Source organism: Lepidochelys kempii, chromosome 20 (genome assembly GCF_965140265.1).
Source record: "Lepidochelys kempii isolate rLepKem1 chromosome 20, rLepKem1.hap2, whole genome shotgun sequence".
In the NCBI taxonomy this organism is placed as follows: Eukaryota; Metazoa; Chordata; order Testudines; family Cheloniidae; genus Lepidochelys; species Lepidochelys kempii.
The window spans coordinates 25625650-25694568 of record NC_133275.1 but is presented as its reverse complement, the minus strand read 5'-3'; the positions used below and the strand labels follow the sequence as shown (position 1 = coordinate 25694568).

The 68919-nt window shown below is 50.0% G+C and overlaps 5 protein-coding genes across 7 annotated transcripts in view; 2 read left to right on the top strand and 3 right to left on the bottom strand.

The window, feature by feature from the left end:
• Positions 1-4775, bottom strand: part of LOC140900848 (LIM homeobox transcription factor 1-alpha-like) — a 62048-nt gene extending 57273 nt beyond the window's left edge. The window contains 3 exon segments of the mRNA XM_073318742.1: positions 2880-2960; positions 4140-4475; positions 4478-4775. Of these exon segments, the coding sequence (XP_073174843.1) occupies positions 2880-2960; positions 4140-4475; positions 4478-4505 (445 nt within the window). The 5' untranslated portion in view covers positions 4506-4775.
• Positions 4776-12320: 7545 nt separating this feature from the next.
• On the bottom strand, positions 12321-18145 carry LOC140900817 (hepatic lectin-like). Its single transcript, XM_073318674.1, has 6 exons — positions 18103-18145; positions 15624-15731; positions 14178-14246; positions 13457-13608; positions 12829-12941; positions 12321-12456 (listed from the first exon to the last, which is right to left on the bottom strand). The coding sequence occupies exons 1-6, from the start codon at positions 18143-18145 to the stop codon at positions 12321-12323; spliced, it is 621 nt and encodes a 206-aa protein (XP_073174775.1).
• A 5126-nt stretch (positions 18146-23271) lies between these two features.
• FBXL12 (F-box and leucine rich repeat protein 12) lies at positions 23272-31028 on the bottom strand. 3 transcript variants are annotated; one of them, XM_073318381.1, is made up of 3 exons: positions 30949-31028; positions 29350-29422; positions 23272-27764 (listed from the first exon to the last, which is right to left on the bottom strand). In XM_073318381.1, exons 2-3 carry the CDS (start codon positions 29383-29385, stop codon positions 26991-26993), a joined length of 810 nt encoding a protein of 269 aa, XP_073174482.1. In that variant the 5' UTR covers positions 29386-29422; positions 30949-31028; the 3' UTR covers positions 23272-26990. The 3 variants fall into 3 exon arrangements, 2 of the variants coding, with proteins under 2 accessions (XP_073174482.1, XP_073174481.1); XM_073318380.1 differs by lacking the exon at positions 30949-31028 and having other exon boundaries at positions 29350-29716; XR_012155706.1 differs by lacking the exon at positions 30949-31028 and having other exon boundaries at positions 27688-27764; positions 28879-29727.
• Positions 31029-31053: 25 nt separating this feature from the next.
• Positions 31054-33824, top strand: UBL5 (ubiquitin like 5). Its single transcript, XM_073318382.1, has 5 exons — positions 31054-31151; positions 31310-31374; positions 31802-31885; positions 32933-32970; positions 33564-33824. The coding sequence occupies exons 2-5, from the start codon at positions 31319-31321 to the stop codon at positions 33605-33607; spliced, it is 222 nt and encodes a 73-aa protein (XP_073174483.1). The 5' UTR covers positions 31054-31151; positions 31310-31318; the 3' UTR covers positions 33608-33824.
• A 1690-nt stretch (positions 33825-35514) lies between these two features.
• On the top strand, positions 35515-61827 carry PIN1 (peptidylprolyl cis/trans isomerase, NIMA-interacting 1). Its single transcript, XM_073319334.1, has 4 exons — positions 35515-35608; positions 38742-38942; positions 50458-50568; positions 60580-61827. The coding sequence occupies exons 1-4, from the start codon at positions 35551-35553 to the stop codon at positions 60687-60689; spliced, it is 480 nt and encodes a 159-aa protein (XP_073175435.1). The 5' UTR covers positions 35515-35550; the 3' UTR covers positions 60690-61827.
• The last annotated feature ends 7092 nt before the right edge of the window (positions 61828-68919 follow it).

Sequence of the window (68919 nt, the reverse complement as noted above, 5' to 3'; positions counted from 1 at the left end):
GTGTAGACAACACTTTGCAGGAGCGGGGTCAGGCTCAGGTCTAAACCCACACAAACAAGGAAGGTCCCATTTAAAGCAGAAAGGGCGAGGCGGTGGGGTTAGTTTTAGTGCTTGCCCAGCGGGGTCAGGATGGGGTGTCAGGGGAGGTTCCCTGTGGTTTTGTGGGGAAACGTGCCAGCCTGTTCGCGATACTCACCGGTCACTAAGGCTGCGGGATCTCGTTTCGCCTACTTTGGAACTGACAGACACTGTGGATTTGAAAGCTTGGCTCAAACGCAGAGGACAGTAGGGGCTTGTCTTCACTGCAGAAATTAGCTCAAGAGTTGCCCCTAGCTTGAGTCCTGTCCACGCACAAAACCCCCTTAACTCAAGTGTGGCAGGACTTGTAACTCAAATTGGCTGCCCTGTCAGCTCCTCACCTGCTAACAATCACACAGTTCCAGTGCCAGATTGCTGTATGGCTGCTCTCACTCACGCTAGGCTAGGAGCAGAATTAACTCAGGTTTCGATAAATCTGAAGTGAAGACATACCCAAGGGTTCATGTCCCACTCAGGGGGGAGAAAGAAAAAATTTCATGAAAAAATAGCTGCCAGGGTTGGATTCCCAAGGGCTCAGCACCCACAACTGGGGACAGATTTTCAAGAGCTCATTTCCCATCCAGGCACTTAAATAGAGACCAGATTTTCTGCTCAGCTCCAAAAGTGCCCAGGCTGGGTTCCTCGGAAAATGTGGCCCATGGTCTTTGTCTGGAACTGGTTGGAAAAATGGATTTTTGTGTTCCCATGGAAATATTTTACTTTTCATCAAAACTCCAAAACCTGTTGGTGGTGGTTGATGTTTTTGTTTGTCTGATAAAAAGCAAAAGTTTTCTGTGGAAAGGAGACGCTGTCCACATACATTTTCATTTGGTCAAAAACCCAGTTTTCTGTCCAATAACGGTTTCAATGCAAGATTTCAAACCAGCTCTGTTTTTGTCCCATTAGCTGTATAGTGTGTAACTTTCTGTGGTTGGGTTTTGTGGTGACTGCAATCCCTTACAAAAAGCATAAGCTTCCCCGTTAGGGGATTTGGGGGGATTCTTTAATACTTAAATAGCTTTTGGGGGGAGGGAGTAGGAACAGATATTTAAATGAAGAACAAAGGTATGTGAACTTGAGCTAGCTCTAAGAACTAAAGAGAGCCACAAAACTTCAGATGCTGCGAGGTTCCCCCTCCTTGTTCAAAACACACTTTACATTAGATTATTAAATGACCAAGTGAGCCTGTTGCCAAGGATTACGCTATGTGGAATGCCACAGAGCCATGCCCATGGCCAGCCTGTATTGTGATTCACTGACACTGGCCATGTGAGCAGGAGAGCTGAGGGCACGGTCAATAATTCACACCTGGAGTTTTGTTAGGCACAAGGCCAAGCACCCAGCAATAACTTAAGAAAACGTAAAGAGAACAATCCAGTCGCGGGATGGAGGATAAAAGATGTGTAGGGTGTAAGTGGGAATGCTGCTTGTCTGTAATAACATCTAATCCCTGGTAGAGTCACAACCTCCTCAGAAGGGGCTGGACTTGAAACTGGAAGTAAACAAGCCTCTGACATTTTGGATCCTACCGACTGCAAGGCTTTAAAATTAAAGGGTAGAAAAATGCAGCCGTTTGAGCTAAAAACATGAGATTTTAAAATTCTTGTTCCTGTTCTGAGCTGGGAACTGACAAGATGGCGAATGAGTTCCAATCAGCAAAATGTGCAGCATTAATTTAAAGGGCAAACTGCTTTCAAGAGTCCCATTGCAATGTAAGTTTGTCAATTCCTTACCAAATTAATTCATAGATTCTAAGGCCAGAATGGACTGGTCATCTGGTCTCACCTTCTGTGAAACACAGGCCACAGGAGTTCCCTGTGTCATTTCCTGCTTTAGGGTCCAATAACTGGGCTGGATGTAGAGTAGATCTTTTAGAAAAATCCCATCTCGATTTAAAGATGGCCAGTGATGGAAAGTCCCCCACAACCCTTGGCAAGTTGCTCCAATGGTTAATCACCCTCCCTGTTAAAAGTCTGAATTTGTCTAGCCTCAACTTCCAGGCATTGGATCTGGCTACAACCAGAGTGAAGAGCCTTCTATTATCAAATTTCTGCCCTCCAACAGATACTTGTGGACTTGCATCAAGTCGCCCCTTAACCTTCTCTTTGTTAAGCTACCAAGAGGAGTCTGTTGAGGCAGAATTAGCTCCTTTGGGGCACACAGCTGGAATATTTTGGGGCTCCCCCTTACCTCTCCCCCACACCCTAACAAAGATGAATTGCATTATTTTCACAAACCACAAAATCCACCAACAGAAGACATGGACATTTGTTAAACACTCCACATTAGATAACGAACAGTATTTGCGGGTAACACTAAATCAGGGGCCTGCAGGCATCGCTTAGTCAGTCTGCCTTACCCCCCTGCCGTCACAGATCTGTCAGGGGCAGGTTTCTAGCCCTGTAATCATGCTCCTATCCCTTCTCTGAGCCCTCTCCCCTTTATCCGCATCGCTCAATTCCTGTGGAAAACACTCAGGTCCCACTCCCAGACTTGCACCAAACTAACCGGCTGTGTGAACTCAAAGCCACGTAGTTCTTTCAGCGCCAGTCCCTGTGTAGACAAGCAGTGGTGCTGGAACTAGGGGGGGCTGCCGCACCCCGCGGCTTGGAGCAGTAACAGCAAACACCGAATCCATCAGCAGCACCCGTGTAGACAAGTCCCGGCTCTATTCTACAGCTCTGGGTTGAGACGGGGGACGCCGGGCAGTCAGCAGCGATGGGGTGCGACCCAGCCAGCCCACTCCCTACCCGGGGAGGAGGGTCTGTCTCTCGGCTACCCCAGGCCATACAGACACTCACCGAAGCCCAGCACCGGGGTGGCCTGCTGCAAGCAGGATGGTGCCTCCTCGGTCTTCATGCTCCAGCCGCGCTGGGGAGAACCTGGTGGGGGAGAGACTGGGTTAGTTCTGGCACGGGACTGGGACCCGGAGGGGTTGCCCTGGGCCTGGGGAGGGGTCAGGTAACCCGGGGGAGGGGGGCATGGAAACCTGGGGCAGGGAAGGAGGATCCCCTGATCTGGAGGGGAGGGGGTTTCTCAGCTGAACCTCCCGGGGTGGGAGCGAAGCTGCAGGGGGAGACCTGCAGGAAAGGAGGCGGCGGAACCTAACCCCGAAGTCCAACCTCCCCAGCCTGTGCGGGTCTGTCCCGCCGTGGCTCCCATCTGTCCATCCCCCCCGCCCCTCCTGTTCCCCATCTGCCTGGCCACGAATCTTCTTTTCTGTCCCCCACAGCTCACCATGTCCGCCGGTCTGTCCCCCACCGCCCTGTATCCCCCGGTCCGTCCCCCCCTTCTCCCACCGCACACGTTAGTCCCCTAATCTCTTTACATTATTCTGGGCAATAAAGAACCTCCCCCGCCACCATTATCGACCTCCAGGCTCCCCGAGCCCTGTGGGGGGAAGAGCCCCCAGAGGTTACCCCGGTTCAGCCCCCGCCCCGCCCCGCCCCGAGTGAGCCATGGATCGGCCCCGGAGATAGAGGAGTATCTGGGCCGGGATGGGGTTGATTGGCGGGCGGGGGGAAAGATGGGGTGGCTGGTGGGGTAGGTTACAGGAGCAAGTTATGGGGCAGGATGGGTTCGTTATGGGGCGGATAATGAGGGTTAAGATGGGCTAAATGTGGGGCGGATAACTGGGTCTGACGTCGGGCGGGTTACCGGGGTAGGATATGGGGCGGGTAACGGGCTCGGACGTGGGGTTCTCTGCCCCCAGCCCTGGGGCGGGGAGAATCCCACCCCCCGTTTCCGCCTGTTGCTTTAATCCCCGGAGCCGAGCTGGGTTTTTACCCACCCCGATCCCTGGCGGGCAGCGCCCCGCGGGCGGCTCCTTCCCCCGCCGGGGCTCGCTGGGTTCGGCTCGATGCCCGCGGTTCTGGTTCGCCACCCGCCCGGCGCCGCTGGGTCAAGCGAGCCCCGCGGTGCCGCTTTAATGGAACCACAACGAATTCTCCGCCCCTGGGCCCCGGAGCCCGCTAGCCCCGGCCGGCCCCGGCCGGGTCAATTCCCCGCAGCCCCCCGGCCGCCCCCCGGCCCCCAGCCCCGCTCCCGCGAGCCGCATTCACCTGCGGGCGCGTCCTTCCCCTCGGTCCCGCAGCCGCCGCTCTCCGCAAAACGGGGCCGGGCCGGGGCCGCGGAATCGGAACCAACGAAATTTCGTTCGTTTCTCGGGTTAGTTACCCCAATACCCGGCGCTTTGGTGTCCTTCGTGCGGAGCTTCCCCGGGCCCGCGGGCTTCGCTTGTCGCCGCAGTAATTTCGGGGCGAGCCCCGGGCCCGCAGCGCTCACGAGCCTGCCGGGTTTCAGCGGCCGAAGCCCCCGGTTCGGTCCCGGCTCGGCTTCGTTCGTTCCGTTGGGACTCGCCCGCAGACCGGGGCGGGTCGCTGCCGGCTGGCGGGGCTCTGGCTGCGCGGCGGGCCCCGGTTCCGCATGGAGCCTGGCTTTGTCCCTGCTCTCCGGGGGCAAGTGGGACCCCGGAGCTCTAATGGCGGGGGGTGAGACCCCGGCTCCCTCCAAGTCCAGGGGAGTTTCTGCTCTTGGCTTCCCTGGAGCCGGGAGTTCGGGGCTGCTCCGCCCGCGTGTGCAGATTTACACCCTGTTCTCCTGCAGGGCAGCCCCCCAGCAGGGATTTCTCCCCCCGGCTCCACAGAGAGACCAGAACCTGCCTGGGACAGACGGGCGGAGCACGGAGCTGGCTAGCGCCCCTCACCGCTGAGCTGGGGCGGCGGCTGCAGCCTTGGAGAATTTTCAACCCCAATTAAGTGCCAGGGATACCCACGCACCGCAGGAAAATTGGGGGACGGGGAAGGGATGCGCCCAGCCAGGAGGGGAGCTGTGTCCCAGGGTCTCCATAAACCATGGATAAGTTGGTACCTCCGAGCTGAGACCTCCGCCCCGTGGGTATCCCTCCCCCCAGGCCATGCACCCATCCCCGCTCGCAGCGACGCGGGGAGGAGAACAGACAAAAATCTCGACACCTACCCGGCTTGGAGGCTTGCCCAGCGCGGGCTGCAATGCCAGAGACAGAGACTTCCCCGACCGCTCCAGCTGCGAACGGGGGGCTCCTATTGTCTCAGGCCAGGATCCAGGGGGAGAAAGTCGCGCTGTTGCTCCCAGACACAACAAGTCCATGCCCAGCGCCCGGCTCAGACTGCCAGGGCTTCCCCAGGCCCCGTCCGCCTCCGCCTCCTCGCCCCCACCCCCAGAGCGAGCGAGCGAGCGAGCCTCAGAGGCCCGCGGGTCCAGGGGTCCCCAGCGAGCCTCGCCCACCCGACTCTGTAGCCCCCGGGGCCCGGGCTCCGCAGGGGGCAACAGGGAGACCCGAATTCAAGGAGTTTTTAAAGGCTGTTCCTGGGCGGGGCGTTTCCTATCGGTCCGAGGGGATCGATCACACGCATTAATTCGAAGTGAAGCCGGTGTCTCACACAGAGCCGGAGCAATAGGGGTTAATCGCTGGAGACCTGAGCGCAGATCTGCTCCGGGGCGGGCAGGAGGGTGAAGGGTCCGCGGTGGAAGTGGGCCTCTGGCCAGGCCCCGCGGGAGAAGCCGGGGTCGGGTTATACAGACCGGCAGCCAGTCTATAGAGACCGGGGCAGGCCCAGACCGGGCATTTGGTTGTGGGTTCCAGGGGCAAGGCGCGGCGAGTCCGGGGCTAGGGGCCGCGCTGCGGTACCCGTCGGATTCCCGTGGGGTCCCCGCGGGGGTCACCGCACCAGCTCCTGCCGGGCCTTATAGCGCCACTGGGCCATATCCCGGCCTGGGGAGTCACCCGCAGCCAGCAGCCAGCGGAGCGGGCCGGGGCCTGGGGCTAAGAGCAGGCACCTCTGGCGAGACGGGCCAGCCGGGGTGAGGGGTCTGAGTGTCTGTGACAGACCCCGCGTGTGACCGCGACCCGGGGGCTGCTCGGAGCAGGGGAGTGACCGGTCGGCTCAGGGCCCAGGCGGCGCGGCCCCGCTCCCTGGCTGCCTCTCGCCGCGGCTGCTGGAGGGGCAAAGGGCGGGAGCCCCCATAGGCATGGGTAGGGCCCGAGCCCAGCGGCCGGGCGCTTTGCGACGGTCGTTACAGGCCGGATCCGATGGGCTCGGGTTAATCCGGTTTGTGTAACAAACCGAAGCTGGGTAACGCATTAAAGTGCCCGAAACCGGATCTACACTCACCCCCCTCTCCGCATTAACGGCCCCAAACCGGGTCTACACTCGCCCCTCCCCAGGCATCAAACCGGGTCTATTCTTCACAGGGCAGAGACAAGAACCCACCGGGAACCGGCCCCGCAGCGGGTCCCGGGACCTCCCTCCTGTGGGGGGGGGGTCGGAGCGGGGGGACTGGGGCAGCTCGGCAAGGGGTGTCGGGGGCGCCCAGGGACGCGTCCCCGCGTCTTGGCTCTGGGGTGTTTAGGGCGCAGCCCCATGAATTCCCATGGTCCATTCATCGCAATTAGCAGCCGCAGGCCCGGCTGGGCTCAGACCCGAACTGGGGGAGGGCGGAGGGCTGCGGACCCTTTAGGGCTGCAGGGGCACCGCCCCTCCCTGGTGCCGGGGCTGGGGGGCTAAGCAGTGAAGGCGGGGGGCAATGGGGTGCAGCGGATGAAGGGGTGTGGGGGCTGGGAATTGGGGGTGCAGGGGATGGAGGGGTACGGGGATGGTGTGGGGGAGTACGGGGGGATAAAGGGGTGTGGAGATTGCGGGAGTGTGAAAGGGGGTGCAGGGGATGAAGGAGGCTGGGGGGCTGGGCATGGGAGTGCAGAGGGATGAAGGGGTGTGGGGGCTGGGAATTGGGGGTGCAGGGGATGGAGGGGTACGGGGGGTGGTGTGGGGGGAGTACGGGGGGATAAAGGGGTGTGGAGATTGCGGGAGTGTGAAAGGGGGTGCAGGGGATGAAGGAGGCTGGGGGGCTGGGCATGGGAGTGCAGAGGGATGAAGGGGTGTGGGGTGGTGAAGGGGATAAAAGCAGGTGGGGGCTTGAAGAGAGTGGGGGCTGGGTATAGGTGGTACAGGGGGTATGGAGGGTGTGGGGGATAAAAGCGGGTGGGGGTGATGAAGGGGTGTGGAGGGTGTGAGGGCATGAAGGGGTAGGGGGGCTGGGCATAGGAGGTACAGGGGATGAAGGGGTGTGGAAGGTGTGAGGGGATAATAGTCAGTGGGGGTGGGGGGATGAAGGGGATAAAAGCGGGTGGGGGGGATGAAGTGGGGTGTGCCAGGAAGTGGCTGGGAGGCTCCAGGGTTTTTCTTGCTAAAATTTTCACACACACAAAAAACCTGAAGAAAATTCTCAACAGCGAGAAAGCCCAGAACCACTCCCACCCTGCTCCCTGCGACCCCCCTTTATGCCCCCTGGACCTTGCCCCATCGTGCCCCCTCAGATTCCCCCCCCCACCGGGGGCGGGGTGATAGCTCAGTGGTTTGAGCATTGGCCTGTTAAACCCAGGGTTGTGAGTTCAATCCTTGAGGGGGCCATTTAGGGATCTGGTCCTGCTTTAAGCAGGGGGTTGGACTATATGATCTCCTGAGGTCCCTTCCAACCCTGATATTCAATGATTCCCCAGAGACCCTTCTCTCTGTTTCATGGATTGGGGTTTTACCTGGGATATAATTGGGGGCCCTGGGACCCTCTCAGGGGAGTGGGTGGAGGGTGGGGCTATAACTGGCCTGTGGGGATGTCAGATGCCCCAGGGTGCACAAGGCCCCCTTACTGGAGCCCTTATTTCTGGTAGAGAAGTAACCGCACAGCCCTGGGTCTCTGCCCCAGCCTGCTGCCCAGGCCGGGCTGGGAGGGGGCCCTGCACCTGGCCAGCTGGGGGACCTGACCTGCCTGAGGCTGCCCAAGTGCAACAGGTGTGTGACTCTTGTTAGGGGCTCTCCACCCCAGGACCAAAGCCCTGAAATGTCCCTTGGGCTGCGCACCCCTGCAGCCTGGGCAGCCTTGTCCAGGGTGCAGCAGTGACCCCAGCCCACCGTTTCCTGCCCCCCCGCAATCTGTGCTTAGCCAAGGCTGGCGTTGGGAGACCTCTGCTGCCCTCCTCAGACATTTTCACCCCATTGTTTAATTAAATCTAAAAACAAATACAGTAAGTTTGGTTTAAGTAAAAGTTTTAGATGTTTTGGCAGCAAACGTGTGTGTGTGTGTGTGTTTTCATTCTCTCCCTCCTGTTTTGAGTGGGGAAGAAGGGAGGCAGGGTGGAGGAGGACCAAAAAACCCAAACCTCAATTGTTTTGAGTTTTGTTTTGTTGAAAATTTTCCCAAAAAGTTTGTGTGAAATTTGCTTGTTTCTTTTTTAACTTGTCACAGCTGATCCTGCCCATTCTCTGACTCGCTGTAGCCCCCAGATACTTTCCTAGTCCCCCTGGCTAGAGTTCCAGCCATGGCCTTTTCGAGTATGCTTCCCCTGGCAGTTGCAATGCATGCGGTTGCCAGGCCTTGGAGTGCAGCAGCTTCTTGGCAAAATCTCTCCCCAGGCAGCCGCTACAGATGAAGGCGCTGAGGTTTCTAACATGTGATCAATCTCGTGTAATGGCGGCACTGCGGAAGGCCTTGCTGCCGGAGGAGGTTCTGGCGAAGCGCAGCCCGCTTCCCCTCGCTGAGCAGAGCCCTCTCCGCCCCGTGAGTGATGAAGTGTGTGGGGAAACCTCAGCACTCTCCATCCAGTCCCACCTACTCGTGCTAGGCCCTGCCAGAGTAACAACCGGCCCCAGCTCCCCAGACGGCCTCTCTCCACCTTGAAGAGACAGAGGCAGATTGACCCTCTGAAGGTCTCACCTGTGTACAGGAAGCACAATGCACTGTGCTTCTTGGAGACTCTGACAATGGGGCCTGCCAACCACTCCCAATCCCCAGCCTTCTGGGGACTCACCCGTATAAACTCGCTGGCGAACGCTGTCCACCAATGAAACGCAGAGGAAGAGCATATGGGCCCCCTGGGCTAGAGCAGCTGCCTGGGTATTTAACATGTGCACCAAGCCCCCTAAGTGTGCATCCTCCCCAACCCTAACCAAGCTAAGGGGTGTAGAAAGTGGCTGTCACCTTTGTATCCATCCCAGCTGCCCATCCCTAAATGGCCCCCTCAAGGATTGAACTCACAACCCTGGGTTTAACAGGGTGGTTCTCCATGTGCTCAGGGTCGGGGCATGGCAAGGCGCAGCCCACTGTTCGCTTTTACTCTCAAACTCCAACTGGAACAAAGGCGACAGACTTGTCTGCAAGATATTCTTGCTCCAGGAGAAGGATCCGACGCAAATCCTTCACCCTGGCACTTGAGCCTTGACAACAGCTGCCTGTGCCCCAGCCAGGATTAGATCCTAGCTCCTCTCCAGAGGCCTCTCAGAGGGAGGCCTTGTTTAATGACTGGGGCACTGGGCTGAGACAGGAGACCTGAGTTCAATTCCCAGCTCTGCCTCTGACTTCCTGCATGACGCTGGCATCCTCTCTCTGGGCCTTGAGTTTCTGTCTTGCCCCTTTAGACTTCCAGCTCTGCAGAGCAGGGACTGTGTCAGGTGCAGCACAAGGGGGCCCTGCTACCATGGTACACAGAAGAGCAGGACACCACCCCAGCCTGGCTCTGGGGCTCTCTCTCACTCTGTGCTTGTACAGCGCCTAGCACAGTGGGTCTCTAGGTGCTGCTGCAAGGGGCAGGCCCAGACAGAGCAGCTTAGATTTATGCCAGGGTACATGACTGTCGAATCCAGCCCCAGACCTTCACCAGGAATACAGGCTTGGGCCCTAGGTGTCTTTGTACATCAGAGATTATTAATTTGTTTTGTACACAAGAATCTTTTGTACAGCGTCCAGCACACAGGCGTCCTGGTCCTGTGTGGGGCTCCGAGGCGCTCCCGTAACACACCTAATAAACCGTGTTAGCGCCACTCTTACCTCATGTGCGTCCCCCTAATCAAGATGGGGATGTCTGATTTGCAAGGTCAATGGGACGGGTGGGTGCTCAGCCCCTTTGCAAATCTGAGCACCAGGGGCTCCAAATTCACCATCACCCATTTCACTTCCAACTCGAGAGCAACGGCTTGTCCTATGGCTGTTTTTATTAGCAACGTAATAACCCTGTGTAAGCTGCTGTAAGTGCTGAGAACTCAGGGGATGTACAATGCAGGTCTGTAAAATGGGAGTAATGAGTCGCCTCCTTTGTAGACTGATTGATGAGAAGACTTAATTATTTATTATCGTGACAGTGCTCAGGGTGCCAGGGCAGCAGAAGCCCCCCAGCCAAATAGTTTTACCGTTAGGCCTGCAATCTGCAGCCTATTCAATTTCTTTTTTTTACTGTACAATGAGGAAAGGACAGAAAGCGCAGGAGACAGCAAAGGAAGCTGGCTTTATGCTGAGTGCAACTTTCCACTTCCAGCGCTCTGCTGTGGGCGGAAGGGCACCATCTGGTGCCTACAGGTTTCAACTACAGCTGGTTGTAAATTTTCCATCAAGAGTTTTATTTTGGCCAGGAAAATTTTGTTGTTTTTTTTACAAAATGGACATTATCTTCCAAGATCTATTTCCAAGATCTATTTTCCAATATTTGGGCGGGGGGGAGAGGTGTGCAGGTGAAATTGTTTGGTTATCCATGGAAAGTGTCGTTTTTTTTGTTGGCTGATTTTTGGAGGAGTTTTCAATAACACCGCCAACATTTTTCAAAGACGGCTGTTGACAGAAATTAAGTTGTTCACAGGGAAATAATTTCCAGACCCGCCGCAGCTGAACCAAACCATGTCTGATGGAGAGATATGTATCTGTCACCATCCCTCGCTGGAGACTTTCCCGGCCACCAGAATGATCTGACCCAGAGCTTTCCCTGTGCAGGGAATAGGAGAGTCACATGCCACAGAGAGAGAATTCCTGGGGGAAACAGCACCAGGGTTTGGAGGGTGGGGGAAGAGACCTCAGAGTTGTGCAGGGAGGCTGGAACAATGTGTATAGCGGGGTGCTTAGAGCCATTGAGCCAAACTGCAAACCCTGCATCTAATGGAAACCGCGGCAAGCCAGGGGGTGTGGGAGCACCCCTAGTTCCAGCACCTATGGAGTTGACAAATCCAGAGACGCTAACAGAGCTGCAGATGTGGCCATTAACTCTGAATTTATAGAGGAGCATTAGAGGATTCATATCCGAGAGGGCCACTGCCCCAGCTAGTCTGGGGTCATCCCCTCTCATACCAGGGGTCCATCTATTCTGGTAGTGGCCATTGCTCATTGCGTCAGAGGAAAAGCCAACCCTCCCCTCTGCCAGTGTAACTAGCTCTACAGTGGGAAAGAATTTCTCGCTAATCCCCACTATGATTCCTCTAACCCTATGATCAGAGCTTGCAGAGATGGCTATAAATGCTATTAACTGGCACACCCCATACCTAGTGACTGTGTCTGACTCCCTGAGGGCAGGGAATCACACATTGGATAAATCTGTGTCTGCTCTTATTGATCCTAAACTGGTTACTTCCCCCGTGATTGCATCAAACTTTGCCCTGTGCTCTCACTATTCCACCTGCTAAAAACAGGGAGGACTCAGCTGCCACTGCGGCCTCTTGTGGTTCTCAGCAGACCCTGCACATTGGTTCCCTGTAACCTTCCAAGTGCACCCACGCGTGACCCACAAGTCTCCGGATGTTACCGAGGTGCCCAACCCACGGAGGACGCAAGTCTGTTACAGCCAATTGATTGAAAACTGAAAACAGATGCAATTTGGGGGTGGGATGGATTTTGAAAATTTGGTTAGTTTTGAAAACTTCATAACCTCCTTTCATTTTTTTCCCAAAAAAATAATTTTTGGCCCAAAATGTTTGGTTTTAAATTTTTCCCATTTTCACCCGTTTCCCCTCTTTTTTTCGTTTATTGGCATGGAGAGGGGGAGTAAAAACCCCAGAACATTTTGAAAACTCATTTTTAAAATTTGGTTTCAAGAAGGCAACTTTTCAACAACATCTTCATTTGAAAACATTTTTGATCAGCCCTAGGCTCAAGCTGGAAAGGTGCAGACTTTTAGCATCAGAAGTGCCTTCTGGGTCCTCCCAAGGATACTGACCCAATGGCTGAGAGAGACCCATGGAGGAGCTGACAGGAAGTGGACACAAAGATAAAAGGAATATAAATTAAGAACAGAAGAGCGGGGGAAAGTAAAAAGATTAGTGTGATGTTTACAGTGTCAAAGGGCTGGACCTTGGCTTGCATCTCTGTCACCACCAGGAGGCAGTGCTGGCTCTCTGCACTGACCTGCAGGTTCAGGCAGTGTGGCTGGGAGGTGGCTTTGGTCCGGTCTCTGCTCACGGAGGTGCAGGCTTTTCACAGATGTAGTAGCACTCGTATGTGCAATGCACGTCGTTCCACTCCCCATAGGTCCAGACGTGTGCACAGTCCTCGTTCTGGTCACTGTTGTTGGGCTCCCCCTCCTTCCAGTACCTAAACACAGCGGGACTGCAGCTGGAGTGGCAGGAACGGGGTGCAGGGGACAGAGCGGGGTCAAAGCAGGAGGTGGGCCTGAGCCACACACCATGGGGATTTGAAGCCGGTGTTTCCTGGAGTTAGGGGGACGGCTGGCTCAGAGATTGAAATGTAGGCCCATTGCTGGTGAAAACCATCAGCCTTATACACCACGGAAAGTTGGACATCAACACCCCATGTGGCTTCCCATGACCTGATTTTACCCTGATGTGGCCCAGCCCCACGCCTTCGGGCTCTCTCAACAGACACAGAGGCTGTTCTGCAGAAGGAGGCCTGCGGCATTAAGGAAGAAGGAGAGCGGTAGCCAGCAGGGGTCAGCCCCACACTCACGTGAAACCGGTTGTGGAGTCGCTCCCGTCGATCCATTTCCACTCCCCTTCTGCATTCCGGTCTGAGAGGCCGATCCAGAAGCGCTGGTTGCGTGTCCTGTACATGATAAAATTCTACGGCCAGAAGGGGCGTGGGGGAGGAAGCACAGAGTCATCTCCTTTACCAGGATCAGTGCAATTTTACTCTCCGTTTGCATCACAGCAGAAGTGGGGCTGGGGAAGCCATGTCTATTCAATGTGTCACACACCCCACAGGGCTCTGCCGCTACATGCATCCAGGGACCCATAACAGAGCATGTACCACTCAGGGCCAGGGTCTCAGTGACGTCCCCTTTGCGTGGCTGGCACAAAGAGCACAAAAGCCTTGGACTGCTAATGGAGTTGCTCCTTCAGCTCAAGTGGTCGAAGCCTGTGCTTTCAGCCACGTTCAATTCCCACTGGCCACCCACAGCAAAGAGTTGTGATATGTGTAGCGATGGGGACCCACAGGAGGGTGCTGCAGAGTTAGCTGGGGGAAGCGGCTAGTTCCCTGTGGGTGCTAAGAATGCGGGAATGACAGAGAGGCCCTGAGAGACGGCAAGCCATGAGAAAGGAGCTCAGGGGCTTTCCATCCAGACTCTCGTCTTTACCTGCTTGGCATGGCTGTTAATGATGGCCAGGAACGAATGCTTCTCCTCACACAGCTCCTTCGCCCTCTGCCAAGATGTGGCATGCAAGGAGAAATAGTAACATTTCCCGCTGAAGTATTCCCATTCCCGGGCCTCAGGTCCACACGGGAACACTGGAAAGGGGTGGGACCAGCTGAGTCAGAGACACGTGTGGAAATGACAACATGACCCCAGCTCTGCAAGGACCTGACTTCCAAAACAGTGGTTATCGCTGGAAGTGTCCAGTCGCAATTCTACAGGGGTTTGCTTCTGTCTAACAAACAGGAGAAAGCTGGGGCCTAGGCTCCGAAGCAAGGAAATGGCTCAGAAACTAGGACGACCCCACCCCACCCCATGTGCAGGGTGATGCGAACCAAAGAAAATCAGAAGAGGTAAAGCCCCAGAATTTCTGCTTGGGGACGGACCTTACAGCAGGGTCCCTGGTGTTAGGGTCTGAACAGACACTCTACAACGAATGATCACAGCAGGGAGTGGCAGCTGTGGCCAGAAGGAGCGAGGTGTCCGCAGGAGGGCAACCCAGGGAGGTGGGCAGAGCCGAGGGCAGGGGCGGGAAGAGGAATATGGGACGGAAGAGGCTCCTGCAGGGGCAGTGGACCTTGGGGCGGACACAGCAGAGGCAGCAGGAGTCGGGAGCTGGGGAGGAGCAGGGGGGAGGGGGCACAGGGCAGTGCCCTGCACTTACATTTGAAATTGTTGCTGGAGTTATTCAGCTCCTTGCGCATTTCATTAAGTTGGGAAGAGAGCATTGAAACTAAAATCGGGGTGGGGGGGGGGAGAGAGAGAGAGAGAACGCCAGGTTATCTGACCCTGATGCCACCCTGTTATGTCTGAGTGACATTGAGTCATCTTTGGGTTTCAACACCCTTTACCCAGCGAGCTCACCAGCACTTGCGTGTGCGAGAAACACCTTCCAAAGACTTATTTACTCCATAGGGAAACCCAAAACCATGCCCTTACAGCCAATCACAGGGCAAGGTGATCTGGGCACCTTAATGCACTAATTCTCCCGGGTTTACAACCTGGTTCATCCTGGAATAAGAAGCAGGATTTAACAGGTTTGGTGGGAAACAAACACACCTTGGGATACACAAAGAAAAAAACTGCCATTAGACAATCCCCAGTGGGCACCAGAAATTCCAGGCAGATTTGCAAAGGCTGCGGTGGGTGTTTCCAAGGGTTTGTCCCCCAGAGTAAGCATTGGTGCCCTAGGGGAGCTATGCTGTCGTAGCAGCGCTGGTGTGAAAGGTGACTAGAGACTTGCACAACATCAGTGCAAAAATCCACGCCCAGAAAAGTCCCAACATGAAGCTCTGGGGATCTGCCTGGCCCTGGGGTTATGGCCACGTTCTGTGTGACCAAGGCGGCTAGGATGTGTCTCCTTTTTGGGCTGGTGAGTGCTGACGGAGTAACCCTCTTGCTAGTACTCAGCATGCCAGCTATGTCTGGCAGAGCACCCCCAGCGCCAGCAACAAGACCTCAGTGTGAGGCAATGGAAGGGTTAAACAAGTTTGACCTAATTTATCTCCCACCCCTCCGCCCCCTCAGCCCACCAGGGTCCTTTTGAGCAAGGCTTTAATTTACCTTATTGATGAAGATAATCAATAGAGCCCATTCTATAACAATGCTAGAGTGCCACACCTTCAAAGTCACGTCACCTGCCTCCCCTCGCCAGGTAGAGAACAACATACAATACCACCCCCACTTTGCAGCTGGAGAGAAATGGAGACACAGAGACGGCGAGGGCCCTGCTACCGAGGTGGACAGGCAGGGGACAGGGTGGCACTCAGGAGATGGGATTCTATTCCCAGCTCAACCCCTGGCCTGCTGGGAGAGCCTGGGCAGTTACTTCCCTTCTCCGTACCTGTTTCCCTTCCCACCCTGTGTCAGTTTAGCCTGAGAGCTCTGCCAGACAGGGGCTGGCTCCCTGTGTCCACGCAGCACCCAGCACAGGGGGAATCTTGGGTGAGCTCTTTGCTGCTGGTAAGACAAAGAAGAACAAGGACACAGAAGGGCTCAGTATCAGGGTTTGACCCCAGGGCTTCTGAGCACGTCTCTCTGAGTCCCCCCAACTTCCTTCCTCATCAATGACGTGAAACGTTTCAACTCCCGAAGGCCCCACGCAAGGTACCTCTGGAGAGCGACACCACAAACAGGATGACAATCAGCAGGTAAGAAAGTGCCAGCAGCACGTAGACTGTGAGGGAGGATCTCAGCTTCTGCCGGAGGAAGTTCCTGTCTTTAGAACAGAAGAAAGATTGCGAAGGGTCACAGACTGACAGGTTCGCAGCGGCTCTGGTGCTGCTTTGCAGGAAGGTCCCATTCATTGTTTAAAAAGGGTTGATAAATGATTAACCCTAAATTAGATGATTAATTGCTTGGTATAGAGATCGATAGGGCATTTATAACTACAACTTACAGCTATCTATCAGCTTTTTCTTCTTAGCCACACTGCAATAGTGTCTGGGAGCCCTGATCCTGGATCAGGACCCCAGTGTGCTGGGCACTGTATGTTATTTATTAGGTGTGTTATGGCGTCGCCTAGGAGCCCCAGTCATGTATCAAGGCCCCATTGCGCTAGGCGCTGTACAAACACAGAACAGAGAGACGTGCCCTGCCCCAAAGAGCTTATAAGCTTCTAACCATTCATGGGACACACCTCTCATGACTGTAACTTCCTTATAAGGGCTGGTAATAATCTCAAACAATGGAAGGGTTTAAGCTTCCATTCAGACTGTGACCAAGTATCCAGTGTTACAGTTTTGTTTAGCATGTGCCCTCTAGAGGATTATTTTTTCCCCATCGTTAACTGATGTTTAACAAACATTCCAAATTCATCCCAGGGCGATTAGGCCTGTGACTCAACCTTTGGAGAGGGGCTGCACACTCTGGACGTCGTGACCGGTTTAAGACAATTTAAGGGGGGCTCCGGTTTTCAGACAATGCTGAGTGCCGAAACAACCCAGCCCCTCTGAGGCGCCTCGAGTCGGACCCTCACAGTCCTTTCAGAAGATCAGGGCCCATGAGTCTTATTCAAAGCAGTAACATCTCTATAGAAAGGCCACTTCCTTCTCTCACCGGCCAACAAACTATTTCCCTTTCATTGAAAAGCATAAAATACAGCTCCCAGCAGGGCTCGTCTCAAACAGCCCAGCACAATTAGCACTAATTAGCCCGCCTGTCAGAACAGAGAGGCCAAAGACTGAATTGGCCAGAGACGCTCGTCTCCCTTCTTGCAGGTCAGGGTGAGGAAAGATTTCTCTGCTGCATCTGTTCAGCAGCAGCAGAGAGCACACTCCTAAGAATGGCCACACTGAGTCAGACCAATGGTCCACCCAGCCCAGTGTCCTGTCTTCTGATGGCGGCCAGTGCCAGGTGCTTCAGAAGGAGTGAACAGATCAGGGCAATTATCAAGTGATCCATCCCATCGTCCAGTCCCAGCTACTGGCAGTCAGAGGTTTAGGGACACCCAGAAAACTGGGGTTGTCCCCGGCCATCTTGCCTAATAGCCACTGATGGACCTATCCTCCATGAACTTATCTAGTTCTTTATTGAACCCCGTTATACATTTGGCCTTCACAGCACCCCCTGACAATGAACTCCACAGCTGACTGTGTGTTCTATGAAGAAGTACTCCCTTACGTTTGTTTTAAACCTGCTGCTTATTCATTGCATTGGGTGAGGCCGGGTTCTTGTGTTACATGACGGGGTAAATGACACTTTCTCATTTTCTCCACACCCATCGCGGCTGGCTAGAGCGCGATCGTATCCCCCCCCCCCCCCCCAGGTTAGTCGTCTCTTGTCTAAGACGGACAGTCCCGGTCTTTTTAATCTCTCCTCAGATGGAAGCTGTTCCAGCCTCCTCGTCATTTTTGTTGCTCTTCTCTGTACTTTTTACAATTCTGATATATCCTCTTTGGGATGGGGTGACCAGCCTGCAGGCAGTATCCAAGGTCTGGATGTACCATGGATTTATACGGAGGCATGATGCTATTTTCTGCCTTATTCTCTCTCCCTTTGCTGATGGTTCCTAACGTCCCATTGCCTTTTCTGATGGCTGCTGCACATGGAGGGGATGATTTCAGAGAACTCCCCAAAGTGGCTCCAAGATCTCTCCCCTGAATAGTAAGAGCTAATTTAGACCTCATCATTTTGCATGGAGAGTTGGGATTCTGTTCTGCAATGTGCATTACTTGGCACTTGTCAACACTGAATGTCATTGGTCATTTTCCTGTCCAGTCAGCCAGTTTTGTGAGATCCCTTTGTCTCTCTTCCCAGTCAGTTTTTGACCTATCTATCTCAAATAATTTTGTATCCTCTGCAAACTTTGCCACCTCACTGTTTACCTCCTTTTCCAGAGCATTTATGAATATGTTGCACAGCCCCAGCCCCAGTGCAGATCCCTGGGGGACCCCGTTATTTACTGCTCTCCACTTGGAAAATTGACCATTTATTCCTACCTTTTGTTTCCTATCTTTTAACTAGCTACTGATCCATGAGAGGACCTTCCCTCTTACCCCATGACTGCCCACTCATCTGGTCCAGAGACCCGTTTCAATCTTTCCTCCCATTCCTGAGCTATTGGATGGAAGGGAAGGAAGAGGGCTTACCTCTAAAAATGCGCAGCTCATCTTGAAGCCTTTCCTTGTCCATGCTGTAAATGATGACTGGGAGGCAGAGGTGGCTTTAAATGGCTTTAGAATATGGCCAAGTGGAACCCTGCTCCCTGAAATATCTAGACTAGAGAATTCACAATTCCACTAGGAATGTTAAATCCAGAGGTTAATGTATAACCTGCAGTGCTCACACCATGTTCCAGGTAACTTGTCCTCTAGCCCTGGCTGTTTGGATTGCTTCCATTTCAAACGTGGTCCTGATAACTCCTCTGCTCAAACAGACTAAAAGGTCTTGGTTGGCCAACCAGCTCATTCTTTCTATTCAAAACTCTCTTAGTCAATTTTAAGTTGTGCAAGAGCAAAAATACAAGAAGCCTGGTTCCTGAAGCTGCTCCCCTCATGCACGTAAGAAAAAAAGCAGCTTGATCACAAAAGCAACAACTCAGGACCTTCTTTCTGGAAGAAAATCACAGCACTCTTGTCTTCGGAAAGCAGTTACTAAGCACTCGCAGAGTTGTTCCACACAGAACTGGCGGTGTCCCAGTGGACATGTTTACACAAGAAGATAAAATGGATCCCAGGCTGATCATTGTCCTACAGATATATGTATTATGGAGCTATCGTCCTTACTTTGTAATTAAAGCATTTTCAGTTCTAGGTACCCAATTCCCCTGCCCTTTGTGCAGTCATTTAATTTGGTGCAACATGCAATCAGATCAGAACGGTAGTGTCTTGCACTCCATTTGCACGGTATAAATGCCTGCACAAAGGGGCAGGATAAAGGAGGATCACGTCCTAAGTGCTCTTTCAACCCCTTTTCCAACTCTCAAAAAAGCTTCGTTTGAGCCCCAAATCTCACGTGCTTAGTAAGCGTCTCATGGTAATTTGTAACGTTTGAGGTCACTCAACATTTTTGAATGATGGAACTTGGAAAAACAAGTAGCTTTTCACTGTGAGATCTCAACTGTCACTTGTCTCTGGACTCCAAGACATCTTGTTGCAAAGACATTGGGTTTATTTTACACCTCGGTGTCCAGTACAAACACACATGGGCCACAGCTCATCTTTCAGGAGTAATTTTTAAAAAAATATTTACTGATATAACTAAGCACAAAAGGCAGTTAGGTGCCTAAATGCCTTTCACAGGCAATAGGAGTTATTTGTCTACCCACCACTTGTGCCTTTAATAATCTTGCCCCTTGAGAAATCTTGGGTGGTTTGTTTGAATTCTTCCATTTTTTTCTGTGCTGTATCTCACTGTAAAATTTAACTGCTTCCAGCTAAGTCACAATTCATCTAGTGAATGTTTTATATTCATTTAAAGTCGCTGTCCGGATGCAATTCTTGATATAATGCTCATTAACATATGGCTATATTTGTGCTGTTTATTATTAGTCATTATTCGTACTGTGGTAGCACCCAAAGATCCTGTCTCAAATAGGAACCTTTTTATGCCAGATGACGTACAGACACACACAGTAACAGACAATCCTTGCCCTCATAGCTTACGTTCTAAACAGACAAGGCACACAACGGGTGGGAGGGGAAACAGAGGCACAGAGAAGGAGAACTGCCTTTCCCAAAGTCATATGATGCTCACATAGACTAAACAGGTTTCAGAGTAACAGCCGTGTTAGTCTGTATTCGCAAAAAGAAAAGGAGGACTTGTGGCACCTTAGAGACTAACCAATTTATTTAGTCTCTAAGGTGCCACAAGTACTCCTTTTCTTTTTATAGACTAAACAGTGGTATCTACAGTCTCGGCAAGTTGCCAGCACAGCTCTAGGACTCCTGTGATACCCAGACTCCATACATTCTTGCAGCTGAACGGTCTGATAGTTAGTACATGAAACGTAGAATTGCTGTTCCCTTGCCATTCCATGCTTAGTATGTGCATGTTCCGCAGGTGCCCTGGGATAGAAAACAATCTCCGTTCAGAAACTGGCAAGTTGGGACTTACAAATATTAAATTACACTGTTTAGCACACGGTGCTGGCAGACTGCAAATATCCCAGTGCTAACAACTGTAGTGAACATTTCAATTCCAGCAGGGGGGCTGGAACAATGTTTTATAGTGAGGGTGCTGAGAGACACTGAACCAAACTGTAAACCCTGTATGTAATGGAAACCACTTCAAGCCGGGGGGACCCCTATTTCCAGCACTTACAGATTCCAGAGTCCCAGCCTGGCCCCATTGAACTGTGGTAAGAGCTGGACTGACTGATTTTGCTGTGTTCTTGATTTTCATTTTTGCCAATTTGTTTTCATGTCTGTAGTTAAAAAAGGACCAGATGCCCCAGTGGCAGACGCTACGGAAGGTAACATAGTTCCTTGCAGCCTTTACTCTAGCTTAAACCTTTGTGTTTGTGATAAACATGTAACAATAGGTGTGACGCTTCCCAGGGTGCCTAGGTTGTGAGGTCCCTTGCTACCACCTCTGCTTAGCATGAGGAAGCCTTGTCTGTGCCAGCTCGGAGTAAGCTCCACACACCCCTCCAGCCATGGAGGCACTCCCCTCTAGGCCTACGCAGGCCCTGCTCTCTCTCCAGTTTAGCGATAGAGACACTCTAATCCCTGTGTGTCACTCTGGAGCGACCAGCCCCTGGTCCATTGGACACCTACAGAATTCACAGATCCCATGCTACCAAAGACATGGTACACACCAGCTTACCCATTTCCCTTCAGATCACACTCTGCTTAACATTCAGCACAGAGATATGTTAATAGGGACAGCAGGTAAAAGTTTATTAAATAAAGAGCAGAGATTTCAATGATCGCAAGCAGAGGTATTAGAAACTAATGGTGACAAGTAACATAAAATGATAACACACATTCTAGAACCTAGAAGACTTCGCTAGTTACTATCCTGTCTTCTAGGATTGCGCACCGGCATTTTTCAGCCAGTAGGCTGTAATCCCTTTTCACTTAACAAGCCACACACTCAGCTTGGCTACTCAGTGAAGAATACCTTGTGTCTCCTTGCGGTCTCCGGATATACCAGACTAACTCTTCACTGTGTTCCCTCTTGTAGATTTTGTGATTTCCTATAGACTTTGAAATCTTGATTAGCTGGTAGCTCCATATGCAAATAGACTTATATTGTAAGATATGCAATATACTATGACCTCTTAGGGAGATAAATGTCTACTATCCCCTGCCTGACCAGAACTTATCGCCTTCTAGTAACCTGTCTTAACTTATACACCCGAAGAACCCACATTTCAGTATGAATACATAACTTTGTATATAATATGCTTACATACATTTCACTGTGATTATGACCAGTGAGCTTTCAGGAGAGACCTCACATGCCACCCTTTGGTGAATTACTATGCATATGCCTGACCCAGAGAATCCTTGAAACCCTATGCACCCCCTCTGTGTCCTCTGCCAGCTGGCACCAAGGGGACAGTGAGGTATTAAACAAACAGGCTTGGAACCATTCCCTCTCACCGCTCTCACCACTATTTCCCTGAATTTTGCACTGGTCATATTTGTGTATGAGCACAAAGACACAATGTCAGCCCAGGGCCCGCAGGGCAGTTGTTGCCAAGATGCACATGGGTTCAGTGCCTTCCCGGCACTGAACCCATGGGTTTCATCACATGGGTTCAGTGCCTTCCCGGTTTGTTGTTTGACCTAAAAGCTTCTTGCACAACCTTTACCTTGAAAGGAGGAAAACAACCGATAGACAAATTTGTTGTTTATATAAAAACATAGGCCCGCGATGGGAGGCTTAACTGAGAAGTTAGCCCGTCTGATGTATTTTCCAGACCACAAGTTGATGAATACACTAGGGAATTCACCAATTTAGCAGCTGTGTCTCACTTTCTTCTCATGCACCTGCCGGACAAGCAGACAATCTTGCCAGGAAAGAAATGGCAATTTGAATCAAAATCACAGGCCAGTGGGTTGGAGGGGCATTGAGAGAGAGAGTTGGATCCGGTGATACTGCGAATGCCAGACCTTTCACTGGGCCTACGTCACGGCATCTATTCACTGTGATTAACGTTAGTTATAAACTCATCACATGCACTTCTGTATTCTAAGCAGGGCCAGCTGGCTCTTCTGTCCCGTGGCAGAAGGCTGCCCAGCTGTTAAAGAAGATTAATTGACTTGCATAGGTATGGACAGCACCTATCTGTAAACCCAAAGGTTTAACCAGAGAAGACAAGTTGTTGTTAAGAGACGTCTCACTACGGAGCTCACAATTGTCACAATCCTTTCCTCTGGAGCCAATTTTTAAAAGATATTTATGATGCTTCCTGGGTGTGGCACTGAACCCCATATTCTTCACAGTGATGTTATATGATTATGACATAATTATGATGTATATTGTGCAAGTCATGTGACATGTCATTGGAAAAGTTATGATTTGTGTGCATGTTATCATTTTTGTATCAAACTATGAATATTGACTATGTAGCTGTATTTCAAATGTAGTTACACCTTGATAGCGCCCATTAGACAAGGTGCTTTCAGTCTAGAAAGGGGGCAGTGGCGGATTAGCCATTGGGCCTATGGGGTCCATGTCCAGGGGCCCTGGCCAACTTGGGGGCCCCAGAGACCCTGCGCCCCGACCCCACTCCCTGGAAGCAGCACCGGGCGGGCATGACGGGGGAAGCTGGGTGGGTGGGTGGAGGGGAAGCCCTCAGCACCCCAACCCCACTCTCTGGCAGAAGCGCCAGGTGGGACAGGAGAAGCCCCAGAGCCCTGACCCTGGTCCCTCGCAGAAGCTCAGGGGGTGGCGGGGGAAGCCCTTGCACTGGGACCCCCGCTGTGGCCCCAGGACTGCAGGAGCTCTTGCTACCTGCCTCAGCCTCAGGCCTGGGGGAGCTCTCACTCCTTGCTGTGGCTTGGGGCCCTGGTGGGGGGGAGAGACAGACAGAGCTTCTCTAATTTTAGGGCAGCGGGAGTGCAGAAAGTACCAAATGGGTTGCGAGGCTGCACTGGGGGTGTGTGGAATGGGGGGACACTAGATAGAACAGGAGTGGGGCCCCAGGGAAGGGACAGAAAAGGGTGGGGCTGCAGGTGAAGGGGGAAGAAATGGGTCTCTCCATACAACACAAGCAGTATCACTGAAATGTTAAAAACCACACGTCGACTGTTGCCACATTTCAGTCAAAATCTGACAGCATGAGACGACTTTACAGATCTAAAAGCATTTTTATTTTATAAATACATTTTACATTTGATTACAGATAACAACTCAGCAGATTCAAAACCTCAGTGTGTCCCAGAATGGAAACTTCTAACAGCTACTGTTTTAACATCAGCCCAAACTTGCTAACGTGAACTCAGGGCTTTGTAACAGCAGGTAAAGAGGAGGGAGTATTTAAACAATAGAAGGCACAAGCAGCCATGCACAGCAATGTAACCCAACAAACCAGGTGCAGGATCTGGCTGCTGGCAGCCTGCTAATATTATTCAAATATAATACCTGAGATCTATGCTTTAGTTATTCACATACATTTGGGTTCGGTCTATGCTACAGTTAGGTCAACGCAAGGTGGCTTACGTTGCTCTTATTCGGTCAGCATCTACCCTATAATGATGCTCCTGATGAAGTAAATCACCCGCTACGTCAACTTAATAATTCCACCGCCACAAAAGGCGTAGCACTTAAGTCAACATAGTTACGACGATACAGTGTCAGTGTAGACACTGTGTTAATTACGTCAACTTTAATGGCCTCCAGGAATGTCCCACAATGCCACACCACTACCGCTCTGGTCACTGTTTTGAACTCCACTGTCTGGTGGCCAGGTACTCGCCACGTACCTTTTAAAGCCCTGCGAATTTTGGAAATCCCATTTCCCGTTTGCTCAGCATGGAGAGCTCACCTAGCATCTGCCCAATTGACCTTGCTGGTTCCACGCAGCAAACACACTCCTGCCTGGAACACACAGGATGTGCTGCATCCCCTGGGTCTCCGGGGAGAAGAAACTGAGCAGGCACAGCTCCGATCCAGCCACAGACATGTAGGTATCTATGGCCAGATGGCTTGGGACAAGGTGGAGAAGGGCTACAACAGGGAAACACAGCAGTGCCACATGAAAATCAAGGAGCTGCGGCAGGCACACCAGAAGGCAAGGGAGGCGAACAGCTGCTCAGGTGCAGAGCCAGATACGCTGCTTCTACAATGAGCTGCATGGCATCACTGGCGGCAAGTCCAGCACCCCCCAAGGGCCCTGTGGAATACTCTGGAGGAGTCAGAGTCATGCACCAAGAAGACCAATGGCATTTTGGGGTGTATAAGTAGGGGCAAAGCAGATCAAGGGATGTGATCGTTCCCCTCTATTCGACATTGGTGAGGCCTCATCTGGAGTACTGTGTCCAGTTTTGGGCCCCACACTACAAGAAGGATGTGGAGAAATTGGAGAGAGTCCAGCGAAGGGCAACAAAAATGATTAGGAGTCTGGAACACATGACTTATGAGGAGAGGCTGAGGGAACTGGGATTGTTTAGTCTTCGGAAGAGAAGAATGAGGGGGGATATGATAGCTGCTTTTAACTACCTGAAAGTGGATCCAAAGAGGATGGATCTAGACTATTCTCAGTGATAGCAGATGACAGGACAAGGAGTAATGGTCTCAAGTTGCAGGGGGGGAGATTTAGGTTGGATATTAGGAAAAACTTTTTCACTAGGAGGGTGGTGAAACACTGGAATGCATTACCTAGGGAGGTGGTGGAATCCCCTTCCTTAGAAGTTTTTAAGGTCAGGCATGACAAAGCCCTGGCTGGGATGATTTAGTTGGGAACTGGTCCTGCTCTAGGCAGGGGGTTGGACTAGATGATCTCCTGAGGTCCCTTCCAACTCTGATATTCTATGATTCTATGACCACTGGAGTGAACCCTGAGTACAAGGTGCTGGATGAGGAACAGCAGTAGGAGGAGAGTGGGGGACAGGCGACCGGGGGATCAAGTGGTGTGGCAAGCCAGGACCTCTTCCTGACACCAGAGCAGTTGAGCCAGTCCCTATCATCCAGCACCGGCAAGCTTGATTCAGGGAAAGGAACCTCTGGTAAGTATGATGTTTGCTTCAGTATTGCAGGCACACATCTGTTCATGTTTTTAATCAGGTTAGAAGAGATAGTGAAATAACCATACAGGCAGAGTTGCTATCTGCTTCTCATTCTCCTGTACAGTTAGACAGAGGGGGGCCCCATGGAACAGTTTGTTTATGTGCACCGGGATGTCCCGTGCGTCCTCTACAGAGACCTCAAGGAAACTCTCCTGGAAGTAGGTTGCAGTCCTCTGCTGAAGGTTTCTGGGGAGGGCTGCCTTACTTCTTCTGCCATGGCAGGACACTTTCCCACGCCACTCAGCAATTAATTCAGCAGGCATCATTGCAGTACACAGACTAACAGCAGCCGGACACGTGCAGGAGCCGTTTCCTTTCTGCCTCTGTTACCTTCAGGAGCAAGATACATGATAAAGTCTCCACTGCCTGTGGGAAACAGTGACAGTATTCACCTCAACTGCCCCATCTGCTTATACTGATGCCCATGAGCTACCCCAACTTATAGTCCCAACTCGCCCTGCCCCCCAGGATGTACTCATCATGCCTGGGACTGCTCCCCAGGTCTGTGGATCCCAAGGAGAAGTGAGAATGTTGTGCTTGTAACTTGTGGGGATCCAGGGCCGTGAACGCATTCACAATAGGACCTCTGCAGATGTGTGCCTGCAATGCTGAAGCAAACACTCTGTCCACTGTTTCTTTTGCAGCTGCAAATGTTGCCTTGAAGGTCTTTCCATCCACACTGGCAGACCAGCGGGGCCAGACAGCAGGAGAAAGACGAGGACAAGGGAAGACATGTTGCAGGAGGTCCCATAAGGTTCTGCTGTGTCAGATTCCAGGCTTGGAGGGTGATGCTCAGGGACAGAATGCAGAGTGATCGCGAGGACAGAAGAAGCAGAGAGGAAGCAATGATGGTGCTCCTCAAGGAGCACACAGACATGCTGTGGTCTCTGACTGAACTTGAGGCTGAACAAGTGTGTGCTTGCCTCCCCCTGCAGCACACAGACAAATGCATTCCGGGACCTCCTTATACTCCCCCCCCCATTCCACGTACCCTTGGGGTCACAGCAGAACGCCCACCACTCCACCCCTCGGGACAGGACACAAGCACAGCCGCACATGCACCGACCTGTGTGGCACATGGTTGGTGTCTGTGTTTGTGAAATAGACGTGATGGGTTCTTTCCCCTTAAAGGTTCTGTTCCCTGCATTTAAAAGTGTGTGTTTGCACAATCCTTTGTCCACTTCCTACTAGGCATGTTTTGGAGTATGCTCACAGCACACCAATGTGGCTAATGCCTTTTGACCTGAGTTAAATTTGGTCTAGAGTCCAAGGTTTGGGTAGACAAACCCTTTTGTGCATCAGGATGATAGCTGACTTACTCCCTTGTGCTTGGGGATAGTTCACCTGTTGCCTGATGTTTAATGTGAGACAGGGTTAAACTTAAAAGAGAAACCCCTACGGCCAAACTGCCTCTAATCTAAATAAGCTCATAGGGCCACCGTTCCTCATATGCCACCCATTCACCGGGCCTTGCTATTTTCTTAGTAGGAGAAGGTGAGGGGTCACTTCAGGAGCCCAGCCAAGCAGACGGCAGAACTGAATTTCTGCTGGCCTGTTTTCAGGTGACACAAGCTGTCTGGATGGTTCTCATCCTACACTGCTCACCTAATTGTTTTAGCCAGAGAAAATTCTGCCTTCAGTCAGATAAATGCAACGGCCACTGGGAGTACAACCCTGTCCAGAAGCAGCAATTCTGGGAGTTATTTCAGGGGGGTGAACACCCCACAGCTCACCCTTGTGCGTTCCATACAACTCCCCATTGTTAATGTTTCGCCTCAGAGCGTGGGTCAGGGAACACATCAGAAATGGCAGTTTGGCAAACTTGCCTGAATTTTACGTATTTCCTGGTCTTCCAAGTCACTCCCATCTAAATTGAGATTCCTTAACTGGGGGAGTGCCTGGCACACAGCAACAATGGCATCAGGGGAAAGTTTAAATCTGGACTCAAGGCGGAGGGTTTCCAAGCACTTCAAGGCTGCTAAACAAGCCAGGCCTGCATCTGTTATGGAACAAGTGTTGCTGAATTCCAAAGAGCGGAGCTGTTTCATGTGACGCCCGATGACGTGAACAGCAGCATCTGCAATGACACATTTGCGCAGAACCAGGCATTCCAGGTCCTCCAGATACGGAGCTGCTCTCTGAATCCCAGCGTCTGTCAGCCGGTAGGTTTCAGAGAGCTTCAGTGTCCTTAGGCTGGTCTGAGATGAGATGTTAAGCAGATGCTGATCAGAAAAGGCGGAGACGTTATGGATCATGAGATGCTGCAGTTGTGGCAGGACCCTGGGAGTCTCTGGAGAGACAGATCTTTGGAACCACACAGTAGGAATCTCACACCAGCTCAGCTTCATGCTCTTTAGAGAAGATGGTATACAGTCATATGGGAGCCGACGGAGGTCAGCCTGTGTCAGGGACAGGTGATGGAGGCTGGGACACTGCTTCCCGAGTGCCTGGAACAGTGCTGGGGAAAGGAACTCATGCTTTCTCATTGAGTAGAGCGCTCCTCTCACTTTCAGTATCCTCAGGCTATTGCACAGGTACTGCTTTAGCAGGTGCCACAGGATCTTGGAGCTGATCTGAGCACAAGAGAGCAAGCAACAAAGCACTTGGCACCTTGACAAGACAGGGAACAAACTCAACAGAAGCAGTAAATGAGCAAGGAAAGGCCCATCCCTGCTCTTCTTCATATAGATCTTTCCCATTCATCTAAAAGGAAGATACAGTAACTCCTCACTTAATGTTGTAGTTATGTTCCTGAAAAATGTGACTTTAAGTGAAACAATGTTAAGCAAATTCAATTTCCCCATAAGAATGAATGTAAATATGGGGGGTTAGGTTCCAGGGAAATTTTTTTTGCCGTACAGTACTATAGTTGGGAGGTGCCCCCCCTTACCCCACACAGGCACAGCCCCTGGCACTGGGGACAATGAGTCAGGCAAGGAGGCTAGGAGAAGCACGTTGTGCAGCAGCAGCTTCCCCTACTCTGCAAGTACCAGGGGCGGGGGACTCAACCCTCGGCCAACCCACTCCACCCCTTCCCCCAAGCCCCCACCCTTAACTCGCCTCTTCTTCCCTCCTCCTCCTCCCCCTTTACTCCGCACACTGCATCCTAGCTCCTCCTCCCTCCCTCGCCTCCTGCCCACGGCAAGGGCAATCAGCTGGCTTGCGGTGTTCAGGGGGCAGGAGAGAAGAGTGAGGAGCAGTCCACGGCCTCCCCGCTCCCTCCCCTGCCTCCTGCCCGTGGCAATCAGCTGGCTTGCGGCGTTCAGGTGGCAGGAGAGAAGAGCGAGGACAGGGTGCACGGCCTCCCCCCTCCCTCCTGTCTGCGGCAATCAGCTGGCTGGCGGCATTCAGGAGGCAGGGGAGGGAGCGGGAGCCTGCACTTGGCGTCCTGGCTCCTCCCCCTCCCTCTTGAATGCCGCCAGCCAGCTGATTGCCAAAGGCAGCAGGTGGGGGAAGGCGCGGTCTGACAGCAGGTGGGCAGCGCTTGGGGGGGCATAGGGGGGCTGCCAGCTGTGGACAAAGCAGCAGTCGAAGCATTGCACAACTTTAAATGGAGCATGTTCTGTAACTGAGCAGCATCGTAAGGTCAATACAATGTTAAGCGAGAGGACGGTAAGTGGAGAGTTACTATACTCCACACCTGTAGGGTAAGCCACAGGCACGACCCTGCAGTGTATCTCCTCTTACCCTGACTGCTGCAGCTCCTTTCCCTGTGAGCAACCTCAGTCTCTGCTCTCCACACTCCAGCACGTGTCAGATGCTGTGGCTGCCTTCTCCTCCACATACACAGTCTCTGTCCTCAGAGACCACCCCTGACTCTAGAGACCTATTTAAAACAACCCTCCTGGTTTTAAATGCTCTTCAGAAACTGGCCCAGCTGATCTCATGGCCTCTCTGCCCATCTAACACTAGCCTCTGCTACGCAGCTCCCTCTCCCCTACCCCCACCGCCCTTGCCCCATATGTACAAGATCTGCCCCTGGATATCTTCCTAGCTTCTCCTCTTCCTTCTCTCATTTCACCATCTCATGTTGATTCCCCGATGCAAGCGTCTGGTCCCCACAGGCCCCTCTGCCCCTTCTCCTGGGACAGCCTTTATCAGCCCCCTGGAGTGGTCTCCATTGGGAGACACGCTGCAGGGACACAGCTGGGCTGGTACCTTGTAGGGCATTAAATCCACATGTCTCCAGAGCATCTTGTCCTGTACCAGCCTACGCCAGCGCCTGCAGACCCTGTGGGAACAGCAGCAGGGCAAGTTACGATCCCAGCAGCAGCATCCATGCTCAGTTTTGTGGGAGGCACAGGGAAGGAGCTCACCCACCTGGGGGGGGGGGACATGGAGGCGCCCCCTGGACCAAACTACCTGTGTGGGGGAATCCCCATCATGGGGGCAGGCAAGGATTGGATCCAACCGCCTTGGGAGAGGGCTCCCCATCGGGGGGGGGGAAGGGAGCGGGCTGGGCCGAGCTACCCCTGTGGGGGGGTCCCCATTATGGGGGGGGAGGGAGCGGGCTTGGCCTGGGGAGCTGAGCCACTCGGGGGGGAAAGCAGGGGCGGGTTGGGGAGAAGGGGTTGTGGGGGGCCAAGCCGCCCTGGGGGGGGGAAGGGGGTGGGCTGGGCCGGGGTTGGAGAAGGGGGGTTAAGAAGGGGGGCTGAGAGAGAAGGGGGGCCCGAGCCGCCCCGGGGGGAAGGGGCCGGGCCGGGGTTGGAGAAGGGGGATTAAGGAGGGGGAAAAGGGGGGGGCTGAGAGAGAAGGGGGGGCCGGGCCAGGCGGGAAGGGGGCGGGGTGGGCCGGGGTTGGAGAAGGAGGGTTAAGAAGGGGAGAAGGGGGAGGCTGAGGGAGAAGGGGGGGCCGAGCCGCCCCGGGGGGGGAAGGGGCCGGGCCGGGGTGGGGTTGGAGAAGGAGGGTTAAGGAGGGGGGAAGGGGGGGCTGAGGGAGAAGGGGGGCCCGAGCCGCCCCGGGGGGGGAAGGGGGCGGGCCGGGGTTGGAGAAGGAGGGTTAAGGAGGGGGGAAGGGGGGGCTGAGGGAGAAGGGGGGGCCGAGCCGCCCCGGGGGGGAAGGGGGCGGGCCGGGGTTGGAGAAGGAGGGTTAAGGAGGGGGGAAGGGGGGGCTGAGGGAGAAGGGGGGGCGGGGGCGGGCCGGGGGGGGAAGGGGGTGGGCCGGGGTTGGAGAAGGAGGGTTAAGGAGGGGGGAAGGGGGGGCTGAGGGAGAAGGGGGGCCCGAGCCGCCCCGGGGGGGGAAGGGGGCGGGCCGGGGTTGGAGAAGGAGGGTTAAGGAGGGGGGAAGGGGGGGCTGAGGGAGAAGGGGGGGCCGAGCCGCCCCGGGGGGAAGGGGGCGGGCCGGGGTTGGAGAAGGAGGGTTAAGGAGGGGGGAAGGGGGGGCTGAGGGAGAAGGGGGGGCGGGGGGCGGGCCGGGGGGGGAAGGGGGTGGGCTGGGGTTGGAGAAGGAGGGTTAAGGAGGGGGGAAGGGGGGGGCTGAGGGAGAAGGGGGGGCCGAGCCGCCCCGGGGGGGGAAGGGGCCGGGCCGGGGTTGGAGAAGGAGGGTTAAGGAGGGGGGAAGGGGGGGCTGAGGGAGAAGGGGGACGGGGCCGGGGGGGAGGGGGCGGGGCCGGGGGGGAAGGGGGGGCTGAGGGAGAAGGGGGGCGGGGCCGGGGCCGGGGGGGAGGGGGATTAAGGAGGGAGAAAGGGGGGGGCTGAGAGAGAAGGGGGAAGGGGCCGGGCCGGGCCGGGCCGAGCCGAGGGGGGGCTGCGCCCTCACCGGGCCCCGCGCAGCCGCTCGTGCAGGGGCAGCAGCCGCAGGATCTCCAGCAGCAGGGAGTCGGGCAGCGCCCCCAGGCCCCCGCCATCGCCAGACACTTCCGCTTCCGGACCCACTGACTTCCGGCCGCTGGCAGAGCACTTCCGCTTCCGGGTCAGCCTCGGCAGCGCTCTCCGCGGGACTGACGGGCGGCGAGCGCGGCGGTAGGTGCCGGGGGCGTCTGGGTCTCCCCCCCCGCCCCCCCCCCCGCGGCCCGGGCTGGCTCCGCCCCCCCCCCGCGGCCCGGGCTGGCTCCGCCCCGGGAAGGGACCCCCCCCCCGCGGCCTCTGCCCCCCCCCTGACGCCTCTCGCCTCCCCCCAGGCCGGCGGCATGATCGAAGTTGTCTGCAACGACCGGCTGGGCAAGAAAGTCCGCGTGAAATGCAAGTATCCGGCGGGCGCTTCCCGCAGCGCCTCGGCCCAGCCCGGCGGCCCCGGCGCCTCGCCCCGGGGGGGCGGGGTGGGGCAGGGCGGGGGGGGGCTATGTATCGCCCCGGGGGGGCGGCGGGGTCAATGTCTCAGCGGGGCGGGGGGGTCCTGGCTCGGTCCAGGCGCTCGCTCCGTGGGGGGGCGGGGCAGGGCAGGGGGGGGCTATGTATTGCCCCGGGGGGGCGGCGGGGTCAATGTCTCAGCGGGGCGGGGGGGTCCTGGCTCGGTCCAGGCGCTCGCTCTGTGGGGGGGCGGGGCAGGGGGGGGCTATGTATTGCCCCGGGGGGCTGCGGGGTCAATGTCGCGGCGGGGCGGGGTGGTCTTGGCTCGGTCCAGGCGCTCGCTCCGTAGGCGGGAAGGTAGTTTCCTTAACCGCGGGGCTCAGCACGGAGGACACGATCGGCGACCTGAAGAAACTCATCGCGGCTCAGACTGGGACCCGGTGGGACAAAATTGTGCTGAAGAAATGGTAAGTGGGTGAACGAAAGGCAGGGGCAAGGGAAGGAGACACCTTCGCTGGCTTGATGCACTCGGCCCCTGGGGAAGCTACAGATTTCAGGGTCATTTTAGTTCTTCATCGGCCCAAGGCAGGTAAACTGAGCTCTTTGCACTTCCCTGCATGTGGGTGCCTGTCTGATGCCGTCTTCTGCTACAATCCACCCCCACACATACCCAGAGATGGCTGCATGCGAGGTCATGTGTCTCAATAGTTTGTGATGCACTCTGGGATGGAAAGCTGCATATGAATGCAAAATCTTAAAGAATGCAGCAGAAAGGGCGATCCTAAGGAGAGGAGGCCTGTGGCGCAGACTTCCAGTGAGTGTTCGTTTAAGATTTCTTTTTAGGTTCTGAATTTGTTAATTCTCAGATGTTTCACGTTCTGTACCTTCCCCCTTGTCCAATGTTCCCGGAGGCTCCACTAAAACCTCTCACTCAACGAAGTCTCAGGGGCAGGCCAGCAGTCTAAACTTTGTAAATAATGACAAATTATTCTGGATGAATGCTACTGAGTGAATTTTCCTTCATATTCTCACCTGTGGTAACATTCGACTCAAAATTTTTACTTGGTTCTCTCTTTATTTCAGAATTTCCTGCTGTTCCCCTAACTGGGGATGGATCACTTGATGATTACATGTTCTGTTCAGTCCCTCTGAAGCACTTGGCATTTGTCACTGTCTGAAAACAAGATACTGGGCTAGATGGACCTTTGGTCTGACCCAGTATGGCCATTCTAACTTCTGTATGTGAAGTTATTATATATTTAACACTGTAACTGCACACAGGCAGTCTCTTCTCTTTCCCCACGGAATTCATGATTGGCATTTGTTAAAAAACATGGTTTCAGAAACCTGTCGTGTAACATTTCAGTGATTGATTTTCTAATGTAGTAACTGATACAAGCAAACCTTTGAGTACTATCACAATTGTTCTATTCTTATTGACTACGCTTCCTTTTGTTAATTCTTGTATTGCACTTCTGTTCTTGATTAACTTCCTTTTTAAAATGTTTGTGCAGGTACACAATCTTCAAGGACCATGTATCACTGGGAGACTGTATCCTTGAACATTAGAATAGCCCAAGTAAACTGCAGCTTCTGAGGAAACCGTTTGTCTAGTTAAAATAAAGAATGGGATAGTTATCACTTACAAGATCCACAACCTAAGTAGTGGAGTGACGGGCACATTATAAATACACAGCTAGACAGAGACCTTTTCTAATCTGACATAGTTGCTTGTCACAAACCAGAGGTCTTGCTTATCAGCTTGGGTACTGGTGACTGATGGTATTGGGAGGCCATCATAAGATAACTGGTGAATCTATAGGGAAAACTCCCTTACTAAATTGAGTGGGGTAGCATATGATGGGGACTAATTTGCTGAGTTAAGATACTGCTGTTTCTAGCATTGATGCTTACAATGTCTCATATGACCCATGTTCCCTTCCATAACACTAGTAGTTTAGCTTGTCCATTTGGGACTAGTAGTAAAGTGGGAAGGAGAATTCTGTTGTTGAGAATTTGTACAATGTATCATAATGAATAAATTTGCTGCTGTAGTTTATTTTGAATTAGTGAGCTGGTAGAAATGTAATGCCTTCTTCCATTTGAGCATTTCCTGTGAAATTTCCTTTAACTCATTCCTTCCAGATGAAATCCATGATGGCATGAACCTGGAGTTATATTATCAGTAGCCTTGACTCTAGCTGCAGTTGCATATGGCAGGCATCACTTTTCTAATATAAAACTTGTCTATAAACTTTATTTCATGTAAGGTAAACATTAAAAGTCAAGTTGTGCATGTAGTTTTATCAGATGTCTTTAGCTTTGATGGCAATAAAACTATGTGCAAACTTGTAGGAAGGTTGATTTTGTTTTAAAAAATTGTTTGTAATAAATGTCTTCTGAGAACTTCAGTGTCCTGCTCCTGGCTTTTTAAGTCAGAAGAAATCTCTCTTCCTCAGTAATTACCACAGCAGCCCTAATTAATGCACAACTCCCATCACGTTTGTTTTTATAATAGCTTCTGCCCAAGCTGTGGGCATCCTGTGTTGGTAGGTACTATAACCTTATATATGCTCTACCTTATCATTCTCACTGAACCTTCAAGCACAACCCCTTCCCCCCACCACCCAAAAAACCTCTCAGAACTGTTCATTCAGTTCTAAACGTAAATGATTGGCTAGGATCCTGAAAATTTACATCAATGAGACATGATTGACAGCAAGAGTGAGAGGAGAGCAATTGATTAAATAACAATAGTAATAATAGACTTCATTCTTAATTCAGACAGTCTCCTGGTTTCCATGGTAAAATCTGTCTGGTAAGACTTCTCACAGCTGTTATATTTATCCCCTTGTCACCCTTTTCCTGGCTCCTTTAGCATAATTTTTAACTAGACCCACCCTGTACGTCCTTTTCAGAGTAACAGCCGTGTTAGTCTGTATTCGCAAAAAGAAAAGGAGTACTTGTGGCACCTTAGAGACTAACCAATTTATTTGAGCATAAGCTTTCGTGAGCTACAGCTCACTTCATCGGATGCATACTGTGGAAAGTGTAGAAGATATTTTTATACACACAAAGCATGAAAAAATACCTCCCCTCACCCCACTCTCCTGCTGGTAATAGCTTATCTAAAGTGATCCCTCTCCTTACAATGTGTATGATAATCAAGGTGGGCCATTTCCAGCACAAATCCAGGGTTTAACAAGAAGGTCGGGGGGGGGGGAGGAAAAAACAAGGGGAAATAGGTTACCTTGCATAATGACTGAGTCACTCCCAATCTCTATTCAAGACCTCTACTGGGATAACGAACCAGTTGCATCCTCAGCTGCACAACCTGAACTATCTTCTTGAATTCCTATCTCATTGCCTGGACCTTTGGTGCTTCACTTCCCTCTATTTTACCTGTACTGACTTCTCCCCCCGTCTTCTAAATTTTGGTTATTCATCCCTTTGAGCTCTATTTAATTATGCATCAATGGAGTTCCTTCCTGCTGCTCTGTGTAGAAACCCTGAAAATATGAAACAAGAGAATCAAAGATCACCTAGCAGTTCACAAAGCAAAAATGGAAACCAATTTAACGACCAAACAAACATATAGCACTTCTCCCATGATGCTTTTCATCCTGAATCCAAGATGTTTTCTAAGGCTAGAAATTGGTTTAAAATTTGAGAAAGGTAATGCTTCCGGGTGTATTTTGGGGAAAACACGTGCTTGCTAATAGTCATGCGATGCCCCTTCTAACGCCAAACAGCCACTTTTCCTCTTTAGTTTGTACTGCAAGCGACTAGCACCTCCCCCGGTGCCTCGGTACAGGAAGCCCCGAGAGCAGCTGGCTGCGGCGTGCTCTGCTTGTCCCTCCCCGGGTTCCATCCGCGTCACGTGGGCCTGAGACTCGGAAATCGCTTCCGGGATCATTGCGGCCTGTCGCCTGTAGCCAATCACTGATCTTCTCCGCCAATGAGACAGGGGCTGGCTCGGGGGCGGGACCTCAGCTGTCTCTGAACCAATGGGAGCCAGCGGGGGTGGGGCCTCGGTCTCCCTTCCGCCAACGGGAGGCCGAGGCGCCAGGCGGCGGGGGCGTGGCCGGGCGGGGTTGGGCGCGGGAGGCGGAGCGGGCGCGGCGGAGGGAAGATGGCGGAGGAGGAGAAGCTGCCCTCGGGCTGGGAGAAGCGCATGAGCCGCAGCTCAGGTACCGCGGGCCGAGCGGGGGCCCAGGCGCTGGGGCTGGTCTCGGGAGGGCGGGGACCGGCTGGGGCTGGGGGGGGGCGCCGGGACTGGGGGGGCGGGCGAGGGGGCGCCTGGCGGGGGGGGGACTGGGGGGGCGGGCGAGGGGGCGCCTGGGCCGGGGGGGCGGGCGAGGAATGGGGGGGCGGGCGAGGGGGCGCCTGGGCCGGGGGGGCGGGCGAGGGGGCGCCTGGGCCGGGGGGGCGGGCGAGGGGGCGCCTGGGCCGGGGGGGCGGGCGAGGAATGGGGGGGCGGGCGAGGGGGCGCCTGGGCCGGGGGGGCGGGCGAGGAATGGGGGGGCGGGCGAGGGGGCGCCTGGGCCGGGGGGGCGGGCGAGGAATGGGGGGGCGGGCGAGGGGGCGCCTGGGCCGGGGGGGCGGGCGAGGAATGGGGGGGCGGGCGAGGAATGGGGGGGGCGCCTGGGCCGGGGGGGGCGGGCGAGGAATGGGGGGGGCGGGCGAGGGGGCGCCTGGGCCGGGGGGGCGGGCGAGGAATGGGGGGGCGGGCGAGGGGGCGCCTGGGCCGGGGGGGCGGGCGAGGGGGCGCCTGGGCCGGGGGGGGCGGGCGAGGAATGGGGGGGCGGGCGAGGGGGCGCCTGGGCCGGGGGGGGCGGGCGAGGAATGGGGGGGCGGGCGGGTGAGGGGGCGCCTGGGCCGGGGGGGGCGGGCGAGGAATGGGGGGGCGCCTGGGCCGGGGGGGGCGGGCGAGGAATGGGGGGGGACTGGCCCCGCTAGGGTTGGGGTGCAGACGGTTTGGGCCTGCGGCGGTTGTGGCCTGTAGGGGAGAGCCGTAGAAGGCTGGTCCCACAGGTGTATGTCTTGGGCAGGTTGCGGTTGCTTGGTCCCTATGGGCTGGTCTGGGGTGGGGTTGTTCCTTTGCATGGAGATGCCCTGGGGGTGTTTGAGCAGGGTAATTGGTTCCTGTGGGGGAGGTCCTTGCTGGGGAGGGGTGGGGGTGGGTTTTAGTTAGCGGGTGCCCTGCTGCGTGCACTGAATAGAGCCAGGGTTGAAGTGGCTTTATCAGTGATTCTCTGTGGTCAGGGAGGCTCTAGTGAGGCAGGCTGGGGATCTTGCCATGTCCTTACTTGGGGATAAGCTTTCCCCATTGTATGGGACCACCTGGCCAGAGAGCAAGCTCTGGAGGTCCCATGTTTGTTCACCTTATGGGGGATGGACAAGTCTGGAATGAAGCTCTGGGGTGTCCCTATGTGGGCAAGGGAAGTGGAAGCTGGAAAGGTGCCTGTCTTGGATGCTGGTCCCAGTGTGGGTGGGGTGGATACTGGGGTGTGTTCTGCTGTGGGGTAGGGTCAAGTTTGGAGCAATGCCTTGACACCCTCAATGTGCAGGTTAGAGGCAAAGCACTTGCACGGGTTCCTGACTTGAATCGTGTTCCAGATAGGTTTGCCAGGATGCTGCCAATCCCATGATAGTTGTTTTATAATGGGAGGTTTGGTCCCTGTATGTTTGGGCTGGAATTTCCCTTTCCCTCTTCCCCCTTGTTGCCTTTCTCGCGTTGCTCTGTGCCTGACGTGTGCTTGGTTTGCTGGTTCAAAATCCTTTGGGTTGAAAGGGGTTATAGAGAGGGAGGTTAATGATGGTGAAAATCAGACTGGCCCATGTGAATTCCTGGCCCATGCAGGAATGAGCTGCTGCTGCCAGCTTGGAGAGCAGGAGCTTGCAGCATCTCCAGATTACAGTAGTAGTTGTCTTGGCTTCACAACCGAGTGTTCCCTGTCCTCTTGATTGCTTGCTTCAGGAGAATTTTGCTGGTTATTCTAAAGAGCAGTTGATTTTGATTGGGGTGTGTTTCTTGTTAATGGTAGCACCCAAAGACACATCCAGGATCCAAGGCCCCATTGTTTGTGCAGTGCCCAGCACACACAGAAAGACATGATTTCTTGCTTAGTCTTCCAACTGCAAGATCATAGACTTGTGGGACTGGAAGGGACCCTGCAAGGTCCTCTATTTCAGTCCCCTGCACTCCTAGCAGGGCTAAGTATTATCTAGACCATCCCTGACAGGTGTTTGTCTCACCTGCTCTTAAAAATCCAGTGATGGAGATTCCACAGCCTCTCTAGGCAATTTATTCCAGTGCTTAACCACCCTGACAGTTCGGAAGTTTTTCCTAATGTCCAACCGATACCACGCATTGCTTCTTGTCTTATCCTCAGAGATTAAGGAGAACAGTTTTTCTCCCTACATCTTGTAACAACCTTTTATTTACTTGAAAACTGTTATGTCCCCAGACAAACCCAGTTTTTTCCAGTCTTCCCTCATAGAACACGGTTTTTAGACCTTCAATCATTTTTGTTGTGCTTTTCTAGACTTCTTCCAGTTTGTCCACATCTTTCCTGAAATGTGTAAATTATGATGCGTTTGTAAAGTATGAGTCGCTGATATCCAGGCCTTTCATCCTTCTTGTGTAGGGATTTCACATATATGCTGAGGTAAAGCAAAACATAATCTCCTTGTTCTTTGCCAGCAACCCAGCACCTTTCACCTCCTCAGCAGGGATAATACAGGCAGAGTTCTTTTGTCTGAGTTCACTTCTTCAGCACGTGTGTCGCTGTTATGTGATGCCGGAAAGCTGCAGACATGTTTTCTGCTTTCATAAGAATAATTAGTACTTTACAAATATGAACTATCCAGTTCACCTGTGGTAAAGGTTATCTTGGGAAGGCTTAAGGACCTGCTTCTATAGAAATCAGTGGGAGTTTTGACATGAGACAACGAGAACTGGATCAGGACTGAAGTGACTTGCCAAAGCTGGAAAGGTAGTTAATGTCAAGAGGCTGGATTAGAGTGTATGAGCTGTTGTGCTCACACCACCTCTTCCTTTATTATCCTTTATTTCTTATTAGGAATGTTTGTTAGAGACGAGAATCTTAACAGACAGGATTGACATCTGCAGTGGTGCAGCATCCTCTTATTATGGGATATTGAGTGTTTCCAGTTTCTGATTTGAGCTGACATCCACACATTCTCACCCACTTGCAGAAATTCAGAGTCTTGTATTTCTGATGAGATAAGCAAGAAGTTAATGCCATGAGTCTGAAAGGAACTTCTAAAATCTAATCCTCTCCTCCCTTTTATTTGTAGGCCGTGTGTACTACTTCAACCACATTACAAATGCCAGCCAGTGGGAGCGCCCCAGTGGTGGTGGGAAGAACGGCCAAGGAGAGCCCGCCAAAGTGCGCTGTTCACACCTCTTGGTGAAGCACAACCAATCCAGAAGGCCCTCATCGTGGAGGCAGGAAAAGATCACGCGGAGCAAAGATGAGGCACTGGAGCTTATAAATGGCAAGTAAAAGCAGGAGAGGTTGATGGTAGAAAAGGGGAAAGTCGTGTTAGGGCCTAAAACACACGCAGAGAGAAATGGCTTATTAGTGGCATGAACCCTCTAAGGCAAAGTTTTTGAGCCAAGTGGCTTGAACATGGACTTTCGTGTAGCACAGCCACTTGGGGAATCAATTTTGCTGTATGATTCACTGACCCTGATTAAATGACCTAAAAGTAGGAGCCATCCCTTTCCCACCCCCTCTTTGCGTTTTTGTAATGTCATGTCAGACAGGTGTGTTTGTGTATTCTTTGTAAATGTGTATTTTTATATTAAAAATAAAATAATTGTTTGAAGCTAAAACAAACGTTCCTTTAACATCTTCCTTTTTCTGTATTTAAGATTTCATTTGCCCTAATGCAGTTTCTATAAATTCTGATGAATCTGCCTGAGATATGCATAAACATTTGCACAGGGATAGTCAAATATCCTGCTCAGATGATCCACAAAAAGTACATTTCCCAACACAGTAAGTTTTCCAGTGTGTGGTGGCCTTAAACTGGTCCAGGAGGGATGGAATCCTGTGTCTTTCCTAATGTCTGTTGTGACAAGTCACCATACGTATTGTCCCTTGCAATGCTGGCAGTAGCTTTTAAGTGGGATGCTGCTTAGTCAGTGAGGTTTGGTCTTGTGAACTGAGCATGGGATTGGCATTTGGAGACTGGGTTCTCATCCCAGCTTCTCCATTGACTCTCCTATTGCTTTGGGGCCAAGTTAGTCAGGGTCTGGGGTGAAGTCAGTGGGAGTCTTCCTCCTGACTGTTGATCAGTACCTTAACCTGTTTCCCATTTGCGAAATAGTCTGACCTACCTCACAGGGGTGTTGTGAGGACTAACATTTTGTAAAGTGCTTTGAAGCTGTAAAGCACGGTTACTGCTGCATGCTGTTATGTTATTGTAAAGTTTCTTGTTGCTTTTGGAGGGCTCAGAAATGAGGTTTTACTCGCAACAGCCTTGACCCTGCTTCAATTTAAAAAAAAAAAAAAAAAAAAACCATTGGACAGTGTCTGGGGGAGAAGAAAATCACCCCAGCAAACACTGTGTAGCCCTGAAGCCTACCCAGGGGACTAACCAGCAGGTGGTGCCCAGTGTGTTTTGAAAGAGATGCGGAATTAATTGCCAAGAATGCTAGTACCTTTTCAGGAAAATCTCCTTTGTGAGTTAGGTTAATTAATTAGTTATAATTGGCATAGTAAAAAGAAAAGGAGTACTTGTGGCACCTTGGAGACTAACAAATTAGTTAGTCTCTAAGGGGCCACAAGTACTCCTTTTTGTGAATACAGACTAACACGGCTGCTACTCTGAAACCTGGCATAGTAAAGCAGCTGTTGTGTACTGCAGAGTATGAGGAGTGTTACAGCAAAGTTTATTAGAACTGTGCACATGGAGTTGAGAATTTTATAAATAAAAATAATTGGAAATGTTTGACAGCCAGGCTGCAAATATTAATTTATTCTAGTAGATTCACTTATATCTTAGGGTGAAACTCTCCTCTGTGCAAAGAGCAAGACTGCAGTAGTATGTAGGCCTTGTGCTGTCCCCCTGTATAGAGGTGAGGATTTAGGTGGGGCCTAGGTCTTGTTTGCTCTCTGCATGGGGGGAATTTCACACCACACCAAATAACTGACAATTGACACTTTGTAGGACAGCAAACTTTACTGTCCTATAGTGATACAGCAGAACCCCATGTATCTGATCTAATTGGCATTGGGGCTTGATTGGATAATCAAAAATTGGGATAATCCAGAGAATGGGAAAATGTGGGGCTGCAGCGCCACCTAGTAGCCACAGGAGAGATTGTCCTTTCTGGACCTGTGTGTGCTGGTTGTTTGGCTCATATGGAGAGCTGGATAATGGAGGGTTGGATACATGGGATTTTACTATACTAGAAGCAAGAGTGCTGTTGTCATGGTACAGAGCAAGTGTTCATAAACTTAGGTCCAAGTGAGAGAGAGTGAATTTTAGAGGGAAAAGTTCTCCTGAGCTTTGTTAACTAAGTGGTATTTCAGATCTTTATAACCAGTTAGACTTTTTGCTGTTAGAAGACCTGCACATAACTTATCTCCCCCTTAAAAGCCCAAATTAAATTATTCTGAATAAATGAATGAGTCGTCTTTATAACTTTGTTTGGGTGCCCTCCTTTATCTCAGACACAGCAAGTCTTCAACATCTGATTAAGGTTATGGAGAGAGACTTTTTAATCTTCTGTATGAGAGCTGGATGTAATTTTTATTTTAAAGTGATTTTTTTTTTTTAGAGTTAGACTAAAGTGCAGGATTGACAGCCCTGGAGACTGAAGTCCCCTCACTATCAGATAATTTTTATGTTTAGCAATCTTTTGCCCCATGTGGCGCCTGAGGACGAGAGAGATGTGATTAAAACTTATTTGATGTAAATGTCCTGCTGTGTTCTTGATAAAGGCCATTAGGGATTCTTTCATTCATCATGTTTATTATCGTTGTATTTTTGTCTCCTGAGAATGAAATGGCATGATCAAAAAATCTATTTCTGTTGACACTCCCATCTGTGCTTGATAAACGCTATTCCCTGCAAATGTCATAAGGAACATGCACTCGTAATTATTTTATGTCAGTTGTTTCTGCATTTTCCTTGCTCCAGGAAGGTGAGATAGCACATGGATACAGTTGACCTGGAAAGATCCAATCCAGTATTATCCTCCTGAAAATGACAGAAAATTATAAAGTTTTTTTTAAAAAGCAAACCAGAAAAACCCACTAGAGAATGTATTGCATGAATGCATAGCTTAACTCCACTACAATTTCTGACAAATAGTCAGGCATCACTGAATTTCCTTGAGCAGAATTTCCTTGAGCAGATGTACTGTATCTGATGAACATAATTATAGCACAGAATTGTTTAAGGAGATCTCTTGGGAGGCGTTTGTTCGACAGACATTGCTCTTTAAACAAAACGCAAGACTGTGGTGCGCTGTTATCTCTCTGATATTTCCTTCAGAATCTTTAACTCTGGAATCAATGTTTTATGCAATATAAACCGGTGATTGGAATTTGTTTAAAGAAAATGCTTTGTTATATTCTACTGTCCTGAGGGAACCTGCTAAAGGTTAGTGTTTTAGATCGATGAACTTTGGTTAGTTTTGGACATTTTACTTGCTTGTGATTCTCTTTCGAGTAATAAGGAAAATAGATTGAAGACAGCTAGAGGTGATGCATTATTTGTGAATAAACCAGCATTACAAAATCTTATACCATTATGGAAGTTACAATGTGTGAATAAAATTTGTAGGTTAAATTAGTTTTCACTATAATCCCGATATTTTGATTTGTATTATAGCAGTGCTTAGAGGGCCCCATTGTGCCAGGCTCAGCACAAATACATCGTGAGAGACGGTACTTGCCTTGAAGAGTTTGATTGAAATAGACAAGACAGAGTTGGTGAAAGGAAGGATTATTAATCCCATTGGAGACAGGGGAGCTGAGGCACAGAGAGTAAGGATCTTGCCCAGAGTTGCACAGGGAGTCCATGGCAGAACAAGGAGTTGATCCCCAGTTTAGTGCTTTAACCACAAGATCATCTAACCACCTGGCAGCCAGTTGGCAGAGCTGTGATAACCAAATTTAGTTTCACTTTGCAGGCTTGTAAAATTCACTCTAACAACTTCATTCTCCAGAAGCTGCTAACAGCATGAAGGTCATGGTAGAAACTGACTACTCAGGGACTTCAACGTTAAAACTTATGATTCTTTCTTAACTCAGGTGCCTTTACTTTTTTAAACATGGGTGTGCACATTAAGGCTGAACCTTCTTGTGTGTGTTGGTGCAATGGGAGGTAATAGGGTACATTTACTGGCAGGGTTAGTATGATGCTTGGAAGTAAACATGCACTCTAGGGTGATGCAAATATGTATTTTGGAAGAATGCTGTATTTTGATAGCAAATGTACTGTGCAAATATACTGTTGACGCTAGGCTGGAGCAGCTTATTTTAATTAGATAAACAATATTCATTTTCATCCACTGAAATGTGCATACATAAATGCTGTGAAAACAAACGGTCTTCTGCCCAGAGGCACAAGAGACACAACAAGCCTCTTTGGGGTAAATGGCTTACTCATAATCTTGCATTAATCTTCCTTAAATAAAATACAGAACCGACACACAGCTCCCTTTGTGTGCCCTCTTGCCGCTGCCCCCATTCTCCCCCCCCCCCCCCCAAAAAAGGAATACATACTAAACAAAGTAGAAGGTGGGATAAATATGCATACCCCTTTAGTTTAGCAGTACCACTCCCATTGCTGCTGGCATCTTTGTGTTAAAGCACATCATCACATTCATTCCTTAGAAGGAATATAAACTACCTTGGCTCTCAAAATATAGTCACAGGGCTGTAGTCAGAAGTCAGTCCCCCATTCTTCCTCTCTGCAACTCTCTGGCAGCTTTCCCACAGGCCTGGTTCTGATGTTAGTACTTGTCCAGCTAAAGATACAGAAATAATTCTCTACTCAATTAAATTCCTTGCATAATTACACAGATGTAGGGTACTGGCAATTACTTCAGCTGAAGGGATCCAATTGATTGACCTTTGGGATCGGGGGGGGCAGGAAAATGCACCATTGGTGGGGAAATCCCAAGGACTTGAAGAAATAAAGAATAGTGTTTTATGCTCAGTTTCAGTTAGTGGAAGACTGTTGTACTGGGAACTGCTTGAATGAAATCTGATTTAATTTGACAGATTTCTTTTATTTAAAAACCAAGCTATCCTCTTTCAGTCCCTAAAAATAGACAAAACTTAGCCAAGCAGAAGACTGAGTCATACTGGCTTAAGACAAAAATCAACCATATCTTTTTGTCACTGGTTGGGTCGCCAAAACCAGACAGTCTTTTGGAAAATCAAGGTGTAGCTGTTTGGTAGTGACTGGTTAGCTTGTTGTCCATGATGTTTTTTTCTCTCTAGTTTCTTCACGACATGGCAGCTTACTGCAATGTCTCATCCAAGGCAAAGGCTGCCACAGGCTTTTGTGGGTAGTTCTGGGGTCTGGAGGAGGAAGCTCGTCTTCCCCTCTCTGAATATGGACAGGCCTCTATCTCCTTGCTACGAGAGGTGGATGTCACATGTAATGGCTAACACTTAAAATTCCAACAAAAGCACAAAGACATCTCTGAACTCCACTGGACCATCTGTGCAAGGCAGAAATCACTCCAATAAGAATGTGGTATCTTTCCATAAGCTCATTCCTTCTAGTAACACTTGGATTTTTGCATTTTGCTTCATGGTCTCTCTTCACGCGTGGTGCTGTCAACATGACTCTTTGCATTCATCGAGGCTCTACAGGTCTCCCATTGCTGCTTACGTCTTCGCTCTTGTTGCTGCATGAGCTGCTGCTGTTCTTAAGTGCCTCTGTTTCCCCTCTAATTGCTTTGCCCTCTTCCACTCTTGCTAGTTTTCTTGCCACCCACAGCTTCTGATTCCCTCTGTGCTAAGTGGCCCCACTTTCCTAACTTCAGAGCCCACTTCTTCCATGAGCTACCTGTGCTGACCTTGCTGAGAGTCTCCATGGCTTCTTGCACCTGAATTGCTCTGCCTGTAGCTTGACTGAGTTGGTCTTTAAGCCCTTTTCTCTCTGTGCGCACTGTAAAGCATCATTTGCACCTGTATAAGGCTATAAATCAAAGATGTCAGAGTGGCATTTGCTTCCTGTGCAGATGTAGTTCATCTGTAAAATATTTGCTAATGAGGGAGCATTTCTGGAGCCATATTTGGAGTATGTGGTAGCAAAACTTTTTATCTCCTCAAACTTTGTGTCTGATATTGCCCTTTTCTGTCCCTGAGCATTTCCCCAAACTATTCAATGAATTTAGGGGTGTCTCTGTGTGCCTCTCAAATAAGGCTCTTCCACTGGCCCAACTACAGCTTGAACTCTAGTGTCCAGGTGCCCATCTTTCGGAGTGTGAGTGCTTTCACCTGGTTTACAGTGCCCAAATGGTAAGTTACCTCAATAAGTCTCTTCAGCTTCTGAAACCAGGAGATTTATTGACTTCTTCCTTTTCCTGTGTGCTTCTCCCAGAATCATAGAATCATAGAATATCAGGGTTGGAAGGGACCCCAGAAGGTCATCTAGTCCAACCCCCTGCTCGAAGCAGGACCAATTCCCAGTTAAATCATCCCAGCCAGGGCTTTGTCAAGCCTGACCTTAAAAACCTCTAAGGAAGGAGATTCTACCATCTCCTTAGGTAACGCATTCCAGTGTTTCACCACCCTCTTAGTGAAAAAGTTTTTCCTAATATCCAATCTAAACCTCCCCCACTGCAACTTGAGACCATTACTCCTCGTTCTGTCATCTGCTACCATTGAGAACAGTCTAGAGCCATCCTCTTTGGAACCCCCTTTCAGGTAGTTGAAAGCAGCTATCAAATCCCCCCTCATTCTTCTCTTCTGCAGGCTAAACAATCCCAGCTCCCTCAGCCTCTCCTCATAAGTCATGTGTTCCAGACCCCTAATCATTTTTGTTGCCCTTCGCTGGACTCTCTCCAATTTATCCACATCCTTGTAGTGTGGGGCCCAAAACTGGACACAGTACTCCAGATGAGGCCTCACTGATGTCGAATAGAGGGGAACGATCACGTCCCTCGATCTGCTCGCTATGCCCCTACTTATACATCCCAAAATGCCATTGGCCTTCTTGGCAACAAGGGCACACTGCTGACTCAGAATGCTTCAGAAGAACCAGCAGCCATTGCTGTATGTATTGAAAATCCAACTGCCACACCTACCCTGCCTTATGGTCCCAAGATCTTGCAGGGTTTCACTGGTAGAATGCTCATGCTGATAATGGCTAGACCAAGCACAGTCTTCCCCCTTTCATAGCAATTGCTGTGTCCAGCATTTCTCTTTGGAGGTGGAAGACTGGATGTCCAGAAGGCAGCAAAGTTTGACTTACTTTGAAAGAAGTAAGAAGCTCTCCCTCACCTTTGTTTGGGGTGCTGAAGTTCTTCCTAGACGTGAACCCTTGAAGTTAAGTAGGTAGCGACACCACCTTTGAGGCATGTGCACCTACAGGTGCCTCAGGAGAGGCAAGTGGAGAAACGCACACACGAGATCTGAATCTCTCTCTCTCTCACATCTGTGTTCTCCTGTATCATCTGAAAGAGCATTAGGACTTTGCCTTCCCTAATTATAAATAATCTGAAGACTGACTTGTTCCAGTCCCCTGCTGGTGTCCTTCACCGCTAAAGGAGAGAACCACCTCCTGAGTTTTGAAATGCTACAAGCTGGTAGTGCTCCTCTTCCTGCCATGATCACTTCACAGGTCTCCAGGGAGGAGGGCACACTTCTGTTGATTGATCCTCCTTCAACTTCCCCCTCTTTAGGGGTGTGTCACGGTTTCTCTCTCTCTTTAAAGCACACGCAGGTATGATGCTGTTAACTTGACTTAACATCCAGGCAAAGCACTGGACTGGGACTTGGGAGATCGGTGTTCTACTCCTACCTCTTCTGCTGACCTGTGTGACCTTCGGGAAGTCACTTACCCTCTGTGACTTTCCCTCATGCTCTTTTGTCTATTTAGGCTGTAAGCTCCTTGGAGCAGGGCCCCTCTCGCTACATGGCACAGTACTTAGCTCAAGGGGGCCCTGATTTGGGGTTCTAGATGCTGTTGTAACATTAATAATACCCCAGTACTCCTTGAGTGTTAATAGCCCTGCTATTAAGCTTAGGCTGCTATTGTCAAAAAAATAAACGCATGCTTATTTTATCAGTCACCAAATCACAACTGGAGTGGCTGCAACATTTATGTGAAGGGTGTAAATGCAAAGGGGAGACTGAAACTGACATGGGAGATGCAGGAGTGTGAAACAGCTAGGGTATAAAAGATAACTAGGAGACAAAGGAAGGAGAGGAGGTATTTTGTGGTGGCTGAGATGTACGTATTCACAAGCTTTACAGTACTTATCCTTACAAGCCTCCTGAGAGGCTGGGCAGTACTGTTGTCCCCATTTCACAGGTGGAAACTGAGGCACAGATACAAGTATTTAGGCACTTAACACCCATTGACTTCAGTGGGAGTTGCATATCTAAATACCTTTGAAGATTGGACCTGAGTGACTTACCCAGGGTCATGCAAGGAGCCTGGGGCAGAGAAGACATTTGAACACAAGTCTTCTGGGCTAGCACCCTAACCACTGGACCATCCTTCTGTCAGCTTGTGCAGTAGTCTTCCCAATGGAAATGGTGGCAGCCAGTTTCCTTGAGTCACTGGAACCTATGCAGAGCGTAGAAGAATGCAGTGCAGGGCACGGTCTCTGCTCTGGCTGGAGGGAAACGCTAGAGTGGGCCTAGGAGGGAATTTCTCCTTCATTCCAGTGAAACTAAATAAACACTGAAACAAATCATAGCAGTTTAACTTCCCAGAGTCTTAGGAACCAGAGATGAAACCTGTTGGGTCCTCTATAATCTAGCCCCCTGTGATGGCCAGTACAGGGTTATTTCTGTACCATTCATGGGTTTTGTGCCCTTTCCTGCCACTGAAAAGTCAGCATTCAACTAAACTTGGCTTGTACAGGAGTGCCTCTCCTAAAAATAACTGGTGGGCGTTGGGTGCCTTTGTTAATCTTAATGCTAATGGCTTCTAATTTAGAAAGTAAAGCAAGGCTGGTGCTGGTTGATTTAGCAGCGATGTCGTACCCTGCATGCCAGCAGTGCTCTTCAAAATGTCCCATTCAGTTGCATTAAGATATAAGAACGGCCATGCTGGGTCAGACCAGTGGTCCGTCCAGCCCAGGATTCTGTCTTCTGACCCTGGCCAATGGTAGGGGCTTCAGAGGGAATGAACAGAATGGGCAATTGAGTGGTCCGTCCAGTGTTGTCCACTCCCAGCTTTTGGCTGTCACAGGCTAAGGACACCCAGAACATGAGGGTTGTATCCCCAACCATCTTGGCTAATAGTCGTTGATGGACGTATCCTCCATGAACTTCTTTTTTGAATCTAAAATCCTGCATAGCCTGTTACTCAAAAGACTAACTGATTTCAATGTACCGCCAAGAACTGTATGTCCTGGCATAATTCAGATACCTGTGTGTGACACTGTTTTGCTTGTCTCTGATTAAATGTTTTTAATGCCTGAGTAGTTAGTTATACCCTTCCACTCTCCAAAATACAAGTCAAATATTATTGATTTAGTGATCAATGGCTCCATATCTAGTTGGCAGCCGGTATCAAGTGGAGTACCCCAAGGGTCGGTCCTGGGGCCGGTTTTGTTCAATATCTTCATAAATGATCTGGAGGATGGTGTGGATTGCACTCTCAGCAAATTTGCGGATGATACTAAACTGGGAGGAGTGGTAGATACGCTGGAGGGGAGGGATAGGATACAGAAAGACCTAGACAAATTGGAGGATTGGACCAAAAGAAATCTGATGAGGTTCAATAAGGATAAGTGCAGGGTCCTGCACTTAGGACGGAAGAACCCAATGCACAGCTACAGACTAGGGACCGAATGGCTAGGCAGCAGTTCTGCGGAAAAGGACCTAGGGGTGACAGTGGACGAGAAGCTGGATATGAGTCAGCAGTGTGCCCTTGTTGCCAAGAAGGCCAATGGCATTTTGGGATATATAAGTAGGGGCATAGCGAGCAGATCAAGGGACGTGATCGTTCCCCTCTATTCGACATTGGTGAGGCCTCATCTGGAGTACTGTGTCCAGTTTTGGGCCCCACACTTCAAGAAGGATGTGGATAAATTGGAGAGAGTCCAGCGAAGGGCAGCTAAAATGATTAGGGGACTGGAACACATGAGTTATGAGGAGAGGCTGAGGGAGCTGGGATTGTTTAGCCTGCAGAAGAGAAGAATGAGGGGGGATTTGATAGCTGCTTTCAACTACTTGAAAGGGGGTTCCAAAGAGGATGGCTCTAGACTGTTCTCAATGGTAGCAGATGACAGAACGAGGAGTAATGGTCTCAAGTTGCAGTGGGGAAGGTTTAGATTGGATATTAGGAAAAACTTTTTCACTAAGAGGGTGGTGAAACACTGGAATGCGTTACCTAGGGAGGTGGTAGAATCTCCTTCCTTAGCGGTTTTTAAGGTCAGGCTTGACAAAGCCCTGGCTGGGATGATTTAACTGGGAATTGGTCCTGCTTTGAGCAGCGGGTTGGACTAGATGACCTTCTGGGGTCCCTTCCAACCCTGATATTCTATGATTCTATGATTGGCTGATGTGAAGGAACAGTCTAAAAGGTGAGTTACGTTCTGTTGTTTCTTGTTACACAGATATGAGGGCAGGGTAATACATGGGCTGGAGTTGTAAGACATAGCTTCCAGTTAAGGCTGTGAGTATTTCCATTATAACCCCATTTTCGGACACCCTTAACTTTCCAAATCTTCCACCTATTTGGCTGAAGTTTTCCATGTTTGGCCTTTTACCAAGGGTAAACTTTTGTAGATTTAAGTACAAAGTTCTTCTCTTTTGGTTGGTTGGTGGTGAATTTCTGCATTTCAACCCCGCTCTTCCCACCACCCTTTTTAGCCACTAGAGATGAAATGGCTTAGGATACACAAGGAAAATTGAAAGGTGCTTGGAAGTAATGCATCACTAAGAAGTGCTTCAGTGTTGTGGGGAAAGTTTATAGTTTTGACTTGATTTACATTGAAGAGGGTTTGCAAACCTCACTTCTTACATGCAGAGCACTTCAGAAAGTGCACGACTGTCTGTCTTAGCTGGGTGGTGAAAAGGCATCTGAGATGTGAATTGCTGAGACAGGTTCTGTGGGAACCCAGCATTTGTAGTTTATAGACTGACCGGTGCATAGTGAGTGAGGTTAGGGCTTCACAGGAGCTGCTTCGCCATTTGTTGCACATCTTGTGTAAGTCACTGTCATGGATTCTTGTCTAGGATACACAGAACAGCACACCGTAGTAAAAGATACTATGAGAGCATCCGAGGTTGTAGAAAAGCATGAAACGTTAATTACGTGATCCACTACATTGTAATACAGACACATGAAGGTGAATGGAAGAGTGCCACTGTTGCTCAGGAAAGTGGGGTTTCTACAGTGATGGGAAAACTCCTCTTGTCATTGTAGGAAACTTCAACCCTATGGTGCTATCGTGACCTAGCAGTGCCTCAGTAAATGCCAGTTGTGTAGACATGGCTAAAGTGGCAGTCATGCTTGCAAGTGCAACCTGAACTTCTGGGATTAAGTGCAGCAAAAGGCCACTGATGGTGGGCACAAAACACAAAGCGAAGTCCTGAGGTGCTGCTTTAGTTTCTTGGGAGTTATGGACCTTCTGCCATGGTTCAGACTTACCATTAGGGGATGCTAAGACTGAAGTACCTCTTTGAAATGGCACAGGGGCAAAGCAGATCCCTTGAAATGCCTCTCAGTAACTTACAAAAGCTACATTTATCTACCCATTTTCATAATGAATATTTCCCTCCTGCCCTACTCCCCAGCAAACTCTCTGACTTGGCTCTTGGCTCTGACTATGAATTATCACGTGTGTCAACAGGATACATCCAGAAGATTAAATCTGGAGAGGAGGATTTTGAATCCCTCGCTTCCCAGTTTAGTGACTGCAGCTCGGCAAAGGCGGGAGGAGACCTGGGTGCTTTTGGGAGAGGTAGGTGACACGAATTGAATACTGAGATTACATGATTGACATTGAAATTCCTCCGTAGGGGGTGAGGATTAATAATGCCCTCTGTTCCCCCTCCCATGGATCGGTGAGCGAGGAGACTTGCTGCACATGAAATGTAGTTTGCTGCTTAGACACTAAACCAATTAGGAATGCAGCTATGATGATGATATTATTCTAGGAGGAGAGGATGTTACACAAATGCTGCTTATGAAATTGGCTTTCACTTTGGGAGAGATTTTTTTTCCACCATGCTGAATGGGAATCCAGTTGTTCAGCGTAACAAACTGTGAACAAGGAGGAAATGAGTAAATGGAACTAACGACAAAACAGGCAGATAATTAAGCACTAATCTCAAAGTGTGTGCGGGGGGTGGTTAATAGCAAATTGGGGGAATGGGGGCAATTTTCAGCCAAGCAAAAATAATGCTTCTGGTGAGGAAATTAATTTCAGAAATGTTGATCTGTGTGATGAGGGAGTAAATACAAGAAGCTGCTCTCCGATCACTTATTAACAGGGGATTTATTAGGACACTTGAAATAAGGAAGATCCTTTGAAATTTACAAGTGAAACTGAATCATCTGAGATTCATTGTCCTATGATCACTTAATTTTTGATTTTGTTTGGAGTTGCTCATGTATTCAGTTTCCACTGAGTAGAACAAAGTACAAAACAATGAGATCCTGTAAATGATGAGTGTTTGGTTTGTTTTTTTTAAAACGCCCCCTAAATGCCAGGAGATGTGTCCGTGTTGCATATTGTAGCTGGAGTAAATCAGGAAATTGGTGCTGGCAAATACAGCATTTTCTGTCTTTGGCTTTAAAACGTGTTCTCCAAAGTCACAGAAACTTGAACAAACCCAAAGGGAAGAAGTCTAGCGAGAACTGTCTGCAGCTGAAACAGTGCGGTGGACTCCTGTGTCACTGTCAATGGAAATCCCACATTTTTCCTAAGCTCACTGTTGAGGACAGCAGGATGAGGAGTGAGTGTTCTTAAGGCAAGTTCCTGAACATTTCGCATCTTTTCCCTGCTGCAAATGTACAAATTTTGTAGCAGAAATCTATTCTGATGTACAGTGCTGTAAGTGTATGTTAGAGAGCAGATAGTGCCCAGGACAGTCTACATGGTTGTATCAGAGTAAAAAAAAGTATCGTTTTATATCCACATACGGATCTAATTGATTAAATGAGAGTTAAATGAGAGATTCTTCAAGTACGGTCCTTGTGAGTGCTCCACTTTAGGCACGCACGCGCCCCTGCACCTTTGATCAGAGATTTTTGGTAGCAGTGCCCGTTCGGTCTGTGCATGTGCCCTACGCATCCTTGTACCAAGGCTATAAAGGGCTGTGCGGGTGAAGCGCCTTCAGCTTCTTCTCAGCTGCCTGCGGCCAGAGATGGAGTCTAGCATGTGCCTGTTTGCTGTCTATTTACCCCCTCCCCCCCATCAATCTTTTAGCCACATAGTTAGTGCTTCGTAGTAGTAGGTTTAGCACTTTATAGTTGGAACTTCTGTTCCCCTTTTTTCTTTTAAAAACAAAAAAAACTTTTCCCCCCAGTAAGGGGTTTGAACAACTTTTTTTCTTTTGTCGAGGATGCCAGTCTCCCTAAGATTTAAAAGGTGATTCTCTTGTTGGTTATGGGCACTCCCACTGCATTCATTGTCTCAGAGACTCTGTTCCCAGCACCTGTAAAATATTCTCTTCTTTTAAGGGAAAATCCTGTAAGAACAGGGAAGTTAAGCATAGACAATTAATGATGGAGAGAGCCTTATGACCGGCTTCAGAGAACTGGGTACAGAGAACTCGGCTGTACAGGTACCCTCCACATCTGTCAGTGCCGCCTCATCATCAAGAGCTCTGTCACCAAGAGCTTCCAAAAGGAAGATGACACCAAAACCCCAGTCTCTGGCATTCTCGTTGCCTGAGGTACCTATAACTGCACCACTGGTACCAAGAGCTTTCCCGTTCCAAGTGTAAGGGAGGAGATCAGAGGAGCAAAACAGCAGAGTACCTCATCAAAGACCCAGTCACCGGAAACCTCAGGCCCCAAAAAGAGAGCTAGTGAGGCTCCAAGTACTTCAGATACCATGAAGCTCGTTAAGACTTTAACTAAGTCCAATACCTCAGTGATACAGTGCTTGGTAACAGACTACTACTACCAAGAGATCAGCTTCAGTGGAATACTTGACCCCACTCAGTATCAACCTCAGTGTCGCGCACAAGAGCTTCTTCAACATCATTGGCGATGGTACTGAATTCTGTTGGGCTTCCCGTACTGCAGGACTTCTGGTACTGAATGAGCCATGATCTCTGCTCCGTGCAACCTCTGGATGCCACTTGGTACTGAGGTCGGGTGGGTCGCTGACTGCTCATGTTTCTGGAAGGCCTATCTCATCATCTTTGGGTATCCATGAGGAGGGACTGTCCGCTCTGATACAATATGTGGAGGAGCATTCTGACTCGGACTCCAAGCTTTCTGTTCAAGGAGCTCCAATTTACTTCAGGAGATGTTATTCCCTCTTGCAGATGCTACAAAGGCAGGACACCAGACCCCTGCCTTCCAGTGCTTGGGATGACCAGCATTGGATTCCTCCCCCCATACCATATGGTCTCTCTCATTTGCCTATGGATCCCAGTAAGGCCATGTACCACCAGCAATATCGAGGGACCTCAATGCATAGGGAACACAGAATATCTCATTCCCTGGTACCATCCAACTGGCCTCCCCATTGTGAGCCTGAGGAGACCTTTCAGGAGCAAAAGGCAAGGGCGGACAAGGAGGTTACCCCCACCCCCAAACAGCTCATTGTCCTCACAAGCTGAGGTACTCATGCTACCATTGCCATCATTAGCTGATGACTTTAGACAATTCCAGGACCTAATGAAGCGAATTGCTGACACCCTGCAAATTCCCCTGGAAGAAGTCCAGGATTCCCATCATGGGCTCCTGGACATATTGCACACCTCTACCTCAGCACAGGTAGTGTTGCCAATTAATAAAGCCCTCCTGGAGCCAGCCAAGTCCATCTGGCAAACTCCAGCAAAGCCTGCCCTCCCCATGCACCCCCAGTCAGGAGGGCTGATTCTGAGTTTTTACTTTCTTATCCAGCACCAAACTCTCTGATCGTGGACTCAGTCAATGACGGGGGCTGGCAGCATACCCAGAAAGCCACCCCTTCGGTCAGATGAGCTGTTCAGCTATCCTGCACTGCAGTGCTACGGATGATCACCAGGCACTGAGGTCAGAATGCGACTACCTGAACTACGAGATGTTTAATGGTTTTATTGACCATTTACCACAGGAACTTTGAGAACAGTTCAGCGCCATAATAAAGGAGGGTCACCTTTTGGCAAAAACTTTACTGCAGGCTTCACTAGATGCGGCGGAAACTGCAGCCCTGTCTGTTTTCACCACAGCATTGATGAGGCAGGCTTCCCAGCTTCAGTTGTCCAGGTTTCCATGGAAGGTACAATCCACTGTGGAGAATTTTACCTTTCAATGGACAGAAGCTTTTTGCAGATGACTTGCTTCATAGCCTAAGGGACTCTAGGGCAGCACTTAGGTCTTTAGGGATATACACGCCTGCAAATAAAAGGAAGCTTAGCAAGTCTCATATGGCACAGATATCCCACCTGATCAGTTTTCTGCCTTTCTTAGGCCTCCAGAACCATGGGCGAAGAGGTTGAGGTTTTCAAAGCAACTACTGTGACTGCTTTTATCCCAGCTTTCAACATCATCCAAACACCAGTTTTGATGGTTTGGTCAAGAGTCCAGACCACCCAATGACCAGGTTTAATCAACCGCACGACACAACCCCCTTTTCTCACTTTTGGACACAGCCTCTCTCTCTCTTTCATCAAGCACGGGTGGCTATAATATCAGACAAATGGGTATTGGAGGCCATTACTTTGGATTATACTGTCTAATTTACTTTCACCCTGCCCTTCCAACCCCCCTCCCCACCCCTGTTCAGGGATCCCTCTTACAAGCCGTTGTTGACACAGGAGGTCTCATCACTGAGTCTAGGAGCCATAGATCCAATTCTACTTCAACATGGGGGAAAGGGTTCTATTCAAGATTCATAGAAATTAAGGTCAGAAGGGACCATTATGATCATCTAGTCTGACCTCCTGCGCAATGCAGGCCACAGAATCTCACCCACCCACTCCTGCAATAAACCTCTCACCTATGTCTGAGCTATTGAAGTTCTAAAATCATGGTTTAAAGATTTCAAGTTGCAGAGAATCCTCCAGCAAGTGATCAAGATATTTTCTGATATCCAAGAAAAACAGGGGTTGGAGGCCAATACTAGATCTCAGGCATTTGAACAGTATGTCAGGCATCTGAAATTCAGGCTGGAGTCCCTAGCAGCTATAATTCCCTCCCTGGAACTAGGGGACTGGTTTTTGTTAAACTTGACCTCAAAGATTGCTACTTCCACATAACGATTCATCCTTCTCAAAAGATTTTTGTTTCACTTTCAATCACAGTCATTACCAGTACCAGGTCTTATCCTTGAGCCTGTCATCTGCCCTGTGGGCGTTCTCAAAAATCACGATGGTCATAGCTGCCTACTTCCATTGTTTAGGAATAACTTTTTTCCTTAACTTGATGACTGGTTGCTCAAAGTTTGGTCATTTCAGGAGGTATGGTCGTCAGGTCAAGCAACTTCATTATTCCAAAGTTTAGGCCTGCAGACAAATCTCAGTAAATTGATTTTTTTTTTTTTTTAAATAGGAGCGTTTCTGGATTCGATAATAGGCAGAGGTTCTCTCTCTCTCTCAACAGGTTCCTTGCTGTAAAAAAACAAAAACAAAAAAACACCTTTATACAAAGAGTGCACCTCAGTCCTCTGGCTGTAGCACGAATGTGTCTACAACTGCTAGAGGACATGGCAGCTTGTATTTTTGTGATGCGCAATGCCAGCTTGAATCTTCAGTGTCTCCAGGGATGGCTCAGGACTGTTTAGGTATCCAATAAATGCAGTCTCAATAAGCAGGTATCTGTATCCAGTCAGGTACTACAGCACTCACCTGGTAGATGGAGCTACCCAAAGTTTGTGTACGAATCCTGTTCAGCCAGAATCCCCCTACAGTCATGTTAACATTGGACGCTTCCCGCTTGGGATGGCAAGCATATTTGGGTCCTCACACAGTCCAAGGAGCAGCAGGAACAGCACTTACACATCAATCTGTTGGCATTAAAGGGGTCAGAAAGGCTTGCTTTCACTTTCTTCCCCTATTCAAAAACATGTCCATCATAATCTTGATAGAATACATACATGCTATGTAGTCCATCAATTGGCAGGGTGGAATGCTTTCCACCTCAGTCTGATAACGCTTTGGAACTGGTGTGTACCCAATCAGATAGTCATCTCAGTGGCTTACCTCCCATGTATACAAAACACAGTGGTGGATGACCTGAGCAGACATTTCTCCCTAAATTACGAATGGGAGCTGGACTCTCTCAAGTCCTCAACAAAATATTCCTAGCTTGGGGGTCTTTTTTATGAATACCCTTCAACATCATTGCTGTTAAAGGTCCTTATCAAGATCAGAGAGGACCAAGGCAAAGTTGTTTTACACCAACTTGGCCAAGACAAGTTTGGTTTCTTTACCTCATCAAACTTATTTCTCATCCTCCACGGTGGCTCCCTATCAAACCTCGACTATTGTCTCAGGATGCGGGTCAGACACTTCACCCCAATCTGAAGATTCTGTAACTACAAGTTTGGTTCCTCAATGGTTCTTTGGACTAGAGACCACATGTTCATTGGAAGTACAAAAGATACTATTAAATAGCCAAAAGAAATCTACTGAACATACTTCCCTTTAGAAATGGAGAAGTACATAACTGCCATACCAGGTCAGACCAAAGGTCCCTCAAGCCCAGTATCCTGTCTTCAGACAGCGAGTGGCCATTGTCAGGTGCCCCAGAGGGAATGAACAGAGCAGATAATAGTCAAGTGATGATTGTCCATTCCCAAAAGATTACAACCTTTGTAACCAGCGCCATCTTTCTCCATCCAGTCTCCTCTTTCCTCAATCTTTGATTACTTGTTGGAATTGAAAAATTCTGGCCTTTCTGTGAGTTCTGTCAAGGTTCATTTAGTGGCAATTACAGCTTTCTGTGTGCAAATAAACGGTTTCTTGGTATTTGCACATCTGAGTGGAGCGAGATTCCGGAAAGGACTTACCAATCTTTTTCTGCAGATTAGAGCCCCTACAATGCATTGGGATCTCAGCCTGGTTCTTAACTGTCTCATGAAACTATCCTTTGTACCATTAGCTATATGTTTGTTGCTACATCTGTCTGAAGATGGCCACCTTGGTGGCCAACACTTCTGCTTGAAGGATTGGGGAGATGGGCTTTACCTTCTCCTTAGAAAACAATGTATCTTTAGGACCTCCTCCAAAGTTCTTAAGGTGTCCTGAATTTTATATCAACCGAACTACTCACCTTTCGGGTTTTTTCTAAGCTGCATCAGTCTACAGAGGAGTCAGCTCTTCATACATTAGATGTTAAGAGGAAACTATTCAGGGAGACTTTCTAGACTCTGTTTCTATTGCAGCCGGGTCTAAGGGAGTATCTGACTTTCTAAATGGATCTCTGGATGTATTATTGCCTGTTATGGTTTCACTGAGGTTATACCGCTCCTAAGAGTGACTACATGCTCTGCTACATTCTACATCTGTAGCTCTGCTCAAAAACATCCCGGCTGCTGAAATCTGGTGGGCTGCGATATGGTCCTCACCGCACGCATTTTCCAACCACTGTTCCCTAATTCATGCCACAAGATCAGTTGCAGCAGTAGGCAGTGCAGTTCTTTTTTTAGGGATGGACTCTCTTCCAACACTACCATCTCCCGGAATTGATACTGCTAGGGGGTCACCTGAAGTGGAGCACCCACAGGGACGCTACTCAAAGGAGAAGTTACTCGCCTTGTGCAGTAACTGGAGTTCTTTGAGATGTGTGCCCTCTGGGTGCTTCGCTATCCTCTCCCCTCCCCTCTGTGTCGGAGCTGCCTCTGTGGGCTTTCCAGTAGAGAAGGACCTGAGGACGGTTCACCCACACAGCCTTATGTATAGGGCCCTACCAAATTCATGGTCCATGTGGGTCAATTTTACGGTCATAGGATTTTAAAAATCGTAAATTTCATGATTTCAGTTATTTAGATCTGAAATTTCATGGTGTTGTAATTGTAAGGGTCATGACCCTAAAATGAGTTGTGTGGGGATTGCAAGGTTATTGTAGGGGGGCTTGTGGTTCTGCTACCCTTACTTCCGCGCTGCTGCTGGTGGGGGCGCTGGGCAGCTGGAGAGGGGCGGCTGCTGGCCGGGAGCCCAGCTCTGAAGGCAGAGCCGCCGCCAGCAGCAGTGCAGAAAGAAGGATGGTATGGTATTGCCACCCTTACTTCTCTGCTACTGCTTGCAGAGCTGGGCCCTCAGTCGGCAGCCGCCCAGCTCAGAAATCAGCAGCACAGAAATAAGGGTGGCATCGTATGGTATTGCTGCCCTTACTTCTGCACTACTGCTGGCCAGGCACCGCCTTCAGAGCTGGGTGCCAGGTCAACAGCCGCTGCTCTCCAGCCACCCAGCTCTGAAGGCAGTGCAGAAGTAAGGGTGGCAATACTGCAAACCCCACCCCACCCCACCGCCTTGTGACCCCCTGCAATTCCCTTTTGGATCAAGACCACCAATTTGAGAAACACTCGTCTCCCCCATGAAATCTCTCTAGCATAGAGTAAAAGCGCACAAAAGACCAGATTTTACAGGGGGAGACCAGATTTTATGGTCTGTGATGCGTTTTTCATGGCTGTGAATTTGGTAGGGCCCTACTCGTGTAGCCGTGGTACAGGGCATGGGGGTGTGTAGTGCGCATACACAGGCAGAACAGGCACGGTTACCAAAAATCTCTGCTCAAAGGTGCCGGGCTCATGCACAGCTAGAGCAGAGCACCTACAAGGGCACGCAGCTCAAAGCATTCCAGTTACTGCACAAGGTGAGAAACTTTCCCTCCTTCCTCAAACAAATATTTCCTTTTAGACAGTGCAGAACACTGTCATTTTATGGATTCTGATATAATGAAATACCCATGAATCTTAGGATGCAGTGACTGATAGTTTTGGCTCATTTGGAGACTCAGTTCATTGTAGTTCTTGGTGACTTACAGAAAAGGATTTCTCCTGGTTTAAGCAGAAAGTAAAGATATGTTGCAAGACTCTCTCTCCACTAGATGACACTAGAACTGCAAGTGGCTGCTGCACTTCCGGGATGTCACACTTAGTCTCCATCTTTGCCTCTTGCTGTCATTGGGCTGCAAACATAATTTATTAGAACTGTGAATACTGGTTACTTCAGAGGTGAAACTGCTAAAACATTCCAATTTATCTTCTTGAAAAACTGCAAGTAATTGACGCTTTTTGCTTTAGGAAAATTATTCTGGTGTGGCACACAAGGGCTCTTTCCTCGTCTGAAGTAAAGATCTTGTGCTAGTAGCAGAATTAACTAAAAACTAAGATGAAGGGTTTTCAGTACCCAGTTCTAGGGGAAATAGTGCTGTTTTAATTATCTGTGAATGTGTCATTAGAATAAGAATTAGGGAGACAGGCAAACTGTTTGCCTCTCCTACCAATTAATATAAATTCTAGATACTAAATTGAGGAGAGATGCAGAATTCTGAGAAGTCCTATGTATCCAGTTACTTCAGTAATAAAACCAGGCTTTTTTGAAGGGTCAGACATCAGGATGAAGTTATGACTAATCCTGAAAGGAGGAATCTAGCCTCCATGGCATCTTGCTGCCTTGCTAGAGCAATGACTATGGATGGATTTTGACCCGAAAGTAAAATATATGAATTCTGTAGCAGCTCCTCAGCTGCATGTGATGCATCCAGGATGTATGACCTGTGCGGGGCTGCAAAGCTTTAGTTCCTAAAGAGATTAGTATATCACTGAAATGGCTCCTTTTCCCCCTAAAGAGACTGCTGCTGATCCATCTGTCATGCTGTCTCTAGGCTTTCTGCAGCCATCTCCTAATGTGCTGCAGAGTCCAAAGCTACAGCACTGTCTTGAAACCCTGAGACAAGGGTCATAAACTTACAGGAGATTTATGTTGTGTTCCTGGCGAGCAGATGATCTATCCCTCTTCAGGCATCTCAAGGCAAACACTGCAAAGGCAGTCAGTGCTAAGTGCAGGGAGTGAAGTTTCCTTACGTGCCAGGAAGCTCTCTGCCCTTTTGCAGGCATCTGGTGTGCAAGTCCCAACAGTGAGACTGTGATCTGCTGGCAGAGTGGAGCCTCGTTATTTCAGCTGGGATATGCAGTTTCTCTGTTATAACTTCCAAAGTGTCCCAGGAAATTGGGCAAAAATCGTGTTCCCTCTTGAACCCGTAACTCCCCTCGTGGCGGAAATCCTTCTGACTGAACCTTTGTAGCCCACTGCAGAACTGCTGTAGGCCACCCGCTTATTATCCCTCATACAGGGGCCATCTCAGCATCACCTGTGGCTTTCCTAGGTCTCCACTGATAAACCATCAGGAGCCTGGTGACATGGAGACCAGAGCATTCAGCATGCTGTCTATCTAGGTCATGACATTACCCAGATGCATCCTGTGAATTATTTAGTGCAGCTTGTAATGCACACCGCATCTCTCCTCTCTCTGTGCCTTAAGGGCATCTGAGACTCAAAGACTAACACCCACTTGTGCCAGTGAATCTGCAGAGATTTCCTCTGCCCTTTGAATCCCCAGCTCGCTGAAACACTTTTCCTGGCAGCAGTGATGTTTATGGAGTGTGAGTGAAAGCTCTGAATCTGAGTCATGTGTGTTGGTGGAGTGTCTGCTGGGAACAGATGGAAACAGACACCCCCTGCAAGCTATTAATTGGTGACTTTGTTGCTTGCCTGGAGGCTGCCTTCGTTTGAGGTTGGTGTGCTCAGAAAGGTCTTCCACTCTCTGCTGACTTAATTGAACTCTTTCTCATTGCTGCTTTCTGCAGGTCAGATGCAGAAACCTTTTGAAGATGCCTCATTTGCGCTGCGGGCTGGTGAGATGAGCGGACCGGTTTTCACAGATTCAGGAATCCACATCATTCTACGTACGGAGTGAAGTGCCTGGTGACCTGTAGAAAGGAAAGAGCGAGGGGAAGAAAGGGGGGGGAACCCTACTCCAGCCCTGCACTCTCCCGAATGAACTTCATAGATCTAGTTAAAAAACCTCATTTCATATCTCAATACCTTCCGTGGCACCTGACACAACGGTTTCCACCTATAGAGATGCATGGTTAGCCAAGGATGAGAATGTAATCAAACTAACAGACGGTAGCATCTTTCATAAGCAGAGAGAATGTTAAAATTCTCAAGCATGCCACAGCCGCTTGAGTTTTATATTGACAATTCCTCCGTTTAGGAGACGTGTCGATGCTAAAGGTCACACTTCAATGCTTCCCACATCCACCTTATTAAAGATAGAGTATTTATTACAGAACTGCATTGATGGTAGCAAAATTGACTTGTGAGCTCTGGTGTTTAAGATGGAATGAATCTCTGTCCCACCGCCACATCCCTGCACTGCTTTAAAAAAAAAAAAAAGAAACATTTTATCTAGAATAAACAGCATTCGGTCTGCACCCCAGTTTGTTTGTAGAACCGATCTGTCAAAGCCATTTATAAATTGATGTTAAGATACCACACAAAGAGCCGTGCTGGTAAGGCCTGTCACTGGTGCCTGTGTGTAACTTCCCTTCATGTAGCTGGCTCAGTGCAGATCGTTGTGTTGGTCCTGCCAGACAATGGTAACTGGAGCTTCCACCTTTGCCGTTGCATGGGCTTAAAACTTGAAGATGCCTTTTGGTTTGTGATGAGTATAAACAAAGTGCGGGTTAATGGCCAGTAGTTCCCAGTACAGAAAGATCAGTAGCCAATTAAGCTGTGTAAAGGTATGTAGAATACTGTGTGTTAACCATTCCAGCATGAGGTCACTCCATTAAGACATCACAGTGCCATTTGGAAGGAGGGACTGCAGTGTGGATTTTCAGTGTGGAGAGAGTGCTGTTTTCTCAGAGCTTCTCTTTATCCACTTGTGGTTTAATCTCTGTAAGTCACTGTTTCCAGTTACATTGCATTGCTTATGTTTAGTCAAAACAAAAACAAACCAGATAAAGTTTCCCAGCTTCGGTCCAGTGCAAAGATGCTGTATAGTTCCAGTTCTCTTAAGCAGAAAATAAAGCCCTCTCCGGTTGAACATTTCCAAAGCTCTGGCATTCATTATTTCTTCCCTTCCTCCTTAGATTGTTCAGATCTCTTTGGTCTTTTTTAAATCCCTGTGCAGCATGTGTAAAGGCAGCTTTGGCCAGTTTGATCTTAAAATGGAAATATAACTCCAGTGATATTAAACAAAGCTGTTCTTACTTGTTCTTTCTGGGTCTTGAAAGAAAATCAAACAGCCACCAAATAACGGGGGGCCTGATTCTGCCACTTGTGGCTGTGTTGAGTAGGGCCTTGCCCAGGGCATAGTTCTGTTGGAATCATGGAGTCAGGTGCAACTCCGTGTGAGTAAGAATGTTACATCAGGCTCTTTAGGGTCTAATTCAGTAACTGTTTCCCAACTTCTCTCAGTTCTGTAAATCTGCAGAGTTTTTCTTTATATCAAACCAGCCATTACAGACTCACTCCTTGGTGTGATTTAAAAATTCCTATCTTGTTTAAAAATGAGGAAAGGCGACATCTCCCAAAAGCTCCAGCCAATTAAGATAATCACCTAAACTAAGAGGCGTCTGAAAATGAATATTTCTTGAATTTCTGTCTCTGCTCTTTCCCTTGCTAGCCATTCTGGGGAAATGGAAGGCTCTTGCATATCAGATGAGTTAGTCTCCATAGCAACATATTTTAAAAAATACCCTCTATGTTGGGGGTGACAGGTGAGAACTTATAAAAGGAAAATTACCCCCAAACCACTGTGCAATATCATGAAAACAGGGTCAAAGGTGAACTAGCTGAAGTATTGGCAGCTGAATGCTTTCTAAAGCTGGACTTGGTCATGATTTTTGTTTCCGAATTGTAATAGGTTTAAGCGTGAATTACATGGTCTCAACTCTGTCGTCTCCTTTTCAAAAGGTAGAGCAGCAAGAGAAGCAGTCTGGAGGTGGGAGAGGCTGAAAAGATCAGGACACTTTTAGTAAGTACACCCAAAAGAAAGGGCTGGCCAAATTGGGTGCTTTTCTTTAAAAAAAAAAAAAAAAAAAAAAAACCAACCCTTTTTGGTAATACTGGAGTGAGGGGATAGTTAATGAAACACAGGCGCTGGATTGCAAGCTGGTAAGGGATTTGAAACATAATATTGACCTGTAAAACTCTGCCACAAGATATTAAGTTTAGTGGGATTTCGAAAAGCATTTGATGTTTTATATGGATAATGAGAACACTCACAGGTAAAGTAGGTAGGATGTTGTTTATTATGATTGGGTATCTGCCCCCTAGTGCTAGGAGTACTGTATGCCTAGGGCCTGCCATAAAGAGCTTCCCATCCATACAGTGCAGGGATAAGGAACCTGGGTGCTTCAGGGCAGCTATCCAAGCCAACTACTAACTGAGTGGGTGTTAGGGGAGGAAAAAAGCCTTCCCCTGGGCACATTATTCCCTAATTGTCCATTATAGAGTTTCCTGCAGTTGGTAATGGCCATGTTGGAGACTGGGCTAAATGATCTGCTGGTCTGAACTGCTCTGACCGTTCCTTTGCGTTCATCCAACTCGGCCCTCGTGTTTTGCTGATCTGGATCTCAGCTGTATATGGAAAAGGGTATTCTGAGACATGGCCTCCAAAGCAGAACCATTGAATGGCCTGATGCTATAGCAAGAAATACCATCTGACCCAGCCCTTCCCCTTTCCTGCCACTAAGACCCTGCTGTGGCATTAGCAGCAAAAACAAATGCTCTGAAGTGTCTGAGAACAGAAATTTCTTTCCTGGCAGTTTTCAGAGTAACAGCCGTGTTAGTCTGTATTCGCAAAAAGAAAAGGAGTACTTGTGGCACCTTAGAGACTAACCAATTTATTAGAGCATCTGAGGAAGTGAGCTGTAGCTCACGAAAGCTCATGCTCTAATAAATTGGTTAGTCTCTAAGGTGCCACAAGTACTCCTTTTCTTTTTCCTGGCAGTGATGGTGGGGTTCTGCCTGGGGGCCTGTTCTGTGTTATCTTGGAGTTTGTCTGACTGTCCTTAGAAACCTTGCTGTAGCATGTGGCGGTAGCGAATGTGGAAAGTCTCCTTGCCCAGTTTGTTTTTGTGGACAGAGCTGAGATGACTCAAACCTGTGTTGAACTGCAGGGAGCCATATTAGCTTGCACACGGACATTACCCTACCTGCAGCAATGACTCAAGCCCTGGGACTCCTGCTGGCTCTGGCATGCAGGACTCTTCCATTAACATGCAGTGGGGCTCCGCTGAAAGGATTTTATTTTTGGGTAAATATGCCCTGCATTGCAGTTACATTCTGAAGCTGTTTTCAGTTCAGGTGAGGTGGGAAAGCCATGGTTAACATCCCTTCCCTGCTCACTCTCATGGCAGTGTGCTCTAAGGATCTTCGCTCTGAAAACACAAAGTACAGCCTCCATCTCAAATAGCCAGTGCTTGCCTAATTGCTGCTCTGGTTCTGGCCTGCAATCTGGAATCCTTTACACACAGACACACTCAGACACAGCATTTCAGCTCACAGGTCCTTCAGCTGTGGTTAATTTTCATGTCTCCTCGGTTCCTGCAGGCACTGTCGCTTGCCTGTGGAGAGGGGATGCACAGCTGGCTTGGAGATCCTATGCCCTTGCTCAATTAGCGAGTGACTGGGAGTTTGTACCCCTTCTCAAGTACCCCTCTGCTGAAGGATCCGCCAGCTCTGTTGGCAGGGAAAGATTTGATGTTGCTTCTGTCCTTTGCTGTAGCCTAGCATCCTCAGCCCTTTACATCTGCCTCTCACAGGGCAGCCTGGTGCTAGGCTCCCTGGGACTGGAAACCATACCCTCGGGTGCCCTCGCTATCTACGGGGTAGGGGCTGTCTGAGGAATATGGGCCTAAACTTGCAGAGTGTCTAGTCCCTGTGGAAGCCTAGTGTAAGACACCTGGAAGAGACCAGGTTTTTAGAACATGTTGGTGCTCACTTAGGCGACATTTACACTATGAAGTAGGGGTATGATTCCCCTATTTGTATACGCTCATGGTAGCTCAATAGGCCGAGTAGAAACCTGCCTGAAAACTGGGTATGCCCTCAGCATAGCTCACTGGTCCTCCTCAGCCATGCCGCTACACTCCTGTTCCCAAGTGGAGCGCTGGGCCCCTGAGGGTGAAATCTAGAGCCAAAGCAGATGGCTTTTGGTACTCTTGTGATCTCTCCTCTCCTGTGGAAAGAGCTGAGCACAAAGAGGGAGGCCAGAGAGCCCTTTGGGTAGGAGTTGGATTAGGGTAGTTGCATCTATCTGAATTCAGGGCACTGCACTGAGACAGACAGTCCTCTGAGAGCGGCATAGACCAGCCTGACCAAAGGGTTCTATCATACAGGGAAGTGAGGCCCAGTGAGGGCTAATGACTTGTCCAGTGTCACACAGGCACAGCCTGACATGGAATCCAGATCTTCTGAGGCCTAGCCTAGGGCCTTTGCCGCACCAGGCCACAACCCTTCCTCTCCAGGGATGATCTCTCTTCTGTGATGCACCTGGCACCATGTGCCACGCGGTGCTTCTGAATGGGTGTGGATCCCAGGCCCCATCTCTTAGTCTCCATTGTCAGAACTGGTAGGTATCCTGTCCTAGCACCTGGTAAAACGTGCTCACTGTGGCAAAACACCCTCTGAGCAGGGAGCATCTGAGGCATGGTACCATGATTTGGTAAGTCCTGCTAGCCTACAGCTGGGCCTCTTGCCCTTCCACCTGTGATCCCTAGGTGAGTTGTGGGTTAGTAGCACAGAGATCCTAGGCCAGCGCTGGACCTGCAGGGGCCCTTGGGTTTTTATTCAGAGGCTGTATAAGGTCCTGGATTCTGTCTGGGTGAGGCACTGACGGTGACAGTAACTGCTTCTGACTGTATCATATCTGCAGCCTTCACTTCTACAGACCGATCATTTAAGGGATTTCTTATGGTTTCTATCCAGGCTGGAGGAGGTGGCTGTCACATTCAGAAAGCTCAGGCGTTTGGTCAGAGGCCAGGTCAGGGCTGATCCCTGGCTATTAGGAAGGCAAACTCTGCCTCCTTGGGAGTAAGGATGGGCCCGGCCCTCACAACTGCAGGGGGTGCTTGGGCGCAAATGCCCAGCCATAGAGCTATGAAACGGGCACTCTCCAGGGAGAGGGGAATAGGGCTCAGGGCAGGGAACACACAGGCCTCTAAGGGAGACCCTTGTTTAGTGGGGAGAAACACACACGAATAACATAGACTTTGGAATCCTGAAGCTCGTGGGTGGCCGCTTGCCTACCAAGAGCAGAAAAGCTCCATGTTAGCAGCAGTGAGCTGAGAGGTAGTAGAGGCCTGAGGATGGATCACTAGACTGCACATGAGCACCCCTGTGCTCCGGTCTCAGGCTGTCCTAGTGTTTTACCTTTTCTGCGTCTGTTTCCTCTCCTAGAGCTAGGACTAGAATCTTGGCGTTTCCTGCAGTCTGGTTCCTTAACCACAAGACCATCCTCCTTTAGGCTGGTGCTGCCTGTGAGCTGCTTATTGTGTGGCAGATCTTAGCTTTATAACGAGTGCTGCTTTGCATATGTAAACTGTGAATGAAGGTGCATGACAGGTTCCCCTCTGTGCCAATCGGTTGTTATAGTCCCCACAAATGACGTTCAGGCCCTTTAGGTCAAGCTATAGCTGCTTGTGGTTTTTTTTGTTCTGGAGGTTCCCGGTCCCATGAATCCCTCTTTGCTTCCTCCCCTTGGGGTTTCCTGGCAATAATTCTGTGTTCTTCTTTATCACCTGCAGCAATGAAGTATCCCTGGTCACCAGCGATGGGTGCTTCTGATTAAATGGGAAGCTTTGGCCGCACTTGGACAAATCTCAGCCCCCATGGTCTGAGGAGTGAAGCTGCTTAGTACCCTCGTTACTTATCCCCCGAGTTCTGCTGCATTCCCTGCTTGCTATAGACAAAGGTGCATGCACATTATAGATGTACAAACACACACATGTCCCAGCATACACCACTCATGCTCGCTGGGCCAAACTCTTCCTAGGATGTGGAGCTATCCCATGGCTGGGTTTGGCCCTTTCCATTTTATATGCCTAGTGAAGCTGCTCTGCATTATGCAAACCCACTCAGGGTGCAGCACGCTCTGACTGAATGCTGGTGTGCTACATAAGATCACATCCATCTCTGTCAGCACTGTTATTAAGCTGGGGCTGTGAGCCTCAGGACTCCTGCACTCGGAGCTCCACAGCCCTCACAGGGAGGTGGGGAAATCAGTTCTTGCCAGAGTCCCATTAAAATCCAGTTCTATCATGATCACACAGAGATAAACACAGGGAGATAGAGCCAGCTCTGGGAGGGAAGTGGGGCTGAGTGGATTAGAACTGGGTGGGGGGGAGGAGTCAGGACTCCTGGGATTTGTTTCCCTGTCTGCCATGGCCTTGTGAAATATCCCTTCCTCTCCCTTCTCTGTACAAATGGGAATATTGATACTTCCCTCCCCGAGGGGGTGTTGTAAATTCACTTGTGCTGATGTGTTCTAGATCTTGTAGTGGGGACCCCATAGACACCTGTAACTCCAGAGTGCAGGTGGTTTCCTTTCTCTTGGATAAGCTGTGTGGTGAACACAAATAAGCAAATGCAAATTCGGTTGCAAATGCAGCCCCGCTACCTTTGCCGGCTCCATCGGCCGTACCCAGCAAGCGGGGAACGGAGCAATGCAGCAAGTCCGTTTCGTGGCCCTGCCAGCCCTTGAGCTTCGGGCTTCTGCCTCAGTTGCCAGGCTGGGGACGCTCTTGCCCTACGTCCTCTCCACCCAAGAAAGCATTGTAGGGATTTCAGAACTGTCTGCAGGGAGGGGGCGGAGTATGCAGTGAGGTGTTTTCAAGTAACGCACTGCTATTTGCAGAGACATTGGATGATGGGCACAGAGGCTTCTGGGTCCTCTTTGTGAGGCACAATCCAGCCCCTGGATGTGAAACATAACAGGCCTAGCTGGCTGTCCTTCAGTCAAGATGCTGGGCAGAGCTGAGCTGTTCCTCTGGCAAAGCAAGGTGATTTTGGCTTCTAAACCACGAAGGACAATATCAATTTAATCTCTCTCTGGGCCAGGGTCCATGTCTCAGCCCAGCCCTGATCCTGCATTGCAAAAATAACAACTAATACTTCACCCAGCAGTGCTGCTGTGTCTGAGGTGAAGGTGGCAGATCTTTAACAGGGTGCAGCAAAGCTATAAAACAGTCCAAGGCAGGAAGTGAAGGTATTGATAATGTGGGGGATTATAGGGGGGGGCAACTGAAATTACCTGAATTGGAATTTGGGGGGGATTAATGCTGCTGTCCTTACCAGAAACTGTCACGGTGCAGAATATGGACTCAGAGATTTTGTTACGGGAAGGAGAATATGGTTTTCTCTCATTCTTGTTGCACTCGTGTTTCAGAGCATGTGGCCTCTAACCTCTTGTACATTTAGATCACGTTTAAACTCTTTCAGGATGTGTCATAAAATAACATGGTCGTAGCAAGTCCATTCACAGTGGCACTCACTCCACATGTGCAGAAGCCCGGCTCCAGTCACTTTATCTCACTGCCTAATAGCTCTTTGAATTCAAATAGTACTTACGCTAAGTTAACTTGGTTGGACTAATCTCTTGTATATAATAGTTGGTGTTTGGTCTCTCTTTGCGCCAACTAGATGTCTCTAATACTCTGTCACTACGTGCGAGATTTATTCTGGAGGAAGAGGGGACATTCTAGAGCAGGGGTGGGCAAACTTTTTGACCCGAGGGCCATATCTGGTTATGGAAATTGTATGGCGGGCCGCGAATACTCACAAAATTTGGGGTTGGTGTGCGGGAGGGAGTGATAGCTCCGGCTGGGGGTGCGGGCTCTGGGGTGGGGCCAGAAATGAGAAGTTCACGGTGTGGGAGGGGGCTCTGGACTGGGGCAGGGGGTGAGGGAGTGTGGGCTCCAGCTGGGGGTGCAGGCTCTGGGGTGCAGGAGGGTGGGACCGAGAGATTCGGAGGGCAGAAGGTGGAGGTGGAGCAGGGCCAGGGCAGGGGGTTGGGGTGCAGGAGGGGGTAAGGGATGCAGGCTCCAGGCAGCACTTACCTCAAGCAGCTCTCAGAAGCAGCAGCATGTCCCCCTCCAGCTCCTTCGCGGAGGCGTGGCCAGGCGGCTCTGCACACC

Bases quoted from the DNA above. Each gene is read 5' to 3' on its own strand.
- LOC140900817 (XM_073318674.1), bottom strand. From the start codon at position 18,145: ATGGACAAGGAAAGGCTTCAAGATGAGCTGCGCATTTTTAGAG. The intron at 15,732-18,102 runs GTAAGCCCTCTT...TCTGTTCTAAAG, and splicing joins TGAGCTGCGCATTTTTAGAG to ACAGGAACTTCCTCCGGCAG. The intron at 13,609-14,177 runs GTAAGTGCAGGG...ACCCCTTTCCAG, and splicing joins CTCCAGCAACAATTTCAAAT to TGTTCCCGTGTGGACCTGAG.
- FBXL12 (XM_073318380.1), bottom strand. From the start codon at position 29,625: ATGGGGAGCCCTCTCCCAAGGCGGTTGGATCCAATCCTTGCCTGCCCC. The intron at 27,765-29,349 runs GTACCAGCCCAG...TCTTGTGCTCAG, and splicing joins TGGATTTAATGCCCTACAAG to ATCAGCTCCAAGATCCTGTG.
- UBL5 (XM_073318382.1), top strand. From the start codon at position 31,319: ATGATCGAAGTTGTCTGCAACGACCGGCTGGGCAAGAAAGTCCGCGTG. The intron at 31,375-31,801 runs GTATCCGGCGGG...CGCGGGGCTCAG, and splicing joins AAAGTCCGCGTGAAATGCAA to CACGGAGGACACGATCGGCG. The intron at 32,971-33,563 runs GTATCCTTGAAC...CATTCCTTCCAG, and splicing joins CCATGTATCACTGGGAGACT to ATGAAATCCATGATGGCATG.
- PIN1 (XM_073319334.1), top strand. From the start codon at position 35,551: ATGGCGGAGGAGGAGAAGCTGCCCTCGGGCTGGGAGAAGCGCATGAGC. The intron at 35,609-38,741 runs GTACCGCGGGCC...TTTTATTTGTAG, and splicing joins GCGCATGAGCCGCAGCTCAG to GCCGTGTGTACTACTTCAAC. The intron at 38,943-50,457 runs GCAAGTAAAAGC...GTGTGTCAACAG, and splicing joins GGCACTGGAGCTTATAAATG to GATACATCCAGAAGATTAAA.